Genomic DNA, 70,120 nt, shown 5'->3' on the forward strand with positions numbered 1-70,120 from the left:
ATACCACAATCAATGGAAATATTATTTAATCAGTTTTCATATGATGTATAAATCTCAATTTCAGAAAATTGACCCTTATAACTGGTTTTGTGCTCCAGGTTCACATATTATGTTACAAAACGCTGCGTATTTGAGAAACTCTTGACCCGAGCGCACCGCCGTCGGCAGTGTCACGTGACTCGGCCAGTACGTCAGCACGCACGGTGATCGGGCGTCACGTGACACGCTGTGCGTACGCGGCGGAATTGGAAGTGAAGATGGCGGACGAGGAGGCCGAGCAGGACCGCAGCGAGCGGAGCGACGCTTCCAGCGCTTTAAACGCGCTCACGACGCGACTGGGGGACATAGCGGCGGCTCTGAAAACCAGCCAGGAGTCTCCCGACGAGCGAGCGTCGCAGTACTGCTATGAGTTCTGTCAGGTGAGCGCAGTTTGTCCCCGAGCAGCTCGTAAACACAGCGACAGTAATGCCGTAGACTCACGCGGGTTCCGACGCTGCTCTGCTGTGATCGCGTGTTTACAGAGACACGTTCAGCTGCTGTGTGCATGACGCTCAGGACTGTAAACAAGCTCGCAGCTGCAGAAGCCAGTCAGTAACACAGTCTGTCCTTCATCTCTGTCTCCCTCTGGACTGCACACACCAGTTCACACTCAATATGGAAATACAATTCTGTGCATTGAAATGCATGACGTTTTTCTAGATAATAGTGCAGTGAGTGTCAGATCCTCAGTAAACCTGCAGCATTATCAGCATAATCTACAGTGAATGGTTATGAAGTCAATTGATGACGCTCACACATCATTAGAACCTGACTCTTTCTGCATGATGATGATGATGATCTTCAGTGATTGAGAGATGAACGTGACACTGTGACACTCACTGCTCATCAGTGTAATCTGTCGTGTTCTGCAGTTCAACATCAGTATGGACTATATCATTATTATAGTTAGCAACATCATCATCATCTGACACTCGCTGCATGACAACATAACCTATTACAACAAACATGACGGTTCATACGTCCCTGGTTTACACACACGCTTCGGTGTGGTTTCAGTGCAGCAGGAGGAACACTGAACATATTATTATTAAACAGTGGTTTACTGGACATAGCCTAGCTCTTTCTTAATAAATTCAATCATATTTCATTCAAATTACTTTGAGATCTACCTCATCTTCTGCTCTAAACTATAGGAAGCCCTTCTACATTACTATAAGGAGACGACAACAGAGCCCACACTTCAATTACACTTACTGTTCATTTACCAATATAATATTCAGTACTCAGATTAAATAAAATAAAATAGTATGCAGACAGCCCTAATATACACTATTAATCAAGTGATTGGATAAGAAGTCATTATTCTTTATTAAAGAGCAATACTAAATATGCAAGAGAAAATAAGATAGGGCTCTCAATTTTTTTTTTTTTAATTTTTACTGCAGAAATTGCATACATTAATAACCGTGAAAACTAAACCCATTTAATGCATTTAATTGCCAAATTAGATTCAAAATGCAAATACAAATATATCAATAAAAAATAAATGAAATAAAAATAGGAATAAGAAGCATGACTTAAGCCATCTGTGTCTTCTTGGAAAAGCTTTTTGTGTAAGAAGTAAGAAAAGTCATAAAGTGCCTTGGAAAAACAAACGTTTCCTCAATTTGCCACTAACTCGCACACAATCCCTGAAGTTGGACACTTCCACACACATGTAATAAGTGGAGCATATCCATATCCTAAATAAAAAAGTGATTCAGCACTTGTTCCTGTTGTTAATAACAGTTCATTAGTATGCATCTTAACTCATGTTTAGTGCTTCACAGTCAAATCTGTACAAACAATAAACAAAGGAATAATAAACATGTAATATTAGTAGTGACTGCACTTTAGGACTTTTCTTACTTCCTACACACAAAAGTTTAAAATTCGGACAAAATCTGATTTCTTGATGATTTGATATTTTATAATAGTGATTTTATTATTCATAAAATAATATAGAGAGAAAGTAGAAATGAATGACAGTATTATCATGGACGGTATGATGTGGCACACCCCAGTGGACGAGCAGAAGCTAACGAATACCATCAACTCTGAGAAGTAATAAGGCAAGAATAGATGACCATCAGTCAGGATTTAGCCCAGAAGCTAACATCATGTCATTATGAAGAACAAGGGTCAACGCTGTATATATTGACTCATTTTATTTATGTTTTGCCAGTAAAAGCCTTTAAAACGTATGATATGCTTATCATTGTTGTTCAGTATACTGTAGAAACATGTAGAAAAATAATCTACAGATTCTGAAGCAGCACACTTTGCAAGTCTCTTAATATTAACTTTGTTTATTGAGCAGTTGTATAAAATCAGTAACACATTTGTAATCATAGTGTGATTTCCAGTCTTAAATACGTCCAGCACTTTATTATTTTCCAGTCTATGTCCAGTGTTTATGGGGTGGTGCGTCAGTAATAATGGTGCGTGGGGTTACAGTAAATGGACTAAACTCTGATTGTTTTGTATTTGAGTTCCTAGAGAAATCGCTTCAGCTCTAGTTTGTACTGAAAGCCCTGTACCGACACAGACCCGTGTTGGCTCTTGAGATGGTTTGTTTCTCCGTGGTGTTGAGTGTGTGTGTGTGTGTGTGTCTGTCCTCCGCTGCAGTGAGTTTCACTCCGATGCTTCACACACACACACACACATCTGTTGTGATGTTTCTGTCCTGTGTAGATGTGGCGTTATTGTAAGACATCTGTTGTTGGAGAACATCACCGTGTTGATCTGAGGGACACTTCTGGAGCGTGAGCAGTCAGGTGCATGTGTGTGGAAAGACGGAGAGGTTTTAGATGGTAAACAGTCTGTCCTGGTGATATATAGTGACAGAGTAACAGTGAGCCGTGTCTACACCACTTATAACAGACTTTCACTGGTTTGCACTGTACAGGGCAGATAGCAGTGTGTGTGAGCGTCGTGTGTGTGTGAGTGGTTTGCTGATGTCAGTGTGGATCGAGCGGCCCATGGTGGCGGTGGGGTTATGGTATGAGCAGGTGTATGTTATAGACAACGAACACAGGTGTGTTTTGAATACACAGAGATACTGTGACGAATGTTGAGCCATTCATCCACGACCATCACCTCATGTTAGAGCATGATAATGCACAGTCCCATGATGCAAGGATCTGAACACGATTCCTGGAAGCTGAAAACATCCCAGTTCTTCCATGGCCAGCATACCCACAGGACGTTACCCATTGATATATATATATATATATATATATATATATATGTATATATATATATATATATATATATATATATGTATATATATGTGTGTTATGATTTTAAAATGTAGTGTTTAAGCTGCTAATTTAAAAAATATCTTCAGTCCCTCTCTCTAGATAGTGTGAATAACATGCAACACTTTACTGTAATGTTAAACAGGACATCGTCAAAAATGAAGAGTTGCTCTTTTTCAAGAGATTGTCGCCGTCAAACGTTGTATTTAATCTCATCGTGTTGACAGTTTATTTTCAACACAAGTGTGTAAATGTTTTAGCAATGTACAACAGTACTTACGGTAGAACCATAATGATGACATACCGTTAAAAAATACAGTAGCACCGTCAGTATTTTGGACCCTTAGTATCACGATACTACCGTAGCACCGGTAAACCCTAATACACACACGCACACACACACACACAGCGGGTAAAGTAAGCATTGAGCATGTCACAATTTTTCTCAGTAGATATATTTCTAAAGCTGCTGTTGAGATGAAATGTTCACCAGATGTTGGTAACAATCCAAGTTCAGAAATCAGGTTGTGTGTAATAAAGTAGATTGACTCTGGGATAAAGTATTGAACACTCTTACTGAAATGTATTTAAGTCTTTGTTGGTGATGACAGCTTCAGAAGCCTCCTGTAGGAGAATCAGGTGTGATTCGGTGCCATTCTTTCACACAAACAGTCTTCAGATCCAGAAGCTTCTGTGGGTCTCTGACCTTTAGTTCTTATTTTCTATTGGATTCTAGTTTGGATTCACTTTCTTTCTCTGAAACCAGTCGGTGGTTTCCTTGGCTGTGTTTGAGATCATTGTCTTGTTTCATCTTCATCATCCTGGTACTTTAGGTGTTGGGACTGAAGCAGCTAATATTAATTTCCACTGCTTTCTAATTACTGACAGATTTCTGCTGGTGTCTTGGCTTTTCATGGCTTTCTGCGCCTCTCTTTCTTCATGTGTTCAATACTTTATCCCTGGGTCAGTCTACTTTATTACGCAGAACTTCATTTCTGAACTTATTGGTATTGTTTTATTTGTATGTATGGATTACTTGAATTGTTACCAACATCTGGTGAACATTTCATCTCAACAGCAGCTTTAGAAATATATCTACTGAGAAAAATGTAAAATGGTAAAACTCTGCCACCCAAATATTTCTGATTGATTTGTCATTTTCAGGATGTTTAATGCTTTCAGGACGGTCACACATCCCTCTTGCAGTCTCTGTTTGACACCTTTTCATTCACAGATCCTGATAAATGTTGCATGTTGGCCAATACCCATCCAATCTCAGTGTAATATCCATTTCTCCCTAATTACACACTACTGCATTATAAATGAGGCGGTCACGTTTTAATAAATTGTATGATTAGTCATCCAGCAATGATGATTAATGACATAATTGTCTTCATTATCCACTTCTCATTTCAGCTATGATATGAGATCAGAATATTTCATTTGTTTAAGTTGTAATCACATATGATTTCCTTTGAGACTATTCTGTGTGATATAGTCTTAAATTAGCCTTTTAGTCAGCGTTAGCCTTGGTCCGTACTGTTCAAGTGATTTCAGAGACCATCACATCTGTCATATCAATGCAGGCAGGTCTGGTGATTTAGGGGCAGATGACCTTTGACCTTCAGAGTCTGGTCTGCTGTAATGGTGAGACGTGTGAATGTAAATATCAGTTGATCTGGTTAATATGAAAATCCTGAATATTATTACTGATGCTCTTCATAAACGTTTCTCCACTTGATACTGTACGTCTAACCAAGGAAACAATGTGTTGCTGCAGTTTCTAAAGCACATTTTAGCATTTTTAGCGAACATTCACAAAGATAACATTTTACCATTCTGTTTTGCTTTAAATCTTGAAATTATACATTATAATGTAAATAAGACCACTGCTTATTGATATCCGCCATAAAAAACATTAGAATCTGTCCATCCCTAGTATTTATTATAATTACCCATGTTCTTTTCTCTAACTTATACAATTGAGGATTCCCCAAAAGTAATTGATCAAGCAAGCAGGGTGTTTTCATGGCAGCCAAACATTGACATGACTGAAGGTGTGCATGTGTTTATTTCACTCAGTCATTGGTGTGTCACAATTACAGCATCAAAGTGACGTGTCTGATCATTATAATAACGAAATGCATTTCCATTTGTGCTGTGTGAGCTGGAGCTGAAGAGTAAATGAACAACAGTAAACTGAAGAGCTTTGGAGAGTTAATAACCCAACACCTCCTATACGAGATTAATCTGATAGAAGTAATGTTACAGAGTGATGCTTGTGTAACTCCTGATCCTGTAAGACAGTCAACCAAACACAATCTCTCTTACAGTAGTGATCTCCATCCCTGACGAGCATCATAAGCGTGCGGCCCGGTGAGGTATATTGACCTGTGTGTGTGTGTGTGTGTGTGTGTGTTGCAGACGCTGGTGGAGTATGTGAGTCTCTGGAGGACAGAGGAGGAGCCTCTCCCAGTTCTGGAGGTCTACATCACTGCACTGCTGAGCTTCGCACAGGCGTCCCCGTACCTCTCTGTCCAGTGTGAAGAGGTGCCAGTCGTGCTCGAGAGACTCTCGCTGTAAGTATGCACTCGAAAAACAGCTGGTTATCCTTTCTGTCTGTCTTTTTCTGTCACTTTTTTACTTTGTTGTTTGAGTTTAGAAGTATTTGTTGCCTTTCTTTCTGTAGGAGTTGTGCAGAGTTGCTGCTTTCTCTGCCCCGGACGATCCCAGATGCATTGTGGGACAGGTTCAGGTCATCTGTCCAGGTACATTTACCAGACTGCAGCTCTTAGACACTAGTATCTGCATTGGTCAGCTTTGATGTCTTCTACAGCAATGGACAAGAAAATACTAAATAAATCCATAACTTATAGTCAACAACGTGTCCCTGCAGCACAGAAGCAGTCATCAGTGTCACAGATGTATATGTATAGAAATAGACAGCTATATATGTTGTGTATGAGTCAGTAATCATTATGATAATAAGTAAAGATCATGTTCCATGAAGATGTTTAGTAAATGTCCTACTGTAAATATATTAAAACTTATTTTTTGATTAGTAATATGCATTGCTAAGAACTTCATCTGAACAACTTTAAAGATCATTTTCTCAGTATTTAGATGTTTGTGCTCCCTCAGATTCCAGATTTTCTAATAGTTGTGTCTCAGACAAATATTGTCCTCCGAACAAACCACACGTCACTGGAGAGATATTTATTCATATTCACTTCCAGATGATGTATAAATTTCCATTTAGAAAAATGACGCTTATGAATCCTGCACTGTTTTATTTAGTGTGCTGTCATGTCTGTGCAGATTGCCCATCCTCTGGTCCAGGAGAAGGGAGTCAGCAATCTGATGATTCTCTCCAGCATCGCACGAGAGCAAGGCGTCTGGAGCAATCCTACGCTGCAGGGCATTCTCACCAACGACATGCCACCGCAAGAGAAAGGTGCTGCTCTTTACGGTTCTCTCTTCTTCAAACATGACCTGACAACAGAACTGACATTTTGGTAGAGTTAACCTGTCAATCTGTAATACAGCAGTGTTTATTGTCTCTCTGTAGTGTGTGAGTTCCTGGCTGTGGAAGGACCAGCACTGCTGCGGATGCGAGTGAAGCACCTGATCAAAGAGAGCTGTGTAGATCAGGCTGCGTCGCTGGCCAAGGCCTGTGCTGAGCTCGCACAGTTTGAGGAGAAGGGACACTTCAGACAGATGTACCTGGCGTGTTTGTGCTCTGCTGCTCCACAGGACGTTGTAATGGAAGAGGTAAGACACTGGACCGTTTACTGAGAATATACACTTCCAGTCAAACGGTTTTGAACAGCGAGATTGCTTTTTAAGGAAGATTTTTTCCAGGTTTCTTTGATGGATAGAAATTTCAGAAACATATAAGTTTATATGTTTATATAAGCGATATCAAACAGGGCTCACATCTGCGACTTCTTTCCCTACCCTCTCAGCTCTCGAGAGTGGACTGTCGTGATGCTTTAGAGATGATCTGCAACCTTGAGGCTGACGGTGATGAGAAAGCTGCGTTTACATTGTGTTCTGGTTTTTTGACCCGTCAGATTCTTCAAGAAGAGTCCTACTGTGCTTGGCAAGTCACAAACCTTTCAATGCCAGAATAATCAAATATGAGTTTGCAGTTATGATAAAAATCTTAAAGGCTCTGTACAAGTGGTCATTTAATGTGTCGTCGTTCATTTCTAAATAATTAGATGTCATGTGTTCTCTGGCAGGGAGTTGACTCTGTTCTGGGGGAAACTGCTCAAACGATTGGAGACTTCAGAGCAAGGCTTTTTGGACAGATGCCGTCAGATCTCATTTCTGTCTAAGACTGTGTTCCACCTGCTCTTTTTTATTAAAGTCATCCAATCAGAGGTGAGCCTGCTCTTTTTCTCACTTCATGCAGTTAGTTTTTAACAAATACTAAGTACTAATTATTCCTTATCCATATCACCAGATGGACAAAGCTGGACTTTCGACTTGTGTTGAGCTCTGTATACGAGCTCTGCGGCTGGAGTCGTGCGAAGGGAACACCAAGGCCACTGTCTGCAAAACCATTTCCTGCCTCTTACCCTCAGACCTGGAGGTCAAAAGAGCCTGCCAGCTGACAGAGTTTCTCCTGGAGCCGACGGTGGACTCCTACTATGCTGTTGAAACTCTTTACAACGAGCCAGACCAGAAGCTAGATGAGGAAGATCTACCAGTACCGAACTCTCTGCGCTGTGAGCTCCTTTTAGTCCTCAAAACCCAGTGGCCTTTTGATCCTGAGTTCTGGAACTGGAAGGCATTAAAACGCCACTGTCTAGGTCTTATGGGAGAGGAGGCCTCGATTGTGTCCTCCATTGATGAACTGAACGACGGTGAACCTGAGGGATTAGACGGAGAGACCAGCATATTTAGTGAGGAGTTCAAGGAAGTCTCCCAGCGTTTTGTAGATACAACAAATGAACTAAATGAAATAGCAGATCAAAGGCAGAAGAACAAACAGCTGAAAAAGTTGAGGGAAAAGGGTTTTGTCTCATCTAGGTTTAGAAATTGGCAAGCTTACATGCAGTACTGTGTTTTATGTGATAAGGAGTTTCTTGGTCACCGAATAGTGCGTCATGCGCAGACTCACTTCAAAGATGGATGCTACACCTGCCCGATATGTACAGAGACATTCGAAACCAGAGAGACTCTTGAACCACATGTTGCATCTCATGTGAAGCTTTCATGCAAAGAGCGTCTCGCTGCGATGAAGACTAGCAAGCAGTTAGCCAACCCTAAAACAGCGGCTCCTGTCATAGCTGCCCTGAAAGCTAAAAGCAGTGAAAATCAAAAAGTGAAAAAGACAAAAAATAATTGTGGTGTGCAGTCCAACAAACTTAGCAGTAGAGATGCCAATGACTCATGCGAAGGGAATATTTGTCCAGTCCATAGCTGCAGGAGGGGTTTTAAATATTTCCGTAATCTTGTTGCCCATGTGAAGGATCATGGTGACAACGAAGAAGCAAAGCGATTCCTTGAAATGCAGAGCACAAAAGTGGTGTGCCAGTATTGCCGTCGTCAATTTGTCAGTGTTGATCACCTGAACGATCACCTCCAGATGCACTGTGGCACCAAACCATACATTTGCATACAGCTAAATTGTAAAGCCAGCTTTGACTCCAATACCGAACTTATTGTGCATAAGAAAGACCATCCGGTCTTCAAGGCTAAGTGTATGTTTCCGGGTTGTGGCAAGGTTTTTAATGAAGCCTACAAGCTGTATGACCATGAGGCACAGCATTATAAAACATTTACCTGCAAAGCACCAGACTGTGGTAAAGTGTTTCATTCACAGTCTGAGTTAGACCTCCATGCAGAGGGCCACGTCACAAAAGTGGAAGGCCAGGACACTGACAGTCTAAGTATTCAACCAGCAGAACCTCATCCAGACCACTCCAATCTAAACGATCAGGGCTCTGCTAACCCTGGCTCGCTCTCTGTCCCCGACCCTGGCACAGGCTCTCAGGTGGATGGTCCATCTGGCATGGTGATAAAGCATTCAGTTGAAAACATGCTAAATGGCGCTTTCACAGTTTCTGCTCAAGATTGTGTCCATTCTGGGACAAGTACACCTGAACAACAACACATCCATCAAAATCCCTTCCATCAGCATATGCCCCAGATCAGTGACCCCTTGGGCCAGTCAGCCGTGGGCACTCACATGCCTCACCTAAATCATCATAGACCAGGAGAATCTCTTCTGGAGGCCTTGATGAATGATTCAGATCCCATGCCATCTACATCTTCATACCAGAGTGTATTAGGGGACTTCCTGCCTGTCCCACCAGCTGACGGTCAACTGCAGACCGTTGATTCAGGTGCTACTCCATTATACAACAATAACAATGAGCTATGTCCTAATCCTTTGGCTCCGGTTCAGGCATCATATCAGAGCATGTATAGCAATAACATGACGGCTCCAACACAGACTTCCCACAATGCAACACCACTTGTCTCATTGGGTCAGATGCTTCCTCCTGTTTCTCAGACGCTTCCTCTACAAATGACCTCCATGCCAAATAATGGACAAGTATTGGAGAACAAATCAGTGAAACATGTAGACACGAACATCGTCCAAGTAGTGAAAGAGAAAGAGAGACACAAATGCCAACATGAATCATGTACTCGAGACTATAGCTCTTACAGAAGTGTTACTAAACACATGAGGGCTGTTCATCCTGACTTTTACACGCAGTGGAAACTAGCAAAGAAGAACAATGCAGCAGGCAAGTCCTCACTCAGATCGGTTCCTGTAAATGGAAGCCACAATAAAGTTGTCAAACCGCAACACCAGATGGGCCAAAGAGTCCCTGGGCCCGGTGTCCAGACACAGAATTCCCTTGCATCTCATGTGAAACCCAACTATCCTTCAATCTCCTCTCACATCACTGCTTCCCCAGGGCATATCCGTACCAATGAAATGGACAATATATTAGACCCTATTGTTCTCACTCAGCTTGGAAATGGCACAAATCGGCCTCAAATGGCAGCAGACCATTTGTGGGACCCCAGGAACAATTCAGTAATCCAGCAACAGACATGCCATTCTCAGACAGTGACCCAAAACATGAACATGCATTCTAGCAGTCATTTTACTCACCTGAATGCAGCTTCTAGTGGCAATGCACAGCAGAGAATAATGAGCTATACTACTCTACAACCGCATAATAATCCTAATGTTAACCCAGCTCCAGCGCAAGTAGAAAGTGTTCAAAGACTCAATGGCACCTCAGATGACAGTCTGCATTCACTTGGCAATCTCATTTCACCGCAACAAGTCTTGAGTCCTTATGTGGTGGCACCCATTAATTCATTAGTAGAGACGAATCTGGGAACTACTCAAATGTCTGTGTTGACCCCTCACACTGATAGTTTGAACAATTCTGTTCCCAGAGATTCTTCAGCAGCTTACCCACAGCAAACAGACAATGAATCGTTCTGTGAAATAACCAATACCCAGTCTATGGTGAAGTTGGAAAGACCTGGAGAGACAGCTTTAGGTTTGCCACTGCCTAACAATGAAACCCTCCCATCGAACGGTAGTTCTCCAAGTTCTCAGAGTAACACTGGAAATGTGTCCAGTGAAGGGGACAACAAAAGAGTTAAGCGAAGCCGAACAAAATGGCCTGCCATTATTAAAGATGGCAAGTTCATTTGCCGCAGGTGTTATAGAGAATTCCAGAGTCCCAAATCTCTGGGAGGACATTTATCTAAGCGGGTTCATTGCAAGCCATTTGATGAAACTGACCTGACAGCAGACCTCCCCAGCTCATTTCTTGATCTTCTTAACTCACCTCACCCAACATCGTCTTCATATGTGAACCTGCCACAGCCTAAGGGACCTCTTGATCCAAAATTATTCCCGAATGTCACTTTTCCCAAAGCCAATGGCACCTACACTAGCAACGACAAACAGACAGGAGGAGTGTTGAAGCAAAGCCCGTCAAATCTGTGTGTGAGCTCTGGACAAGAAAAGCAGACTGTTTCAATCCCGTGTAGTCCATATAGTCAGAGCAGTCGTATGTCAGAAACTAGTGTCATACAGCACACTGCTAGTGTCAAACATCAGCTACAAGTGACAAGTTATTCTGAGTTGTCTGACCCGCGGGTTAATGAGACTGTCAGTGATCCTCTTCTCTCTCAGTTGTTGGCTGATGACCAATCTACATCAAGCCTGAATAGTGGTTCATCAGATCATGTCAGTCAAATTCTTCAAGCTGAAACTTTAAACAAAATAAATGATATCAAGGAAAAAACAACCAACAGCAATGCAAGTGACCTATCAAATGATGGACTCCTGGCAGCCATGGCAAGTCTTGCGCAAAACCTTGGGTCTGAAAAGAGTGTCAAAGAAAGACTACGTGAACAGATATTGGCTGGAGACATTCACAAAAAAAGCAGCTTGCCTAGTGGATCGAGTGTCGACAGTTCCTGCTCACAGATGTCTGTTGCAAGTCCCGTCAGTGAGGATCCACAGCGTATCTCAAACTTGATTCAGAATGAACCTCAAAGTGAACAGCAACCTGCAAGAAACACAACCGAAGTCTCTGTTGAGTCAGTTTCGCAATTGGGTGAGGTGAGCTCAAATGATAGCTTAATTCACGCCATTTCATCTGTGGTTTCAGGAAGAACTGTCACTGATCAGTCCAACCTCACATCCATAAACAATGTGGATGAAGTGTTGGAAATCCAAAAAGCTCTTGAGAAGCTTGACCTAGACAGAGAAATCACTGAGGTTACCTTAACTGTGGAAAGTCCTGTGGTGAATGATGAACCGCTTAATAAGCCAGAGTCCAAAAATTTACCCAGTGAGGTACGAAGTTATGTGAAACCATTTGCATGTGACGCAATTGGTTGCACTTACAGTGCCATGACAAAAGATGCTCTTTTTAAACACCTTGTCAAGCTGCACAATTACACAGATGACATGGTTACACGAGTGAAAGACCAGTTTAATGTTGCCCCTTTCAGCTGTCAAAAATGTTCCAAGGCTTTCACGCGCAACTCCAACCTCAAAGCGCATTATTTGACCGTTCACAACTTGTCACAGGAAGACATAAAGAAGATGAAAATAAGGTCTCAATCCCATCGCAGGCTCCCAGAGCGTGACAGAGGAAGCCCTTGTCCAGTGCTAGAGATCCCCAATTCAGTTAAAAACACTCCACTCATGGATGCACGTCAACCGCAGAACAATGTTAGATGTGCATCGGGCTCCACTAGAGAAGATCATGTCAAAATATCACAGTGCATCACTCCATCGCTTGTCCAGCAATCAGCCTTTGTGTCTAAAGGCAAAAGTCTTGCAGTGGGAACTCCGACAGTAACTCTGCAAAATCAGATTCCGTTTCAGCCATCAGTGATTGTGTCTGGTCGTTCTTCAGTGACTCCAAGGATGGATCAGAATGCAAAAGGATTTTTTTCCACAAAGTCCCCTCCCATTTCTGGTCCGACCCATGTGTCCCCATTAAAAGAGATCTTACCCATAGCCCCTTTTCCCCAGAATCCTTCAGCACCAGTACAAGCACTAAATCAGTCCTTGGACAAAAAGCCCAAACCTCCTAGCAAGCCTCGAGTGGCAAAGCCGAGAGAATCTCCCAAAAAAATGAAAGAGAAAAAGACAGAGGGCGATGACGTTTTCAGTCCTTACAGACCTTACCGTTGTGTTCACCAGGGCTGTGTGGCAGCTTTCACAATTCAACACAACTTGATCCTACATTATAAAGCTGTGCACCAATCTGCTTTGCCTAAATTTGAGGTTAGCGGTCAAGATGAACAGAATGAAGAGGAGGCCGAGGACAAGGATAGAAGTGAAGAGAGCGACGAAAAGCTGGACATGGACATCAAGGAGGTGGATGAGTTCAGGTGTCAAGTCAAAGACTGCTCTTGCATTTTTCAGTCAGTTCCAGACTTGCTCCAGCACTACCTTCAGCTCCACAAATTAACCCTTGAGAAAGCAGGTGCCATGATGTGCAGTATCAACCTGGGCAGGTTTCAGTGCGATCAGCCGAACTGCTCCGAGACCTTCACTGCTTTCTGGAAATATATCAGCCATGTGGATCAAGCGCATAAACAAACTGAGCTCTCAAAAGTCGACCCCATAGAGGGGATGTTCAGATGCCCGTTGGAAGGATGTGAATGTGCATACAGCACACGGTCAAATCTACTGCGTCACACTATGAAGAAACATCAAGATGTGTACAAACGGCTGCTCATGACCCCACGAGAAGGAAAGAGTGGGGTTAAACTCGGTCGTCCCAGGAAGTATGAAATCGATGTGGTTGAGAAAGAGAACAGGGAAACTAACAAGAAACCCATTAAGAAGGGAGCTGTTAAAAAGAAAAAAGTCAATAAAAATAACTGGACCAAATATGGGAAACCCATTTTGAAAACACAAGAAGAAGCCTCTGCCATGTGCACCAAACGCTTGCAACTGCAGTATGCTTGTATGATAAAGGGTTGCGAAACGGTTACCAGTTCTGAGCGGAATATAATGAAACATTATCTTCAGCATGGACTCCCAAAACAGTATCTAGAAGAACAGAGGAGCAACTTCATATACTGTAAAAAGTTACCCAGATCCAGATACAAGCGCATCGCTTCCAGAAGCGACGACACTGATCATTCAGAGGAGAGCTCCATCGAGACGACTGAGAACGAGGAAGTCGCTGAGCCTGGCCAGAGTGAGTCCGAGTTCTCCAAGCCTACTTCTGAGAAAGAAAGCACAGAGGATGCCGATCTGTCTGACGCAAAGCCTTCTACAGACACTTGCTCGGAGATATCTGTGGTAGTTAAGAGACGGAGAGGACGTCCACGCAAGGGGGAGAGGGAATCAAACAAGTACTTAGGACCTAAAAGGGTGACCAGACTAAGAACCGCAAGGAGTTCTGCAGTCAAGTATGTGGACTTAAACTCGGACTCCACGTCCTCCAGCACAACCATGGCACAGGAAGATGCCTCTGGTCAAAATACACCACTGAGTTCATTCAAGCCCATGGGATTTGAGGTGTCCTTTCTTCAGTTTCTGCAAGAATCAAAGACTTCCCAGAAGAGAAAAGCTACGGTACCCTTAAACGGAAACGCACGCAAAAAAATGACTACTTTCCACCTGAAGACTGCGACGGTCGTGTGCAAAAGATCCGATGCACTATTGCATTCGAGAGAAGTCCTGCAACTTGTTGAATTTAAAAATCCTCAAAAGTTAACCTCACTCAGCAACATCACCTTTGAAGTGCAAAGGGTTTTTACCGGCGTCTTTGAGATTCTTCTCAAGCAGCTTCATGAAATGCGACCCACAGTGATCCTTCAAAAAGAGGATTGATGTACAGACCCTTGTGTCATGTTGTCTGAACTCAGGATAAGGTTGATGGCTTGCTGCAAACCATTGGATGTGAATGCTGAATGATCGTGGCTTGTGAAGGAGCTGTGGGATGTCTGATGATCTGGAAAACACTACACACCCACTATCTTAAAGGTCCCTAGTGCGATGTTTATTACTTAACAGAACTGTGTACGTTAAGCTCACTTTATAGTTGCAGTAGATGATGAAATACCTCTAAAGCATGTTTGTCCTTATGAAGCTGTTCAGCACATTTCAGTTGCCTTTGGAGTTTTTATTTTTATTTTTGAGTGTTGGATAGACTTGTAATTTTTAATATTCCATTGGACTTTTTCTATCCAGCTGAAAGTGAATCATCAACTCTGATGTTATGTAGTGCTGTGTATAATTCGTAAATGTTTTGGTCCTGTTTACCTTGTAAATCTGAAATTTGTCCATAATGTTGTGTGTGGCTCTTTGATCAACTACTGCCACCAGCAGTCTGTATGTTAATCAATAGCAACCAATTTAATACAGCTTGCATTTTGTTACTCCGTGTTGGTCTCATCCTTGTTTGCATGGTTTTTGAAATTATACAACTGCTTTGAGCGATGTTAAGGGGATCAAACATATGATTATCCCAGTATAACAAACAATTATATCATGTATACATGGAAACAAAAAGAGTTGATCTATTGACTATATATGCTAGATGTATTTGGACACCCCCTTCTTTAGAAAAGAAATGGCAACAAAGATGGAAACATAATTCATGTATTTCCAAATTGGTATATCCATCTCTGTTGCAACAGTTTTGGAAGTGTCTGAAATGACTGTCATCATATCTACATGTCACTGGTGTTTGGTTTTGGCTCAAGGTCTGGTTTTCTGCAGATGAGTCAAGCTCTTCCACACTGACTCAATCAATCATTGATTTTTCAACCTTGCCTTATACACAGAGGCATCGTCATGTCATGATAGAAAAGGGTCCTGTACAAACTGTTGCTATAAAAATAGAAGCACACAATTCCCTAATACTGTATATCTGTAATCATGGAAATTACTGAAGTAGTCTAACCTGTTCATTTGAAGGGGGGTCCCAATACTTTTGTCCATATTGTGGTAGGTGCTTTAAAAGTAGAGTAATTTATTTTTTCTTTCTTTCTCAATCAACTTAATGTTTAATAATGCACTGACTGATCCACCATGATTATCAGAGAAGGATATTTATTTTTGACTTGTAAAAGAAACAGTCTTTAAGTACAGTTGGTTCCACTTTATATTATGTGTTTTAACGACTGTGTACTTGCATCTAAAGTAATGAATAGTCTGGTGTGATGTACTTCTGTTCGTTGTATTGCAGATCACTACTGAGGTGGGATAGGGTTAAGGTTAGGGATGTGATTAAGCAAGGGTCTGCTGTGTAATTAAAGATGTGACTACAGAAAGGTATTTTTTTTTAATGTAAGATATACACAATAAGGACATTGTATCGAATTATTAATTTAGTAGGTAAAGACAATATGAAGTGAGTCCCTACAGTTAAACCAAGTGGTTCTCATCTTGTTCTGTAATTGGACAGCACCACAATTACTTATCATACAAAAATAAATATAATAATATGACCATAAACTTTGCAGGCATAACAATATGCTAAATCAACATGGCAGCCTTAGTAATAAAATACAGTTAGTTGATAATATTCATAGTTTAATGTTTTCCGCTCAAGACATACTTTCCCTTGTTCCAAATGAACCTGTATTTAACGTCATCTGGGCTGTATTTTGTCATCTTGTTGATGGTTTGTGAGTATTAGGCCATGCTGGAGTCAAATTTTCCCTTTTTAAAGTTACTTGTGTTTGTTATGCTACTGTAGCTCTTCGTGACTGTAGTTTGTTCTTGTGTTTCCTTGCTGTCTGTGAGCCATCAGCGGAGAAGAACTGGTGTAGCTTGCATGAATAAAGCCCAAGTGCTCATGAAGCAGCAAGCTTTGGGCTTTCCCTTCCAGCCGGTGCAGAATGAAGTCCTTCCTCTTTAGACGTGTCTAGCGGCGGCGGTGAGCCGAGAGTGAGCGTGGACGGAGGCCGTCTCTCGTGCACAGGAGTGTACCTCTTACTGAAGCACTTCCAGCACTGCTTCCATATGATATACATCATCTCCACCACATTCAGAACAATGCACAGTATAGACGTACAGCCCATGATGTAAAGGAAGATTTTCTTCTCGGTGGCTTTTGCGATGTAGCAGTCCACGGTGTTGGGACAGGGGCTCTCGTCACACTGGAGCAAGCGGGGAACGTGGAAGCCGCTGTACAGGAAGTAGAAAGCCAGCAGAGTGGCCACCTCGAAGGACGTCTTGAGGATGAGACTGGTGATGTAGGTGAAGAACAGTCCTCCGTCGAGGCTGCCCTTGTCCTGGTACAGCTTCCTCTTGTACTTGCTCTCTCTGTGCTCCCTGTAAGCCACGTGCAGAGCCACCAGCAGCGACGGGGTGGACACCGTGATCAGCTGAATGGCCCATAACCGCACTTGAGAGATGGGGAAGAAGCGGTCGAAGCACACCTGCTCGCAGCCCGGCTGCTGTGTGTTGCAGACGAAGTCTTTGAACTCGTCCTTCCACACCTGCTCGGCGGCGGCCACGTACACCAGGATGCGGAAGACGAAGAGGATGGACAGCCAGACCCGTCCCACCACAGTCGAGTACTTGTTCACCCCGCTCAACACATTCTCCAGGAACCCCCAGTTCATGTTTCATCGGCTGCTGCGGAGTCAGAGCCAAACCAGGAGTTCAGTGTCTTCAGATGCACTCTTAAAGGGTTAGTTACCCTCCGTTCATCTTCAGAACACTGATTAAGATTTTCTTGATGAAATCCAAGAGCCCTCTGACCCTCAGTAGACAGCAAGGGAACAAGACATCGTTAAAACAGTCCATGTGACATCTGACAATATTATGAAGCTATGTGAATACTTTTTATGCACAAAGAAACCAAAATAACTATTCAAAGATTCTTCTCCTCCTCCCTCCTTCTTCCTAAAATTATGACTGAATCACTGATGGCACATGGGCTGTTTTAGCGATGTCCTTACTATGTTTCTGAGCCTTGATCGTGCTAGGATCCTTGCTGTCTACTGAGGGTCAGAGAGCTCTCGGATTTCATCACAAATATCTTTATTTGTGTTTCTGAAGATGAACGAAGGTCTGACAGATTTGGAACGAGTAATTAATGAGAGAATTTTCATTATTGAGTGAACTATACATTTAAAAATAAAGGGTTCCATGAAGAAATGTTAACATCCATGGAAAATTTTCCCTGGACACAAGGTTTGTTAGATCAGTGGTTCCCAACCAATAACATTTTCCATGTCTTCTTAACCAAACGCCCATTTCAGCTCTTGGGTCCTCTACACGTATTAAGTGATAACTTGAATCAAGTGTTTGATTGAAGCAAAATGTGAAGTGTTGAGGGCTCCAGGAACCACTAAAATTTAGTTCAAAGTAAGAAAAATGGTTGTTTTAAAGACTAAAATATTCTTTGGGGAACCAAAATGGTTCTACTGTGGCGTCTGTCCAAATCCTCCTTTTTAAGAGCATAACATGCAGGACAATTCATGTTTACAGTGTTTAGACAGGTATACGTACAATCCATAATAATCTGTCAAGAGAGCTTCGTCAAATCTAGATTTCAGAATCAGAGCTTTGTTTACCCAGTGTAATGATGAAGATCCATACGTGTGAGATACATCTCTGAACAAAAGCCAATAAATGTGAAGTATTTACCTCTCCAGCAGTCTGATTCTCTTCTGCTGTGCTGCTGACAGACTGTGAGTGCTCCGAGAGCTGCTTCTCTCTGCTATTTGATAGTCAAACACACCTGGTGCAGGTGCCACACCTGTTTGGTTACTATGGCAGGACTCTTGTGTCACTCTGAGCCGGCTGACAGGACTCTTGTGTCACTGGAAACGCTCTGCTCTGAGCCGGCTGACACGACTGTGTTTGCTGTGTTTGCTGAATGCACGAGGTGTTGCAGTGTTAGCAGTGTAAACAGTCACTCGTGCCCTTGACAGACGCTCTGCGCTCGGATCAACAGCAGACACGTGGAGAACCTCATCAGGAGAATCACATTAATACTTTCAGATCTTGATTATTAGCTACAGAGCATTGAGCTGGTAGACAGCATCTTTCCCCATCTGCAGCTGTTCAGACTTCAAGTACTCAGTTGTTTCACATGTTAAATGTTGCACTTGTCGAGTAAACCTGTAGATGTGTGTAACCCAATAGGTTACGCATGCAGTTTTAATGAGAAACCGCAGGCTGCATGAATTACTGATGAGCCACTAGCAGAGAAAACCAGTCTGCTGTCAAACGCCTTCATTTGGGATTGCTACAGGTGTTTAAAGTCAGGGGAAAGTATGTTTATGCTCTTAACTAGTGTTACCGGTCTTATGTTTAATGATTCATCAGAGAAAATCATGTTTGTTTTCATCCTCTTTCGTCATGCTCCACCTCAGAGACGTCATCAGGCTCTGTTTATCCAGCTAGAGGGGTATCCTTCATTTATGTTCAGATTTATTCATGACAAACCTCTTGAGATGTGGTGACAAACAAGCGATAAGAAAAGGAAGAAAAACCTCTAGATATGTATGAAAGCACTGCAGCAAATTGAACCAATAAAGGTGTCTTATTACAAGCAGCGATGGACGTCTTAAGTGCACCACACTATAATGTTAAATAAATAGATCAGCCCAAAATGTAAATGTGCTCACCATCTGATCATCTGAGATCAGGATGAGTTTGTTTCTTCATCAGGTTTAGAGAGATGTAGCACTGCATCAGTGTCTCAGCAATGGCTGCTCTGCAGTGAATGGGTGCCGTCAGAATGTCCAAACAACTGATAAAAACATCACAATAATCCACAGCACTCCAGTCCATCAGTGAACATCTGGAGAAGACAAAAGATGGCACTCTGACTCTCATTCTGACGGCACCCATTCACTGCAGAGCATCCATTGATGATACACTGATGCAATGACCCGATGAAGAGACAAACTCTTTATCTATATCTGGGATGATCAGAGGGTGAACACGTTCTCGGCAGAGTTTCATTTTGGGGTGAACTGTTTCTTTAAGCAGAGAAACGATCTGATTTAGCATTTCTTAAAACCAAAACACCTCACTATAACTCTTGGGGGCAGTTTGCCCAGAGCAATGTCGGATTAGTCAAATCAGGTCACCTTTATTTATATACTGCTTTATACACATTGTTTTAAAGTAGCTTTACAGTGATATACGAAAATATTGATTAAATGATACAAACTAAATTCAATTCTGCTGTAAAACAGCTCTAAAAAGACAATCGTAAACTCATCATTAAGGTGAAATATCTTAATTGCTGATTCAAACTATTGATGGAGAAATATCAATATAATAAATATATATGTATGTATGTATTATCATGAACTTAGGCACATTTTGTTAGGGCCTTTAGTACTCCTTTAGATATAAAGGCTATATAAAGCATGCTTTTGATTAGTGAAGGCCTGAAAACACACACACACACACACACAAATGAAAGGTTAAACTAGAAAATCAAATCAAGTCAGTAGGTGTAAGTGGTTTGTCATTTCAGAATTTAAGAAATTCATCATGTTTTCAACATTAGAATTTGTAAAAGTCACAAATTTTATTAAAATAATTTAGAAAATGATCTTTTTCTTATTTATTGCCTGTTTTACACTCCTCGTCGATGCTCCATGCTCCGGCTCAGCAGGTGAGAGAAGAGCAGCAGCAGAGGGCGCTGTGTGTGTGTGTGTGTGTGTGAGAGAGAGAGAGAGAGAGAGAGAGAGAGAGAGAGAGAGTCTGTGTGTGTGTGTGTGTGTGAGAGAGAGAGAGAGAGAGAGAGTGTCTGTGTGTGTGTGTGTGTGTGTGTGTGTGAGAGAGAGAGAGAGAGAGAGTGTCTGTGTGTGTGTGTGTGTGTGAGAGAGAGAGAGAGAGAGTGTCTGTGTGTGTGTGTGTGTGTGTGTGTGTGTGAGAGAGAGAGAGAGAGAGAGAGAGAGGGAGTGTTTGTGTGTGTGTGTGAGAGAGAGAGAGAGTGTCTGTGTGTGTGTGTGTGTGTGTGAGAGAGAGAGAGAGAGAGAGAGAGAGAGAGGGAGTGTTTGTGTGTGTGAGAGAGAGAGAGAGTGTCTGTGTGTGTGTGTGTGTGAGAGAGAGAGAGAGAGAGAGAGTGTCTGTGTGTGTGTGTGAGAGAGAGAGAGAGAGAGTGTGTCTGTGTGTGTGTGTGTGTGTGTGTGTGTGTGTGTGTGTGTGTGTGTGTTGGTGTGTGTGTGTGTGTGTGTGTGAGAGAGAGAGAGAGAAAGAGAGAGGGAGTGTTTGTGTGTGTGTGTGTGTGTGTGTGTGTGAGAGAGAGAGAGAGAGAGTGTCTGTGTGTGTGTGTGTGTGTGTGTGTGTGAGAGAGAGAGAGTGTCTGTGTGTGTGTGTGTGTGTGTGTGTGTGAGAGAGAGAGAGAGAGAGAGAGAGAGAGAGAGAGAGAGAGAGATAGAGTGTCTGTCTGTGTGTGTGTTTGTGTGTGTGAGAGAGAGCGTTTCTGTGTGTGTGTGTGTGTGTGTGTGTGTGAGAGAGAGAGAGAGAGAGAGAGAGAGAGAGAGAGAGAGAGTCTGTCTGTGTGTCTGTGTGTGTGTGTGTGTGTGAGAGAGAGAGCGTTTCTGTGTGTGTGTGTGTGTGTGTGTGTGTGAGAGAGAGAGAGAGAGAGAGAGAGAGAGATAGAGTGTCTGTCTGTGTGTGTGTGTGTGTGTGTGTGTGTGTGTGTGTGTGAGAGAGAGTGTCTGTCTGAGTGTCTGTCTGTGTGTGTGTGTGTGTGTGTGTGTGTGTGTGAGAGAGAGTGTCTGTCTGTGTGTGTGTGTTTCTGTTTAAAATGTAAAAGATAAAAAATGGTGTCGAACTAATTCCGAAAAATTGTAATTGTGTTCTTGAAAGGCTCCTATGGGCATATTGTCTAAGATATGATAAGATTACTGTCTGAATAATTTTTTTAATTCACGTGGCTTACAGGGATTTAACTATGGGCACTTTTGTCACTCTCACTAGTTTAGTCTACAAAAAATTCTCAAAATTCAGTATGTGTAGATACATAAAGGTTCATTTAGTTTATTTTTCATAAACAGTCATGACATATTTTTCATCACAAATGATGTTTTAGGTTATCTTATGTTCATGATAAAATATTAAGAAGAAGAAAAAAATGACTCATAAGGGTCAAATTTGAGATGTATGCATCATCTGAAAGCTGAATAAATAATTCTTCATTTATGTGTGGTTTGTTAGGATACAATGTTTATTACTAATCAAAAATGAAGTTCTGATATATTTACAGTAGGACATTTACAAAATACCTTCATGGAACATGATCTTTACTTAATATCCTACTGATTTTTGGCATAAAATAAAAATGTATAATTTCGTCCCATACAATGTATTGCTGTCTATTTCTACAAATACACCTGTGATACTGATGACTGCTTCTGTGCTGCAGGACACATGTAGTTTATTAACCTTTGTTAATGTTAATAAAAAGTGCTCATGATAGTTAATCAATAATTTTTTTATCTTAAATCCATTAGTAAACGTTATGCATAAAACATTCAATAGCAAAAATTAAAAGTTAACATTTTTAAAGTGAACATTTAAATAGAAATCAGTGACTGGGGCATTACAGTGCTGAAAGCTGGAGAAACAGTCATGAGTGAAAGCTTTCGTCAGATGTGCTCTTTCCAGTGTTGGTGATGACCCTGGGTCTGCCGAGCCATGATTTCATGATTTGAAAGTGTCTTTAAAGTGCAAACTCATGCATCATACCCAAAGACAAACCTTGGAATAAAAGCTTGGACAAGAACAGAGATGATGAAACAGAGCAGGTCTCCAAATGCTCATGTGTCACAGAATCTCAGACGACTGAAACCTCCAGAGTCTGCTGCAGACGATGTTTCTGACACGCGTTTGTTCTCTGTAACAGGATCTGAGTGTTTCTGAAGAGCTGATTTTCCTGTTCGGCCTGGATGCCTTCATCATGTGGTCTGAAGCACCTGTTCGGAGATGTACAGCATATTTGGGTCAAATGTAAACAAGGAATAGTTTGAAGAGAAGAGGCCAGAAACAATAGCTTTTCATCTACACCAGCTACTTTTTTTGTGAATAGCATATCTGTGTTGATTTAAACAATAACGTGTTTTCCTTTCTAGTTCTGTCTCCATATATAGTGCATTATTTAATTTTCAGTTTTTCTTATATTAGTGTTATATTCCATCTCTGCTGTGAAAAGGCAAATTCATTGTGTGTGCATACCTGATAATAAAGTTATTTTTGATTTCCGAGTTTATTTTTGTCTGGGGATAATTCTTTCTTCCTAAAGTGAGTTTTTCAGCACAGAAATATCATCATGCATCATCAGTTCTCAACTAAAGGCATTGCAGAAGGATTTGTATCATTTTTACTTGCTAATTAGATGCCAGAAGCTACGTAAGATCAGCAAAGTTGAAAATGTTAAAAACCAGGAAACGTCACATCAGTTCTATTCATTTCAATTCTTTGGTAAATAATCCGAATAGGCTAAACTTGCTTTTCCTGTCGAGAACTGTTTCTATGATGAGAAAGCCTTGCGTGACCGTGTTTGTGGGCGGGGCGTTTTTAGTGGCCCCGCCCCTCAGCTGTGCATTATAAATGAGCTCCGCCGTCGGCGGCGGCGCGGCTCGTGTGATGCGCGCGGAATGGGCTCAACATGGCGGAAACTTTAGCGCTTACTTCGGTTCTTACGGTCTCTCTGCAGATTGAGTTTCTTATGAAGTTTCCCGGAGGAGTTGTTATGGAAGCACCGGCGTCAGACGAGAGCCAGTGAAGCCCCGGTGAAGATGAACGGCGCAGGTAAGAGCCCGTTAGAGTCTGTTTCTGAGCTGAGGTAACAGTTACTGTGTCTGTGGAAGCGCGTCCCCGCCACTGAACACTGAATAAAGAGGTTCACGAGACTTTACATCGCGCTATTCTCACTTATACGTGAGATAAACTCCCAATTCTTGGAATTTAAGTCAAAATTGTGTGATATAAACTCAACAGTGACTGCAATTTGAGTGATTACTTTTGTCGTTTTGCATTTTAACACCATTTTCCTATTTAAAACTGTAAAACTGCTTTGACAATCGGTATTATTAAAAGCGCTTTAAGGTGACTTGACATTTTTGTGAGTTAAAAACATTTTAAAAGAATTCAAAAGAATTGTGACAAACTAGTTGACTTTCGTCAGCTATTTTTCAGTTTTAGTCTTAATCCTGTGTTAAATGTCCTTGTTGGTTTATCATATTTAGTCAGCCTTCTCCGATTTAGTTTGGCAACGAAGTCTTAACATTTTTTAGTTTTAGTCAATGAAACCTTGACATCTTGGCAACAAGATTATTAATTAATCGTACAACAGTATTATTTTGGCAGCCGTTTTTAACTTTGTCTTAGTCTTAATCGAATGTAGTTTTTAGTTTATCATATTGAGACAAACCTGTTCGGTTTTGTTTAGTCAAGATTGTCAACGAAATATTAACATTTTTAGTTATGCTTTAGTCAAATCTTTGTCCTGCTGTTTAATGGTTAAACTGATCAAATTTATTTTTGCTCAATTATAATATTATTGATTGTTGTAAATTGACATTATTGCATTTCAGGTATTGCACTAAAACCAGTAAGCACAAATCAATAAAATGTGGACTTACACATGGTGTATTTTACTTCGTCTAGTGTACTGATTTATGATTTATTATATATTAAAACAACAGCGATATAAAAAGTGTATTTAATCCGCAATCACAATCTCAAACACAATATAGTCTCATGACAGAACACAGACAGGCTGAATGAATCTTATTCAGATGATAAACTCCAGCAGGTTTGTCGCTGGTTTCAGATCATCACAATGAGGAGCGAGCGCATGGTTGCCAGATTGATTAAAAGAAGCCGAGCACACTGGGCAGAAAGTGTATCACTGCCCCTCTTGATACCTGGCAACCGCACACATGAACGCTCTCGCAGTGGAGGAGTGTAGAGCAGTCCGCCATAAAAATAAATATATATTGTTGTTCTTTTTTGACAAATGGAGGTTTTTGGTAGAGTTTTCTTTTTGAATACATTTTAGTCTCATTTTGTAAACTAAATTGCATGTTGATGAAGTCTTAGTCTCAGGGTCGTCGCTGGTGGGGTGAAAGGTGGTGACGATTATTGGGGTCCATGGCTGAGGGGGGCCCCCAACGATCTCCACCTACTGGCTGAGGCCAGCCTAAAAAGATGCAAAGGACAGTTGACCGTCCCACTGCTGCACGTTGTCATGAATATATATATATATATATATAATTTATATTTATTTTACTAGTATGTACAGGACACTATAATACATTTATGTAAGTGAGTAGGCTATAGCAAAAATAAGCAAACTGTGACATTATACCCAAAGAATCTTCATACAGTGAACTACTAGTGAAATTGACTGCGACAACTTTCACCGGGGCCCCACAAACCCCAGCTACAGCCATGTTTAGTCATCTTTTATTGTCATCTGGTCTTAGTCATTGGGAAAAAAGCTTGAATGTTTTTAGTCATAGATTTTAACGAATTAACACCAATGCAAACTCACAATTGTCAAAAACCATAATAAGCTATGAAATTGTAGCATACATTTCTCCCATATTGACATCAACTTGAGATAGTCACCACTAATAAGTCATACCTAAATATAATGTAGAAATTAAGTTTCTGTGAAGCTAGCTGCTTTGCAACGGTTTGCATCGTGAAACGCGCTATACAGATAAAATTGAATGGAAAGTCAATTGTGATCTATACTCTCAGCTCTGAGACCGTCAGTATTTTTTTTTTCTCAGAAATGGACTTTAACTTGCAATTGTGAGTTTATAATGCTGTGTGTGTAGAGCTGCTCTAGAGGCTGTGTTTCTGTGTGAATGTGACGCTGTAAGTGTGTAGAGCTGCTCTAGAGGCTGTGTTTCTGTGTGAATGTGAGGTGTGTGTGTAGAGCTGCTCTAGAGGCTGCGTTTCTGTGTGAATGTGAGGTGTGTGTGTGTGTAGAGCTGCTCTAGAGGCTGTGTTTCTGTGTGAATGTGACGCTGTAAGTGTGTAGAGCTGCTCTAGAGGCTGTGTGTTTCTGTGTGAATGTGACGCTGTAAGTGTGTGTACGGTGTAGAGCTGCTCTAGAGGCTGTGTTTCTGTGTGAATGTGATGCTGTAAGTGTGTGTAGAGATGCTCTAGAGGCTGTGTTTCGGTGTGAATGTGACGCTGTAAGTGTGTGTAGAGCTGCTCTAGAGGCTGTGTGTTTCTGTGTGAATGTGACGCTGTAAGTGTGTGTACGGTGTAGAGCTGCTCTAGAGGCTGTGTTTCTGTGTGAATGTGATGCTGTAAGTGTGTGTAGAGATGCTCTAGAGGCTGTGTTTCGGTGTGAATGTGACGCTGTAAGTGTGTGTAGAGCTGCTCTAGAGGCTGTGTTTCTGTGTGAATGTGACGCTGTAAGTGTGTAGAGCTGCTCTAGAGGCTGTGTGTTTCTGTGTGAATGTGACGCTGTAAGTGTGTAGAGCTGCTCTAGAGGCTGCGTTTCTGTGTGAATGTGAGGTGTGTGTGTGTGTGTGTAGAGCTGCTCTAGAGGCTGTGTTTCTGTGTGAATGTGACGCTGTAAGTGTGTAGAGCTGCTCTAGAGGCTGTGTGTTTCTGTGTGAATGTGACGCTGTAAGTGTGTAGAGCTGCTCTAGAGGCTGTGTGTTTCTGTGTGAATGTGACGCTGTAAGTGTGTGTACGGTGTAGAGCTGCTCTAGAGGCTGTGTTTCTGTGTGAATGTGATGCTGTAAGTGTGTGTAGAGATGCTCTAGAGGCTGTGTGTTTCTGTGTGAATGTGACGCTGTAAGTGTGTGTAGAGCTGCTCTAGAGGCTGTGTTTCTGTGTGAATGTGACGCTGTAAGTGTGTGTAGAGCTGCTCTAGAGGCTGTGTGTTTCTGTGTGAATGTGACGCTGTAAGTGTGTAGAGCTGCTCTAGAGGCTGTGTGTTTCTGTGTGAATGTGACGCTGTAAGTGTGTGTAGAGATGCTCTAGAGGCTGTGTTTCTGTGTGAATGTGATGCTGTAAGTGTGTAGAGCTGCTCTAGAGGCTGTGTGTTTCTGTGTGAATGTGACGCTGTAAGTGTGTGTACGGTGTAGAGCTGCTCTAGAGGCTGTGTTTCTGTGTGAATGTGATGCTGTAAGTGTGTGTAGAGCTGCTCTAGAGGCTGTGTTTCTGTGTGAATGTGACGCTGTAAGTGTGTAGAGATGCTCTAGAGGCTGTGTTTCTGTGTGAATGTGAGGTGTGTGTGTGTGTGTAGAGCTGCTCTAGAGGCTGTGTTTCTGTGTGAATGTGACGCTGTAAGTGTGTGTAGAGCTGCTCTAGAGGCTGTGTTTCTGTGTGAATGTGATGCTGTAAGTGTGTGTAGAGCTGCTCTAGAGGCTGTGTTTCTGTGTGAATGTGAGGTGTGTGTGTGTGTGTAGAGCTTCACTAGAGGCTGTGTGAATGTGAGGTGTGTGTGTGTGTGTGTGTGTGTAGAGCTTCACTAGAGGCTGTGTGAATGTGAGGTGTGTGTGTGTGTGTGTGTAGAGCTGCTCTAGAGGCTGTGTGTTTCTGTGTGAATGTGACGCTGTAAGTGTGTGTAGAGCTTCACTAGAGGCTGTGTGAATGTGAGGTGTGTGTGTGTGTGTGTGTGTAGAGCTGCTCTAGAGGCTGTGTGTTTCTGTGTGAATGTGAAGCTGTAAGTGTGTGTAGAGCTGCTCTAGAGGCTGTGTTTCGGTGTGAATGTGATGCTGTAAGTGTGTGTAGAGATGCTCTAGAGGCTGTGTTTCGGTGTGAATGTGACGCTGTAAGTGTGTGTAGAGCTGCTCTAGAGGCTGTGTTTCAGTGTGAATGTGAGGCTGTAAGTGTGTGTAGAGCTGCTCTAGAGGCTGTGTGTTGTTTCAGAGCTCCAGGCGTCCGCTGCACCCCTGCCCTCAGATCAGCTGCTGCGCTCCGGAGCGGTCATATTCCCCGGTAAGAGCCGCGCTCGCTCACTCCCTCACTGCTGTGTGTTGGCTTGCTCTGATGGAGATCTGTGTCCACAGGAGCCTTTGACCAGCACGGCTGTCCTCTGGTGGTGTTCCCCGCGGAGGCTCAGGGTAAACTCCCAGAGGAGCTCAGTAGAGAGGAGGTGTCCCACTTCATACACTACTGTCTGCGCCTGCACAAGTATGACTCGCTGCTGTCACTCAATCTAAACGTGTGGAATAAGAAAACAGAAGTCTTGAAGAATCTGCAAGCTGCTCTTTTCCATATATTGAGAACGGGTGCTGATTCATGTTGCTGAGCTCCCTAAAGAGTGAAAGATGTGTTAATAGCAAGTCCATTCACCCATTAGCACTCTACAATGGTTTACAACCTGCACAACTATCAGTGGTTTTTAGTATCATTAACATCAAACCGGTTTTCTTTTTATGCAGCTTTGTGTAGAACCAAGTAGAGGAGTTTATTTACTGATGGGATTAAAGTTGGCATTACGTCACTTGCTCACAAACCAATCTTCTGCAGTGAATCCAAACAGCTGATAAAACATTCACTGGAGGTGAACATCTTAATGCTGGATGTTTCATCTTTCGTCTTCTCCAGATGTTCACTGATGGACTGGAGTGCTGTGGATTATTGTGACGTTTTTATCAGACGGCACCCATTCACTGCAGAGCATCCAGTGATGAGACACTGATGCAGTGAAACATTTCTACAAACCTGATGAAGAAATGAACACATCCACATTATTTTTTTTTTGTCGACATTAAAGGCAGGTGTACATGGTGCGAATTCAGATGGTCACAAGATCATATGTCCATGCACATGTCACGAGTGAGTTTATATGAAAATCATACAGATGAGGTGATTATGACATGATCTTACGACCTGCCGATTTCCGAAGCAATCGCACAAAGTTAATATAACTGCTCTCCCTGTCTCATAACTGCATATAAAATATTGATACGAGCCGTTTCTACACACAGGTTATTTTTCAGCAACAGGAAACTGGGATATCTGGTCACCCTAGTGTGTGTGTTGTGTATGGTTTATGGGCACACAGATATCTATAATGACATGGTTTGAGGATACTTGTGCCCTTGTAAACCAGATGGCGTAAAAAAAAAAAACTAAACCGTTTAATTGAAGTTTCAAACATGCATTTTTCCAGTGATTGATAGAATGCTGTATTTAAAGTAGTGTATGGGGATAGAATATACAGTTTGTACAGTATAGAAAACCGTTATGCCTATGGAGAGTCCCCGTAAACCACATATGAGTGTGTGTGTGAGAGAGAGAATTAAAAACCCTAGTTGTATACTATAGCTCTTGGGCGATCCGCTGTAAAATATCATCACGGACATCACTGCCATGGTACACACTGCTAGAAACATCATACAGCGCTCTGTTACTGCCAGAGTTCAGAGAGTTCATCCTCACTAGTCAACTTCAGCTAGATCGACAAATCTGCTCGTTCAACCGCACACACGACACGAATTCACACCGATAGCTCACAAACATTTTAGACATGTTTAAAAATGGTCGGGAAGTCCTCGTAAGGCACTCTGCTCGGCTATTAATTCCTCGCACATGATATGAGCCGTGAGCATACATGATTTCCACATGATTGTAAAATATTGCATGCGAACTCGTACGACAGCGAAAACCGCACGTGTACGCCTGCCGTAAAGTCTTAAAGGGATAACCTTTTTAACTTTAACTGAACTAATGTCATTCTCAACATAAATATAGCTGAGGTAGCTCACATGGCATTAAATCAAAGTAATAAACTTAAAGGGGTAGTTCACCGAAAAAAAATGAACCTTTAGTTGAACTTTCCCTAGGCGTGATGACCTCTAACCCGCGAGCTATGATTACAGGCCTCTGGTGCTTTTGTGTTGCTCTTCTCAAACTCTTGACATCCCTTGATCACTGTTGATCACACACAGAGCAGCTTGCACTTTCTGCCAGATCTTCTGTTTCACAGAATCAGGTCATGTCTTTCTGTTGCTGCACTCACTCTGAAGATCAGGTCTCTGTTTGTGCACATGCCTGACTGGTGTGTGTGTGTGTGTGTGTGGTATCTTCCTCCCCTCTGTCCTGTGTCTCTGTTGGCAGTATACGAGGTGAGGAGAGCCTGCTGTCTGTGGTGGTTGATCTGAGGCAAGCCAACCTCTCCATCGCACGCTTCATCGCTGAGACTCTCCTGTTGCTGGAGGTATTCACTGCCTTATTCTGTCTCATGTACTGTCATTCGGTCTCTATATATGTGCAGGAGGAGATGACTGGGTTAATGGTGGTTCTGTGTTCAGCTGGTTTAATCCGCTGGAAGCATTAGTTTACTACAGTATTACTCCATCCGTTTTCTGTGACTGACACTTGATGTGTGCTGAAAGGAGTAGTGTGTTCCTAACAAGACAAAGCAGTCTCAATTGAAACACTTGTTGTTTTAATGACCATTTTCCAGATATTTCAGACGTAGTTAATTTGTTCATCAAATGCTCCCTTATGGTGGTATATGAACGTGTTAGCCAGGATTTATGATGGTTTAGATGACAAATCATGCAATAATAGGAGTGTTTTTTTTTTTTACGGGACCTATTATACATCAAGATGATTTGGTTTATATAAGTTCTCTATTGAATTGATACCATAGTTTCATAACTTGTCACCAGTAGGGCTGGGTGATATGATGATGATATAAATCGGATGGACGAAATGAAGGCTGATAGATTCTCTATCGTTTATTTTGTGGTGCTGCAAAATTGTTAACGGCAATGTTTTCATTGCAAGACTGCCGACATTCTAGTACACGTCACGATGTTGTGCGTGTGGTCACGAACACTTAATGTTTGCATGTGTTTTTAAGCTCTGAACAACCAGAACAACTGATGTTAGGCTGTTTAAACACAAACAGAGCTATGTGTGTGTGCTGTCTCTGTTTCTGTGTGAGAGGAGTGTGTAAACCGTGCATCAGCTGCTGATAGAGCTCGAGAACATTTCTGCTGCTTTATTGGCTTTGAACGTTTATCCTCATAAACACTGTTATTTGGGTCTTAAGGGAATGTAAACGGTTGAGAGAAAGCATATATATATATATATATATATATATATATATATATATATATATATATATATGCTTTCTCTCAACCGTTTACATTCCCTTAAGACCCATATATATATATAAAAAACAGTGTATTAGATCCAGACTTCAGTCTTAAAGGGGAAGCTGTCCAATATTCATCTGTCTGCCAGTCATCAAAATCTCTCACTGCTCTTGACTAAATCACTCTTGTAACTAGAAGAATATAAATAATGCTAATGGTTGTGTATATAGTGTGTGTGTGTATATGTATGTATGTGTGTATATATATATATATATATATATATATATATATATATATATATATATATATATATATATATATATATATGTATGTATATATATATATATATGTATGTATATGTGTATGTGTATGTGTATATGTGTGTGTATGTATATGTTTAATATAATATAAGCAGGGAGATGTTTCCTCATCTCAGCATGTGTCTCTCTCTCACACACACACACACACACACACACACACACCATAAAACTGGCATTCATGAGCATGTTGAACCGTGGATGTTTTACCGAACCGTTCGATATATTGAGAATTGTGACCTCCCTGGAAGAAACTTTTAAAATATCCCCCTTTTAAGAGCTTTCGCAAAATAATCGGACAGGAAAACCACTATTAATGTGTTTAAATGTTGCTTGTGAAGTGGTTTTCCATTCAGACTTGTTGAATGCCATCAGATGAAGAAAGGGCTTCTTGTGACTGAATGTCGGGCTGAACTATTAGTTGTCGGTCATGGGACAGTGGTGACGGTGTAATTGGGTTCAGAACATGACTGTAAATGTGTCTTGAGCTCTGGCACAGGGCAAGATCAGTGAACGCTGTTTCCATCATTGACGTCAATCCTAGCGTGATACAGCTTCATGTGCCAAAACTTAACATGTGAGCAGATGAGTCTGGAGCTATCGCTGTTCAGCGACCTGCATTTGTTTAAATCAGGTGGACTTGGTTTAGGAGATTGGCAGTGGAAATGTTTTCTGTCTGTTCATGCGTGTATGTATTTCCTGAAGTCTGTATGCTGTGTTTGTGATGGTCTCGTGGAGCGGTGGTCTTGTGCTGGTGACGAGGCTGAGGATCACATGTCTGCTCTTATCTAATGATGGAGGCGTCGTCCTGAACATAGACAAAGGAAACTCTCAGGCCTGCATTAGTCACTGAGCTACAGAGCGTCTGCTGTCCTGTGTTGTGTTGTGTAGGTCTCCAGAAGGGTCATACACTCGGTGTATATTGTTCAACCAAAGAAGAAAGATGTCCTGAAGCTGCTGGGGAAACTCCTGACGTCCAGTGGCTCCAAGCAGCACAGACCCGTCCTCTTCAAAGTGAGTAACACGTCTGAACGAGTGCAGACCTTCACTAACACACCTCACACACCTCTGCTCTGTCCCAGTGCCCTAAATATAGGTTTCCCCCCAACTAGGAATCACCCCAACTAGGAATCACACACACACGTTACTGAACATCAGGAGGGGTTTAAAGAATCGATCAGGGTTTCAGCTCGTGTCCGTGCTCATCACTGTTAGTGGGCTAGAAAAGTACTTTAGAGAGGAGTATATCTGAATAAACCTGTCGTGAGCGTGAGTTATGACTGACACCAATATATAAAACTGTTATATATTGAGACTGAAATGAGAAAGATGTGATTTTCTCTGTCAAAGCCACTTTGTTTTCTTGAATGTTTAGGGGTTCATTTATTGAGTTATGAGGCTTCATGAAACCTAATGTAGTGTAAATGTTGCTATACAATAGTTCTGAAGTGCTCTGACTAATGGTTTGAGCTGGTGTTACTGAGTCTACAGAAGTGCTTCACACAATGATTCTAATATGATTGTTTCTTTATTTGTTTTATCTTATTAATTTATAAGTGTGTGCATTTAGATTGACATTTGAATATTGATTTTGAACATTCATTTTATTAATTTGATTATCCTGTTGTCCCACGGATTACCGCTGGTTTACAGGTTTTATTTTTTGTACCATGTTGAAAATGTCACCATATCTGAAATAAACCGAATTAAATCCGTTCCCTATCCCAGATTTTGCATGTGTTTCTGCTTTATAGCGGTTAATGTTGAGCTCTATGTTGTTTTGTGGACAGCGTGTCTTCGTCAAAGAGGTTTTTGAGCTTTCCAACTACATCGACCGAAGCCAGTTACCGTCTAGTTTGGGCGGATACCTCGTTTACTGCCATAAGAGCTGGGTCGCCTTCGTTAAGGTGAGTCTTTTGCTTATTAGTGAAGCATGTTGAATGTTTTGATGAGTGTCTACATACAGAAAGGTTTTTAAACCCAAGACCCCACTGTAATATTGTGTGTGTGATCCGAAAGCATGTGACGGCCTGCTCCTGTCCTCCCTCCAGTGTTTAGATCTGCTCAGTCTGCAGCAGGGTCTCATGATCAGCCTGATGTACTCTACACGCATTAGATTTCTCTCCCCAGCAGATCCTCCTGGCCGTGTTTAGTATGTGCATGTTCAGTGTGTGTGTGCGCGGACTCAGATGTGTGACTCATTAGTGAGTGTATTCAGAAGCACATCGTCTCTATTGTGTGTCGTCCTGGAGAAGCTTCAGAGGACAGTCATCTGTGGTCATTAGCATGTGAAAGAGACCCACACTGTCCCTGTGATGCGCTCATCCGTGCGTCCAGCGTCGCTCTTTCTCATGGGTTTACTCTTTCTGATCTGGGCTTCTTTCAGCAGAGCGTGGGATTTGGTGAGGGTGCGCTCCACAGGTTATGATTGATGGGGCATGTGTGTTTCTTTTGTGTTTTATTAAAGGGTTTAAAGCTAATTCTTAAAGGGTTCATGAACTGGCAAACCAAAACTCTTTTGACACAAGAGGTCATTGTACTGTAAAAACATACTGTAAGCTAAAAACAGCTTCTATTGAAGGCCGTCTGCCAAAACAACAGCTTGAGGAATGTAAGACTTTGATGTAATAGTGTGGAAGTGTTTCTCCATCGCTCTGTTTGGCCCTGATCACCAATTCTACATCTGTGTGCCTTAAAGCTGAACACACCTGCTGTGTCTAGCCCCGCCCACTGCAGGGGAAATAACCAGAGAATGTGCAGGTCCACACACAAACCAAACCATGAAGATGAGATGCAGTGCCAAGCTGTGGAAAAAACCTGTTTGCATTGCTTTCCTTCTGATCCCAACGTTAGGAAACAATGAAATAAAACAAGGCACTATTTGATGCAGGATTTTCACAAAGATTGAAACTAAAAGATAACGTGATATTGGATCTGACAGCAATGTCGCAACACAAGCAAGTTATGTGGTCACTATTGCTCCGACTGTTATCAGATCATTTGATATGTACTATTTATGCTTTTTTTTTTAACCTAAATCACAGCAGCGTCCACAGCGTACAGTCTGTCAATCATACACCGCCCTCAGCCAATCACAGCAGAGGGGGTTTACTTCTGAGTCTACAATCAAGGCAGTTCATGACCCGTTTAAAGCTGAATCAGGTTTGGTGTCTCAGCGTCTGGTCCTCTGTGTGCAGGAGATGGATGCGTTTGTGCAGGAGTTCCTGTTGGTGGTGAAGCGCCTGCCGTCCTGTATCTGGAGTCTGCAGGCGCTCTCGAAGCGTCCCGTCCCAGCAGATCTGGAGCGTCTGCAGGAGTTCTGCTGTGTGAACCAGGCCCACTTCCAGCAGCTGCGCAGGTACAGCTCTGACTCCAGCACACACAGGGTTTAGGGCGGTCTGTACACCCGGTCACGCAGTGGTCTGTGAAGTACAGGGAAAGGGTTTTGGACACCGCTCCAGACAGTATTATACACTCACATGTTGTCATGAATTGAGAAACGGTGCAGGTTTTGTAGCAGCATACAGGCTGATGTGTGTTTCATAGCATGTGTCTGGACTACTGACCAACAGAGTGCATTAAAACTCAATCTATGCAAAGGAAAAGCATACAGTGCCCTAAGCCTCGCTGTGCTGGAGAACAGTGGTGAAATGGCAGATGAGTTTTTCAGAAATAATGCTGGTACTTGCATTTAATAATGTAAAATAAAACACTGTCCCTTCACTGTATGAAGTCAATATGTGCTGGTTCTTATTAAAGCTGTTAAAGTTAATCAGTCTAGAGCAGTGAGTGATTGGTCTTCTGGTCTGCTGTTTTATAAATGTTATTGACGGAGCGAAGGAATTTTATGCTGCTGTCACTTTAAGACCGAATGGAGTGATCCAGTATTATTACAGATTTCTTTCTCAACCGTTTACATTCACGTAAAACAAAACTGACTGTATTGTGCTTTATTCTAGGGATGACCGAGGTCTTCTCATTTGAGATTATATCAGTAAAAGTTCTCCCTAAGATAAGAATAAGTCTTCTCTCGATTATAACCATAAACTGAAGTTGTTAAATATACTTTCCTTATAAAAGTACCCAGGATTGCTTGATAAAACGCTGATAAATCATACATTTTATGCAATGGTATGTTTATGTAACGCTAACTATATATATATATATATATATATATATATATATATTTTTTTTTTTTTTTTTTTTTTACTTTGTAATCTCATGATGTATTCTACATAAAACGCTGTTTTGTCATGGTTAGGAAATGTCATGTGTTGACTTCACAAGTCATAGCATCTTCTAGCAACAGATCGGTCTGCCTTCCTCTATTTCCCCTGGACACTGATTCTGATGCACACATGGTGTTTCTGCTCAAGGGCGCCCTCTGGCTGCCAGTGGAGCAATTCAAGTAATTACAGTACCAGTGTTTTCAATGCTCACACCATATTTGGGGTAAAAATAGGAAAGATGATACTTTTCTTAATGAAACCGGATTCCCTAAATTATCATCATTTGTTCTTCCAATGAATACTAGAAATAACATATTTAAGCCCGTATCGCCCTTCCCTAGTTAAAACATCACCAAGATGGAGGTTTTTATTTTTTTAGGTATTCGAATGATAATTGTGCTCCTTCAGTCCATTCACTTGCTTGCGGAGGCATCTTTGTGTGATCATGCTTCAGGTGTTCGTTCTCTTACTGTACCTCTAGACTTTTTTTCCTCACACGCTGTATTTTATCAGTAACTGAAGCAGACCTGCCCACATCGGTCTGCACCAGATATATTTGCATATGCAATGTAAAACAAGTTAAATCAGTTGTTTGACCATTTATAGAGCTGTATCGTCAAATCTCCCAGCTCAGAAATCCAGTGTGACATTGTGACTGTGTTTAGGGATCTTGGTCTGGATGACTTGTTGAAGCACTGCGAGGGTTTGTTGGAGAAGCTGCGGTTCCCTGAGAAAGAGCCCTGTTTCCATGCGATGGCAGGAACGCTGCTCTACACACACACCTCACTAGAGATGCTCCACAACTACAACAGGTATGAGTCCTTCAGCTGTCTGCGAGTGAGCTCCGCCGCCTCCACGACCCAGTGTCTCTCTCTGTGTGTGTCAGGATCACTGCGGCGGTGGAGAAGGTGGAGTTACTGTGGCAGCAGGTGTTCTCCAGAGCACACGTCCAGCTGCAGCTCCTCCATCTGCAGAGAGACGCCCAGCAGGTCAGGAGCACCCTCAGGCACAGGATAGGCCAGGTTATCTGAGCCTAGATTTCATGTTAAAGCACAGCCACCACAAAACCTCTTCTACTTCAAGACCTTTCTGAGGTTACACACAGATTCACAATCAGAAGATGTAGTTATGATACGGCTTTTGAAATCAAATCTTTGCACTGCACTAACAATGCCTTGGGAAAAAGTTATTCAATAAGTATATGCTTTAAGATTATTTTCTGTTTGTGTCCTAAACTCCTGAAACTTTCTCATATTTCAGAGCAGTAAGTGCAATTTGGGAAATTAATACAAATCTGTGTTTTAGAATATTTAGATGTTTGATGTTAAAACTAATTTCAATTGCACACTTTTCTCAGTAGTTGAAACTAATGACTGTTAATTTATTTTGTAACTAATTCCCGTAGTTCTGTTACATGTACCTAGTGTCTCCAACACTGCGCACCTCTCACTGGACATGAATCCAGATGATGTGACCAACTACTTATTTTGTAAACCATGCTTTATACTTGTAGTATCCACATTAAGAAGTGTTGTGAGTCTGAGTGCGGTGCTAATGTGTTTCAGATCCAGGAGCAGATGTGTGTGCTGTACAGGGAGAAGGTTGAGCCCTACAGGATTGAAGTGGCTACAGACGTGCACCGAGCTGAAGAGATCCGGCTGGAGTTTGAGGCTTCAGTATACACTCATGCAATGGTGCGTGACCCGTTTGTACACACACTTCAGGCTGTGTACAGTAGATGTGATGCAGATTTTCAACCGCATTGTACAAGCACACATCAAATTCCTCTAAATGTTGTGAGCTGAGCATATGCATGTGCACTTTATTAATCAAATGAGTTTGTCCACAAGGCAGTGACAGTGGCCTGAGCGGTTTTACACCGTGTTCACATGAGATCAAATAGAGCAGGTGTATGTGAGTGTTTGCATCAGAACTGAAGTGTACTTTGTCTTAAGTCTATCACTGCTTCAGATGCCTCCGGTCCGTTCACTATAACACTTGTCTGTTGAATAAGCTCTTCTGCTGTGTTCCTGTGGTCAGTGAAATGAAAGACTTCACTGTATTGAGCTGTAGTAATGCTGTAATGTCCCAGTGTGACCCTGGCAGAGTTTGTCTTGTGAGCAGGCGCTGGTTCGTCGTGCGGAGGACGTCATGCACACGTTAGCGGAGACGGTTCCCTTCAGCGAGAGGAAGCCTGCGGAGCCGTGGCTGGAGGATCTGGAGCGACTGAAGGGGAAGCTGTCCTCTGCGGTTCAGCGTCTGTATCAGACTCTCAGCACCGTGTCTGACTTCCATCACACCTGCAACAGAGTATGTGTGACCTGTGTTTGGTCGCTCTCTGTGTGTCTTTAGCTTCTGGGAGGGAGGAAGTGCTGTTGTTGATGGACGCGTGTCAGAACCGTACAAGAACTGAGCAGATCCGTGTGATAGAAACTATCCTAGTAAAGAAGTGATGTATACTGAGGATGGATCAGAACCTTTCAGAGATGTGCTTAAACTAAAATACGTTCTTGTCTTGGGACAACTTTGATTTAACTTAGTGATCCACTTCAAATGTGGACTATTGTGTATATAAAATGCATTTATAGTTCAGATCTATTAGCATGTTTTCTGACGTATCGCTTGAGACTTAATGATAGATGTCTGACCCTGGAGCACAAAACCAAGGGACTTTTTTTTTTTTTTTTTTTTTTTTTTTTTATTGAGATTTATACATCCTCTCTCCAGTGATGTGTGGTTTGATCGGAGGACAATATTTGTCTGAGACACAACTATTTGAAAATCTGGAATCTGAGGGAGCACACAAATCTAAATATTGAGAAAATCATCTTTAAAGTTGTTCAAATGAAGTTCTTAGCAATGCATATTACTAATCAAACATTAAGTTTTGATATATTTACAGTAGGACATTTACTAAATTTACTTTAATCTTCAAGGAACATGATCTTTACCTATCCTAATGATTTTGGGTGTAAAAGAAAAATGTATAATTCTGACCCATACACTGTATAGTGGTGTATAGCTACAAATCTACCTTTGCTACTGATGTGACCCTGGAGCACAAAGTAGTCAATTCATCTTTATTTGAAAGACTAGTTGTGCACAATGCACATTTCTTAATATTGAACCTAAAATGTGTTTTAATGTCACTTTAAGAGGATTGTATGGTTTCTGAATACTAAATGAAGAGATTTAGCGCACCTGGAGTATAATTGCACTAGTTCCCCTTCAGCACAATCAAATATACCTCCGTATATCTTTAGATGAACTTCAGCTCTACTGCCACACAGTGTCTTGAGCACAACATTAGCTGGTCCAGTTTAGCGGTCTTTAAGTTTGCCCGTTTTTTTATTTTATGTAAATGTATCTGTAGACCGATGAACAGTGGGGCTTTTGACAGCTACACAAGGTCAAAGTACATGAGACCCAAACAGTGTTCTTGTGTCTATAATGTGGTGTTGGTGTCTTCAGCTTGACTCTGTCCTCGTGTGTGAGGTGTAATGTGTGTGTGTGTGTGTGTGTGTGTGTGTGTGTGTGCGCGCTCAGTGTCAGGGCTGGTACGCTGCAGTGCTGTGCGAGAGCCTCCTGCAGGAGCTGCTGTGGTCTGGACACAGTGAGCTCAGACGATCTCCAGACCTGTCCAGCTGCAGGAGACGAGTGCAGAGCTTCCTCAGGACACACCCCTGCCCCGAGGTGCAGGAGCTGGTGAAGCTGGCTCATCTGTCCAACGCTGTGAGCGACCCGCAGCTCCGGCTCACTGGCACACAGCTGTCTCACAGGTACACAGATAAACACTGGGCACTTCTGCTTGACTTGTACAGTGCAGTATGGGCAAGCAGCCTTGTTCAGTGTGGACTCGTGGGTTGCTGTGGTGGTAAAACAAAAAAAAACTATGTGATGAAATTGCTGGAAATGTCCTGTTTGGCAATGGGTGCTCTGCAGTGAATTGGTGCCGTCAAAATAAGAGTCCAAGCTGCTGATAATTGCAATATAATACAAAATAAAATTATAAACTTTATCAGCTGTTTGGACTCATTCCGACGGCACCCATTCACTGCAGTGCATCGGATCTTATAGTCAAAATTTAGACCGCAATTATCTTTAAACTGATGATCTGCTAGTTTACCTTAAACTGAAACTGGCCACCGAAAACTTTTGGACCCATCAGCAATACTGATAAAGTATCTTACTAAACAGTTTAATTACATTTTATATTTTGGCATTTAGCAGACACTTTTATCCGAAACGACTTGCAGATGAGGACAATAGAAGCAATCATAATCAACAGAGCAATGATATATAAGTGCTAGAACAAGTCTCAGTTCAAACGCAGCACACAGAGCAAGGGCCTTTTTATTTTTTAAATCGTATAATAAATGAAAAGACCGACAGAATAGGAAGAATAAGGCAAGCTAGTGTTGGGGCTTTTTTTTTTTTTTCTTGTTTGCAGGAGTTGTCAGTCAAGTAATGTTTCCACAGTTATTAACATTGTCAAAAATACACCCATGATCAATTTTATTATGAAGTAAACACAAAATTCTTGCTCTGTGTGATGGCCTTTTTCTTTCCCCTCTTGGAAAGTCATAGAAATGCTGTTGTGAATCTTGTTATTGGGCCAGATAGATCTCAAAACTGATTTGTAGTTTGTTCATCACTGTCGAAGTTTAACTCTGTGGATTGGTTGGTCGTGAATGATGTTATTGGAAATGCAGTGAAACCTGAGACTTGTGCAGCGTGGAGCTTCTGCTTGAACCTGTTTTCATGACTGTTCACAGATGCATGACCCTGAGGAGACTCTTGACCTCCCCTGGAGCTGTTCCCCTTCACGACCTTCAGCTCGCCCTCCAGTGGCAGTACCAGTTCCTCAGGGGTCACCACCAGACCTCTGACATCACTTCCCCCGAGGACGAGCGGGTGTCCTGCGGTCTGCCTCCAGACTCGGCCGCTCATGCTGTTCTTCAGTATGACAGCTTGTGTGATTTGGCCAAGTGGCCTTCAGTTGGAGACTGCGGTCACCAGATGTGGTCTGCAGGTAAACCTCCTTCTCTCAGCTCCTTCGACTCTGGCTTCGACGGGGCGGCCAGCAGTCACCTGGACAGCAGGAGTAGAAGAGAGCCGCTGCAGAGGACTCTGGGACACGGAGACTCTGCTTTCAAGTCCAAACCTCTGCGTGGACAGATTGACGAGGAGAACATCGTGAGCGTGTCTGATTCTGAAGACCAGCGTGAAGAGCTAGGGTTTAGTTTAAAGCGGGACTCCACTCGTGCCAGCATTCAGATCGTTCCCAAAATAACCTCCGACTCTCTGAACCTTGAGATCAAGGTGAAGCGCTCCGGCACGCTGCCCAAGAACCCCTGGCTGAGCCTCCCTATAGATGATCTGGAGAGCTCGTATACGGTCACCATCACCCCCAGCTCCTCCAGAGGCCCGAGGAGACCCTCTCAGACGGAGGAGATGGGGACCGCTCCAGACCAGAGTCAGCTGGATCCTGGGGGAGACGTCCTCTCCAGTACCTTAACAGATCTGGAAGACAAGCCCAGCAGTACCCTGGAGGATCCTTCTCTTCTCTGGGACACCTTCGATCTTCACAATCTCAGACGGGACTCTTACGAACGGTCAGACTTCTCTTTAAGTGTGCGAAACATTAGTTCAGCCAACAGTTAAAACTAATGATTAACAATAATAATGTGTAGTAATTTATTCAAACTCCACTATGTCTTGGATGCCTGAGGGTGTTTCTTGGTGGAATCAGATTTGTAGAAATGTAGCACTGCATCAGTGTCTCATCAATGGATGCTCTGCAGTGAATGGGTGCCGTCAGAATGAGAGTCTGATAAAAACATCACAATAATCCACAGCACTCCAGTCCATCAGTGAACATCTGGGGAAGACAAAAGATGAAACACATCCAGCATTAAGATGATTTTAACTCAAACACAGTCTATAATCCATAATAACACTTCCTCCAGTGAAAAAGTGTATCTGCTGTTGTCTCACACGTTTGTGATGGATTGTGATGTTTTTATCAGCTGTTTGGACTCATTCTGACGGCACCCATTCACTGCAGAGCATCCACTGCTGAGACACTGATGCAGTGAAACATTTCTATAAACCTGAAGAAACTCCTCTACAGCTGGGACGATCAGAGGGGGAGCATTTCCATTTAATGTTTTGTGGTAGCTCTTACTGTAGTGAGCAGCATCAGATGTCAGTCAGATGTCCCTGCTCTGTTTCCGATGCTTCTTCTAAGGGTTGGTGTTGTTCTCGGTGTAGGTTGGACGTGTCTCTCGGTGACTGGGATCAGAGAGAGCAACAGGAGCTGAGAGAGGTGGAGGAGACTTTAGACCGAGCAGCTGAGATACTACAGGTGTGTCTTGAGCATCTCTTCTGTTCTCATGTCTGTGCATCAGGTCAGGTACCGGGATCTGCACACTTAAAGAGCGCCATAAGGGCATTTAATGTGAGTTCTATGATAGAATTAGGAATTCAAAATCTGGTAATTTTTAATCCGAAGTAGCAAAGCACAAAGCTGTTGTGGTGATTTGGATGGAATGTGTTCTGTATAATGCGGTGTTCATTCATGCGTCAAATGAAAGCTCATAGATGAGGAAAATATATAGTTTCTTAAATTCCAGGATCAGTCTGTCTTGTTTTTGTTTGCTACACATGCACGCTGAACCAGAAGACCTGTAACGAAAACTTCTGATAGTACGTGTACCATGAAAACCCTGCTCCACTGTTTTTTTCAGGAGGAGGAGAGCGTGCTTGCACAGGAAGTGGAGCTGGAGGAGCTGTTGAGATCAGAGGACCTGCACAAACACTGGCCCTCATGGACTCAAGAACAGCAGCTCCGCACAGTGAGTCTGAGTCCGTCTGGAGTCACTCAAAACATGAGAAGAGACTTAAGAGTATTTCTAATGCAGTTGCCTAATGCATAGCGTTCTAGCATTAACTTATGCTACTATAGCAACAATTTAGTGAAATTTCTGCCCAAGTCATTATTTATATCTGGTGATCTAAAATGTTTGTTTCCTCTGTATTTCAATGTAAATGTGCTATGGATGTCTCTTTGATTCTGCGCTCTTTATAGCAGCTTCTGACACGAGACATTCTAGAACACTGCACTCAAGTTTAAAGAACTTCAGCTTTTAAAAACCTTGCTCGCAGCCTCACCTGTTTCTACACCTTTCCTTCCAGATGTCCCCAAGAGAGCTGGCTGAGTCTGGGGTGATCGGATTGGACGACGATGTCCTTCAGAGTGACCTCACTTCCCCTGACTCAGAGACGCTGAGGTCCTGTGAGGTATGTGAAGAGGACTCGGACACCTCAGGATTATCTGACAGAAGTCCATCCGCATGTGAAGGGCCTGTGCAGTGGGACACGGGATGTCCTGAGGAGCACAGACGCGGGATCCTTCGAGAGCTCAGAGACATTCAGGTTCTCGAGCAGCAAATCCTGCAGGAGCGTGTGAAGCTGACGGAGAGTGTGGAGTCAGAGGAGCCGAGGCGGGATCAGGTCAGGGAGAGGAGCGTGTTCCTGCTGGAGCAGGAGAAGATGGAGAGAGCAGGCAGGGTCAAGAGGAGGTCCAGCAAACCCCACAGGGTTGTGAAGTGTTCGGTCATGGAGAGGACCTCGGCGCTGAAAGATCTGGACCACGAGCTGTTGAGGAGCTGTGGGCTCCAGTCGCTCCCAGACTCGGATGAACCACAGCTTACAGACACGGAGAACACCTCCTCTGACATGGATTCAAACACAGAGGAGCTCTCCAGTCCAAATCCAGCTGATCTCACAGACTCCAGTTTAACTCCTGAGCCTGCTTCTACCACGAGCCTCGGACGACCGGACTCTGAATCCCTTCAGTCGTCTCACCCGGAGCCGGTGGAGTCGAGTGGCTTGTCTGAGACTGGAAAACTGGAAGTTATCCCACCCAGAGCAAGCGTGTATCCTGATCATTCAGAGGATGAAGCGTCGTCCTGTGACGGTCCAGACGGTGCAGATCTACAGGAGACGGGTGAAGCGTGCTCGCCTCAGGACTGCAGTGATGTGCCAGGTGCGTTTGATCCTGGAGGCGAGAGACGTCCATCAGACTGTGAGGATCGGCTGGAGTCAGGGCTGTCCGTCGCCCCCTCGAAGCTGATGCAGAACAACAACAACAACACGGCAGTGCTGATCCCAGGACAGGCGGAGGACTCCAGCTCTGCGCTCTGTGATGAGGTCTGTGACGGAGGAGGATCCATGAGAGCGGCCTGTGGATCTCCTCTCCAGCAGCTGCACACATCCAGCAGACAGGTGGAGACAGCCCTCAGACAACACCACGCTCATAACGGTTATAATGATAGAGTTAACGGTAGCCAATCCACTCACTCGCTGAATAAATCACTCTAATGCTAGTAGAATGTAGTCCCTGGAATTTAATACGGTGTGGAAATGCCTTTAAGATACAGCTGTCACATGCACTGAATATCAGCACGATTGACCTGGTCTTTAAAATCAGTTTGTTTGTGTGTTAGATGAGGGATTATAAGACGCCCATCGTGCTGGACACAGGGTCTGGTCTGATGAAGGCTGGGTTTGCAGACCAGGATCTTCCAACCACTGTGTTCCCCACCGTCATCGGCCGTCCCAAATATGAGGTACACCCTTCCCCTGCTTTACCTGAGTGTACAGCATGCATGTGGGTAAAGCAGCATGTACTGTAGTCTCAGCTGCTAGATTGATAATGTCTTGCCCTGTAACTATCATGGCTTTAATCCAGTGAATAAGCGGGATGGTGTTCTGTGCAGCTGCTGTGGAGGTGTGAGTGAACTGGAGTCTGTGTTTCTTCTGTTGTGTTGCAGGAGGTGATGAACAGCAGTGTGGACCGAGAGCTGTATGTGGGGCATGATGCACAGCACATGAGAGGAGTGCTGACCCTGAAGTATCCCATCAGAAACGGCATTGTGACCAACTGGGATGAGATGGAGATGGTGAGTGCCTTCACCTCGCCCAAACAGACAGATGTTTCTGGAGATCAGATTTAAGCTCCTGACCTGTCAGCTGCATCTATGAATGGAGGCTCATTAACAGTGCTAGATATTGAACATGAGAAATGAAAGGGTAAATAGCCAGGCAGATATCACCAATGCTGATCCTTAAATCAAGAAGCAGATATGATCAGGATTGATTCATCATGACTGAAGACTGACCTGGGGCATGAACACAGACACTCTTAAGACCGTTATAAGTCTACCAGCTCTTGTTGATGTGTGTGTGTGTGTGTGTGTGTGTGCTGTAGATCTGGCGTCATGCGTTCCAGCAGCTGTGTGTGTCTCCGGAGGATCATCCCGTGCTGCTGACCGAAGCCGCTATGAACCCGCTGCAGAACCGGCAGCGCTCGGTGGAGCTGATGTTTGAGGTCTTCAGCGTCCCGCTCGTCTTCGTGGCCCTGCAGGCCGTCCTGGCGCTCTACGCCTCGGGACGAACCACCGGTCAGTCAGATACACACGCTCATCACTCTCAGAATTGCCTTATGACACTTCTGTGTTTGTGTTTTATCTTTGTAGGTGTGCAGTCCTACATATAAATTATAGAGATTTTTTTTGTTTTTACTTCCATGTCATGTGACCATTACTTTCTATTACAGAATTAAGAGCTTGGATAAATGTACTTTGGAGATGTATAATTCAAATGGTTCGACTGAATTACTGTAGAAATGTTCAGTATATTAGATGCTGAAAGCTAATGATGCATCATCTTTGATCGGTGTGTGATGTGTGTCAGTGAGATCTTTCCTGCATGTTGATGATCAATGGGAATCAGCCTCATTCTGCCCTACACGTGTTATTGGGTGTTGTTCTGTCAGGAGTTGTCCAGCAGGTCCCTGTGGGGTGGAGGACCAATCACCAGATGATCTGTGTACAGCAGTAGCTTGATGTTGTCTTGTAGAGACAGGGCTGTAGACTGCTCCACCTGCAGCGCTCACTCACTGATGTAGATGTTGAACTCTGTCTAGGGGTGGTGCTGGACTCGGGGGACGGTGTCAGTCACACTGTTCCTGTGTTCGAGGGCTACTGTCTGCCTCACGCCGTGCAGCGCTTGGACCTGGCCGGATCCCACGTCACCCTGCAGCTCCAGAAGGTGCACGAGAGCAGACCACAGTCACTCCTGCAGACTCAGAAACAGTCACGCTTTATTAGCCTTCGTTTCAGGGCTGATGAAACTTGCTTTTAAAAGTAATGCTTTACGATACTGTTACACCACAAGAGTAACTCATGCAATAATTAGTTATTTTTGCAGTACTGTTTGCCACATGGTTTGTGCTTGCTATTTAATAACAAAACAAGTTATATTTTTGGTGACTGTAACGGCCCTTTTACGTGAAGTGAAGTTAATAATCCTCAGTCTGGAGGACGTGCATGAGCACTGGGCACTTATTTCTGTGTTAACTTAAGTACAGTGTTTCTTCACTGGTTACCTGACTGATGCTAGTGCTGATTTCTGCTGATTTCTCATTTTGAGTGGATCTTCATGTGGATGAGCACATCTCAAGTCTGCTGTTATTGAAGTGTCTCACACACTTGACTGTGACTGTGTTGTGTGTCTGCAGCTGCTGCTGGAGCAGGGTGTGTGTTTGCAGACGTCTGCGGAGCTGGAGATCGTGCGGGAGATGAAGGAGAGGTGCTGCTGTGTGGCGCTGGATTACGACACCGAGCTGAAGAGCGCCTCAGAAGTGAACTACACTCTTCCTGATGGGCGGATGGTCTCGCTGGCCTCCGAACGCTTGCGGTAACTGAGCTGCTGGAGTCTGGGTTTCATCTCTAATACTGTAACGCTGCTTGCTCTCAGGCCTGGGTCCAGAGACGGGCTTAGACAGCGTTCAGTTAGTATATCTGGGTAGCTTTTATACACATGCCTGAGGAATAACACTGCTGGTCTACAACAAAAAAAGCGAGCAGCAATATTGACATCACACTCATGTTCACTGCTGGTGTATTTGGGTCTTATTTAACCCCTGAGGAGGGACGGGCCGTTTCTGATCACTTGCTATATACCAGTAAACATTCTCCCACAATAAGAGAGTCCTCCTGCGATAATAAAGATAATGTGTAGTTAACAGATTTGTGAGTGTGCGGAGTGACATGGAGATGTAAAGGTTCATCAATAAACTTCTTAATTTCACATGTAGTCATTTTGCAGATGCTTTTATCCAAAGTAACTTCAGTCAAGTGTTTGAAATCACATTTGATGTGGTGTTTTGTTCATTGAGATCCTAGTGTTTTATAGTAATCTTGTAGTCCTGGAGCGTCGTCAGGGCATATCTCTGGCTTCCAGTGTGAACTACAGTCATGTTGTTTGTTTGTGTACTCGGTAATGCTCACAACACACTATTTTGATATCGTTAATGTAATACCAGAAGTGATTTAATATATTTCAGCCTGCACTGGCCCTCTCTGCCCTGAATGAAGACTCCTGTACTTGACTGAGTGTTTGTGTGGCACAGGGTTTTGAGACTGACCGTCTGATATGGTCTCGCAGGGCACCGGAGATCCTCTTCAGGCCCGAGCTGATCGGCCGAGATCATTATGGGATGCACGAGAGTGTCTTCAGGTCCATCCTGCAGTCAGACATCGACCTGCGGCGCAGTTTTTTGGGAAACGTCCTGCTGTCAGGTGAGTGTGACCTGATGCGCTGCGGTCAACGATTCCTCCGTTGCATTCCAGTATCCAGTTATGGACAATCCTCCATTTTTATTTTGCCCACGTCAAGTAATCGGCTAAATACTGGAAGTGGCACATTTCGCAGACGTGAGTCCACAAAGCGCATTATTAGACTATTTTCCAAAGCTGCATGATATTAAATCCACTTAAAAATCATGTTAAAGCATAATGCAAGTGTAATTCACTAACACTATGGTTCAGTTAAATGAAATGTATGTGGTGCAGGTTTGATACGTGCGCTTTATGTACATGTGTGTAGGTTATGTACATGCTCTGTTCACTGTAAAAGCTGCGCATCACAAACTCATGTACATGTGTGGAGTGTTTGAGACTCGATCTGTGTGTGTTAGGGTTATATGTGCTGTAGCATGTCCTAAAGAAATGGCTAATGATTAAGTGGACACTTGAATTAAATGTTTAGTCTATTAAACTAGCATTAGATCGCTCTGTAAAGTGTAAAACTATCATCTTTGGCGCCCTCTGCTGGCACTTGTGTAATGTATGAGTACTTTTGATATGTTATTGGAGTAAGTTATGGACTCATTGCTTTTATAAATGCATTAAGTCATTTTAAAAGCTTGGGTCTATTTGTATTACCACAAATTAATTGCCTGATTGCCCCTAGTGACGCGTGTGTGTGTCTCTCTCTCTGTGTGTGTGTGTGTGTGTGTCTAGGAGGGAACACTCTGCTGCCGGGGCTCCCCGTGCGTCTGCGTCACGAGCTGCGTCTCCTGTGTCCCGTGGATCTGAGCGTGAGCGTCTGCAGCCCGAGCGATCGAGACTTCTCCGTGTGGCGCGGCGGAGCGACCCTGGCCAACATGGACGACCTCTGTGACGCCTGGATCAGCGCAGACGAGTACGAGGAGTTCGGCCCACAGATAGTCTTCAGGAAGTGCTTCTGAGCCGTCACCCATCTTAAGATGCTTTTAACACTTTTAGACAGGGGTTTGTTGTTTTGGGTGCTAATGGTGCCAAGTGTTGATGTGAGTCTTGCAGGACTCTTCCAGAGCATGTGTTTTTAGTTTTCAAGAGAAAAAGGACCTTTTTGAGCTCTACATGCATACACTGGTTGTATCAATCAGATTGTCTCTCTGCCATTTTAATTATAATCTAATCAATCAATTGTTTAATATGTAAATGTTTATGTTTTAATATGTCTATGAGATATAAACGTGACCTTTTCAGTGTTTTGATGCTTTTCCCGAGGCTCCCATCGCAGCCATTCCTCCGTCTGTAATCCCATCTGAATCTGATTCACATTGACAGTGTGCTGGATGTGCTACAGATCCTCTCCTCCATGTGTTCCTCAGCTGTTCCTCAGACACTGGGGGTGGGAGTGTGTGTGTGTGTGTGTGTGTGTGTGTGTTTGATTTTGCCGAGCAGGATTGATTTGATTTGCATGAATCTCACTTCACATCTTTTGACTTGTATCTTCACTTGTGTGTTTTATCTGAGGTGGTTTTGAGCTGCATGTGGATCCATCAGTGTGTATCTCTGAGAGGTTTCACAATGTTCATTAGCGGATCCAAATCCTGTGTGTGTTCAGTTTAAAGTGCTCTGTATGTGGCTCGGTGTGAATGCTCGGTGAACCCATGTGTCTAGCATCAGTGTCTGTTAACTGGCTAATGTCTTTCTACAATAAATATGATTTCTAAACCAGACACTTCTTGTGTACTCTGTGTTTGTTCTTGATTACCTTCTGCTTAAGGAGTAGATGTGTTTGTGGCAGCTGGATTTCCTGGGGGAAAAAATTCTTTCTCACACCAAAATGTCTTCACATTCAAAATGTAAACCTGTTTGTACAACATTGTCTAAGCAAAAAAAGAAAAGTGCAAAGGTTGGAAATACTGTAAGGTTTACTTTGCTTGGATTTATCATCTTAACCCCATAACAGTCACCGTCTCACCTGTGGGATGCTTGGCACTATTTTTTGTTGTCTAAACCTTTTAGTAATCCTATATAATTTGAAAGCTTAGAATCCCAATATTCATCCCGTGAACCATTTTGAAATCGGACATTGTTTTCCCATGGAAAGGGTACTTTAAAATCTAATGGCGGTCACCTCCCCCTCAGTGGGCAGGGTCAAGTGTCTTATAACACTGCATTAGTCTTCTAGAACCAAAACTTCTTATCTTGGCAACAAACATATCATTGGAAAGGTCTGAGTCTCATGATTTCATATTTGGTGATTATTTTGAGATAGAATTAAAATTCATAGAGAAATCTTGATAAAACTTCATTAAGCAAAATTCAAAATAGTTTTTTTTCATATCCACTTCAAATTTATAACATGACTTATTTAGACACAAGGCTTTAATTTTATACCAATTTTAGAGTAAAAGCTGTTATGCAAAATATAAAAAAAAAAAATACAGATAAAATTGTAACCATTCAGCCGTCAGCTACAGTATCACATCAGACAGTGCACTATAGACCCCCTGAGGAACAGTTCCACTCATTCTCTACTATAGGAGAGGAAGAATTGTATAAACTTATTAAATCATCTAAACTTACAACATGTATGTTAGACCCTATACCATCTAAGCTCTTAAAAGAGGTGCTTCCAGAAGTCATAGGTCCTCTTCTGACTATTATTAATTCCTCATTGTCATTAGTATATGTTCCCAAAACCTTCAAACTGGCTGTTATTAAGCCTCTCATCAAAAAACCACAACTTGACCAAAAATAACTAATTATAGACCAATCTTGAATCTCCCTTTTCTGTCCAAGATACTAGAAAAGGTGGTATCCTCACAATTATATTCCTTCTTAGAGAAAAATGGTATATGTGAGGATTTCCAGTCAGGATTTAGACCGTATCATAGTACTGAAACTGCTCTCCTTAGAGTTACAAATGATCTGCTCTTATCATCTGATCGTGGGTGTATCTCTCTATTAGTTTTATTGGATCTTAGTGCTGCGTTTGACACAATTGACCACAACATTCTTTTGCATAGACTTGAACACTTTGTTGGCATCAGTGGAAGTGCATTAGCATGGTTTAAATCGTACTTATATGACCGCCATCAGTTCGTAGCAGTGAATGAAGATGTATCATATCGATCACAAGTGCAGTATGGAGTACCTCAAGGCTAAGTACTAAGGCCGCAACTCTCGTAGCCACCAGATCCAGTCTGTGTCCAGATCAGAGGGTCACTGCAGTCACCCGGATCCAGTACGTATCCAGACCAGATGGTGGATCAGCACCTAGAAAGGACCTCTAAATCCCTGAAAGACAGCGGAGACCAGGACAACTAGAGCCCAGATACAGATCCCCTGTAAAGACCTTGTCTCAGAGGAGCACCAGGACAAGACCACAGGAAACAGATGATTCTTCTGCACAATCTGACTTTGCTGCAGTCTGGAATTGAACTACTGGTTTCGTCTGGTCAGAGGAGAACTGGCCCCCAACTGAGCCTGGTTTCTCCCAAGGTTTTTTTCTCCATTCTGTCACCGATGGAGTTTCGGTTCCTTGCCGCTGTCGCCTCTGGCTTGCTTAGTTGGGGTCACTTCATCTACAGCGATATTGTTGACTTGATTGCAAATAAATGCACAGACATTATTTAAATGAACAGAGATGACATCACTGAATTCAGTGATGAACTGCCTTTAACTATCATTTTGCATTATTGAGACACTGTTTTCCTAATGAATGTTGTTCAGTTTCTTTGACGCAATGAATTTTGTTTAAAGCGCTATATAAATAAAGGTGACTTATTTGACTTTACTTTCTCTGGATAATGTTATATGAAGCACCATTACTTCAAACGAGTTATACTTGAAGCCTGCCCTCTGAGAAATCCTTAAATTGTTGTTATAAATTGAAGCAACACCTCCCCCTTTGCCTTTTAGATGCGGCTCATGTTTATAACAGTAATCTTGGGGGGTGGGGGGGTGGACTAATTTAAAATTAAAAAAAAAATTTAAATTTGAAATCATCAGGTTTTAGCCAGGTTTCTGTCAAACAGAGCACATCTATATTATGATCAGTTATCATATTATTTACAAAAAGTGTTTTCGTAGAAAGGGATCTGATATTCAATAAGCCAATCTTTATCATTTGTTTATCCATATTGCATTTGTTTTTTATTTGTTGAACCTCAATTAAATTGTTAACCTTAACTTTGTTTGGACGTTTTTTGTATTTTCTAGTTCGGGGAACAGACACAGTCTCTATAGTGTGATATCTAGGTGAAAGAGTCTCTATGTGCTGAGAATTAACTGACCTCTGTGACGGGAGGCAGCTAGCAGACGGTCGGTTTAGCCAGTCTGTCTGCTTCCTGACCTGGGCCCCAGTTAGTCAAGTATAAACACTAAGACTATGTGCCATATTTCTAGACAGAAGAGTGGCGCCACCCCAGGAGGGATGAAGACCATCTCTTTTAAACAGGTCAGGTCTACCCAAAAAGCTTGTCCAATTGTCTATGAAACCTATGTTATGCTGTGGGCACCACTTAGACATCCAGCCATTGAGTGATGACAATCTGCTATGCATCTCGTCACCACGGTAAGCAGGGAGGGGACCAGAGCATATTACAGTGTCTGACATCGTGCTTGCAAGTTCACACACCTCTTTAAAGTTATTTTTAGTGATCTCCGACTGGCGAAGTCGAACATCATTAGCGCCGGCATGAATAACAATCTTACTGTATTTACGTTTAGCATTAGCCAGCACTTTTAAATTTGCCAAGATGTCAGGCGCTCTGGCTCCCGGTAAACATTTGACTATGGTGGCTGGTGTCTCTATATTCACGTTCCGTACAATAGAATCGCCAATAACTAGAGCACTTTCATCAGGTTTCTCAGTGGGTGCATCACTGAGTGGGGAGAACCTGTTTAATGTTTTGATCGGAACAGAAGAGCGGGGGTTTTGACCCACGACTACGCTGCCTCACCGTCACCCAGTTGCCCTGCTGCAGGGGCTCTGTTGCCGGAACCGAGGAATGTACAGGAATCCCTGAGCTAGACGCATCCAAAGCCGTATCTAGAGCCCTAACATTCTTACTGTCCTCAATTAAAGTTTGGATGTGTGTCTCTAATTCTGAAATCTTCTCTGTCACTATTTCCCTGCATTTATCACATGTGAATCCCTCATCTGCGACAGTGTAAGGGAAACAGGTCAATTTAGCTCAAAGGGAATCATTTCATAATTTAACGGGAATTTGAACAGAATCACTGTTTCACGGCTGATCACTGAGACGCCCTGCGATTCACTGAACGAGCCGTTTAACATCAAATCTGCGCTGGATATTAATATCCAAACTATAGTGAAAACACTATCAATTAGCAGAGTAACAAGATCAGCAGTTTAAGACATTAACTTGTAAGGACAAAACACAAGATACTTCTCTTTTCAATATGAATAAGGCTTTATTAGATAAATCTAAGACATATAAACTAATCTAACACATAAACGCACGCACACACACATTCACACAAGTTGCAGGAAGATCGAAAGTTAGAGAAAGATGAGTTTAAGAGAATGGAAATATGGAATCCCAAGTTTACAGCAATACGTTAAATTGCATAGACATGAACAACCATCAATCACGTAATTAACGCTCACGTTGAGTTCCTCAATGGGGTTAAAATTATATTAGATACACCAGCACAAATGTCTGAGGGTACATTGGCTTGGTTTCCTGTGAAAGGGACTCCCGTTGAAAGGGGTATCCCGGTGTCGTTGATTGGCTGGAAGTTCAGTAGTCGCTGAAGTGACGTCCTGGGAAGCACGTGGTTGTTGGGCGTTGGCTGAAAGTGCAGAGTCGTGTGCGCTGGTTGAAGTTGAAGTGGCACCCGAGGTCAGGTGTCGGAGACTCGACGTTACAAAACTTAACTCAGAACACGAAACTCTCAAACAGAAAAGAAAAGAAATAAAGTTTGACGAAACAAGGTTGTGTTCCTTCTGATCGTGGCTAAGTAGCAGCAGGCTTGCAGGCCGAAGCACGCTGGAACCGCGCTCAAACAGTGATGACTAAACAGCATGACTAGAGAAGCTAAAGCTAGGTAGCAAAGCTATAAGCTAAATGCTAAGCGCAGGCATGACTAATAGCAGAAGCATAACTAGAGACTAAAAGCCACATGATGAATAGCAGCAGCATAGCTAGAGACTAAAAGCTGGCATGACTGATAGCAAAAGCAAGGCTAGGACTAAAAGCAAAGATTTTATGGTGTCCTAAGTATTTAAACTGACCTGTTGGCCACACCTCAAATGTTGTCTTGACCAATCAGATATTGTCTTGGCTCGGGGGTATCATAAATCATATGTTTATCTTACCAACCATGTGGTCCAAATTTTCCCACTCTTGCAGGGTCTAATGTTGGACATGATTCCTATATCCAAATATGATAGATTTGACCAATAAATGATTGTCAGGACAATATCAAGCAAGCAGATTCGATTATATCAATACTAGACATGACTATGTATCCTATAGTTATCAAAAGACATACACAATAAGTGATTATACATGATAGTCGAATGTGTGGGTTACACATAAATGAATATGGAGTTAAGCTATGGAATGATATTCATTTAGAAGTCATTTTGGAGTTCATTTTGGTCCATATATATATATATATATATATATATACAAAAGACAGTTTCTTTGTCATTCTCTGACATAGGGATGTTCTGTGAAGACAGAGGTTTAAAGCCCTTCCCCCTTAGGAATTTCAGTCTGGTTCTGCTGGGTGGGGGAAGTCAATGGAACTTGTGCAGTACTCTCATGGGTTTTCATGTGATGTCCAGCGTTGCATTTCAATTACGAACAACAAATTTGACAATCTCTTCTGTGAATTAAAATTGTCAATAATTGTTCTAGTGGTGTTAATGTTGAAAGCTGTTGTGTGAACAAGTTGGTTGGTTGGTTGGTTATCTTCCTTGGGACTTGTGGCACAGAATGTTTTATGAATTCCTGAGGAATTTGGCTCGTGTTCCAAACACAGCTTTGATAGACTCTTTAATTTGTCTGGTTTGTCTGGTTCGACTCATTTCTGTTACAGCTACGAACTGATGGTGGTCATATAAGTAAGATTTAAACCATACTAAAGCCATTAATGCCAACAAAGTGTTCAAGTCTATGCAAAAGAATGTTGTGGTCAATTGTGTCAAACGCAGCACTAAGATCCAATAAAACTAATAGAGAGATACACCCACGATCAGATGATAATTTGTAACTCTAAGGAGAGCAGTCTCAACGCTATGATACGGTCTAAATCCTGACTGGAAATCCTCACATATACCATTTTTCTCTAAGAAGGAATATAATTGTGAGGATACCACCTTTTCTAGTATCTTGGACAGAAAAGGGAGATTTGAGATTTGTCTATAATTAAAGGGTTAGTTCACCCAGATAGCAAAATTATGTAATTAATAACTTACCCTCATGTTATTTCAAACTCGTAAGACCTCCGTTTATCTTTGGAACACAGTTTAAGATATTTTAGATTTAGTCCGAGAGCTCTCAGTCCCTCCACTGAAGCTGTGTGTACAGTATACTGTCCATGTCCAGAAAGGTAAGAAAAACATCATCAAAGTAGTCCATGTGACATCAGAGGGTCAGTTAGAATTTTTTTGAAGCATCGAAAATAAATTTTGGTCCAAAAATAGCAAAAACGACGACTTTATTTAGTAAAATAGAAATTGATCATTGAAAATGTATCATTTAGCTTTTGCTTGTGTACCTCCTGAGGGTGATTGCAACATTTGATGATGTTGCATGAGGTCAAGGTTTTGTCTTGAAGATGTTGCCTCCTTCAATTGCCATCAACACCAAATCTCCTTCCTGAAAACAGTCAAAGTCACCTTTATTTATATAGTGCTTTAAACAAAATACATTGCGTCAAAGCACTGAACAACATTCATTTGGAAAACAGTGTCTCAATAATGCAAAATGATAGTTAAAGGCAGTTCATCATTGAATTCAGTTATGTCATCTCATTTCAGTTTAAAGAGTGTCTGTGCATTTATTTGCAATCAAGTCAATGATATCGCTGTAGATGAAGTGACCCCAACTAAGCAAGCCAGAGGTGACAGCGGCAAGGAACCGAAACTCCATCGGTGACAGAATGGAGAAAAAAACCTTGGGAGAAACCAGGCTCAATTGGGGGTCAGTTCTCCTCTGACCAGACGAAACCAGTAGTTCAATTCCAGGCTGCCTCCCGAACAATGTTAGGTAGGTTATTCCAGAGTTTAGGCGCCAAATAGGAAAAGGATCTGCCGCCCGCAGTTGATTTTGATATTCTAGGTATTATCAAATTGCCTGAGTTTTGAGAACGTAGCGGACGTAGAGGAGTATAATGTAAAAGGAGCTCATTCAAATACTGAGGTGCTAAACCATTCAGGGATTTATAAGTAATAAGCAATATTTATTATATAATATTTATTTATTACAAGCAGAGTTTTTAGGTCCTATAATTAACACCTCAGTTTTTTCTGAATTTAGCAATAAGAAATTACTCGTCATCCAGTTTTTTACAGTATATCGACTATGCATTCCATTAGTTTTTCAAATTGGTGTGTTTCACCAGGCCACGAAGAAATATAGAGCTGAGTATCATCAGCATAACAGTGAAAGCTAACACCATGTTTCCTGATGATATCTCCCAAGGGTAACATATAAAGCGTGAAGAGTAGCGGCCCTAGTACTGAGCCTTGAGGTACTCCATACTGCACTTGTGATCAATACAATAAATCTTCATTCACTGCTACGAACTGATGGCGGTCATATAAGTACGATTTAAACCATGCTAATGCACTTCCACTGATGCCAACAAAGTGTTCAAGTCTATGCAAAAGAATGTTGTGGTCAATTGTGTCAAATGCAGCACTAAGATCCAATAAAACTACTAGAGAGATACACCCTGTAATAATAAAACTTCCAAATCATCGGGAAGAAGGAGGCGGGAACCGGCGGACAATCAAATAACATTTTAATAATTCCAAAATAAACACAAAACAGCGCACCAGCCCCTCACGGATGACTGGGGCGCTCAAATAAAAAGCCAAACATAAAATAAGGCCCAGGCCTGGTCCTCTCTCCTCCTTAATGGTCGTCTCTCCAGTTTTATATCCTTCCATCTCCTACGTGGGATTCGAGACCGGTGGTGGGGCGCAGGTGTAGCTCATCTCCAATCACTACACCTGGCCTCACTCCTCGTTCCCATGTCTCTCGGCCCCGCCCCACTCGTCACACACCCACGATCAGATGATAAGAGCAGATCATTTGTAACTCTAAGGAGAGCAGTCTCAGTACTATGATACGGTCTAAATCCTGACTGGAAATCCTCACATATACCATTATTCTCTAAGAAGGAATATAATTGTGAGGATACCACCTTTTCTAGTATCTTGGACAGAAAAGGGAGATTCGAGATTTGTCTATAATTAACTAGTTCTTTGGGGTCAAGTTGTGGTTTTCTGATGAGAGGCTTAATAACAGCCAGTTTGAAGGTTTTGGGGACATATCCTAATGATAATGAGTAATTAATAATAGTCAGAAGAGGATCTATGACTTCTGGAAGCACCTCTTTTAGGAGCTTAGATGGTATAGGGTCTAACATACATGTTGTTGGTTTAGATGATTTAACAAGTTTATACAATTCTTCCTCTCCTATAGTAGAGAATGAGTGGAACTGTTCCTCAGGGGGTCTATAGTGCACTGTCTGATGTGATACTGTAGCTGACGGCTGAATGGTTGCAATTTTATCTCTAATATTATCGATTTTAGAAGTAAAGTAGCTCATAAAGTCATTACTGTTGTGGTGTTGGGAAATGTCAACACTTGTTGAGGCTTTATTTTTCGTTAATTTAGCCACTGTATTGAATAAATACCTGGGGTTATGTTTGTTTTCTTCTAAAAGAGAAGAAAAGTAATCAGATCTAGCAGTTTTTAATGCTTTTCTGTAGGATATGCTACTTTCCCGCCAAGCAATACGAAATACCTATAGTTTTGTTTTCCTCCAGCTGCGCTCCATTTTTCGGGCTGCTCTCTTTAGGGTGCGAGTATGCTCATTATACCATGGTGTCAAACTGTTTTCCTTAACCTTCCTTAAGCGTAAAGGAGCAACTGTATTTAAAGTGCTAGAAAAGAGAGAGTCCATAGTTTCTGCTACATCATCAAGTTGTTCTGAGGTTTTGGATATGCTAAGGAATTCGGATACATCAGGAAGATAACTTACAAAGTCTTTTGTGGTAGAAGTGATGGTTCTTCCATACTTGTAACAAGAAGTAGAATTTATAATTTTGGCTATATGAAGTTTGCACAGCACTAAATAATGATCTGAGATATCATCACTTGGCTGAATAATTTCAACACTATCAACATCAATTCCATGTGACAGTATTAAATCTAGAGTATGATTTCGACAATGAGTAGGTCCTGAAACGTGTTGTCTAACACCAATAGAGTTCAGAATGTCTATAGATGCTGATCCCAATGCATCTTTTTCAATATTGACATGGATAATAAAATCACCAACTATTAAGACTTTATCTGCAGCCAGAACTAACTCGGATGTAAAATCACCAAACTCTTTAATAAAGTCTGTATGGTGCCCTGGTGGCCTGCAAACAGTAGCCAGTACAAACATAACAAGGGATTTATCATTAACATTGGTTTCTCTGGATAATGTTATATGAAGCACCATTACTTCAAACGAGTAATACTTGAAGCCTGCCCTCTGAGAAATCCTGTAAACGTTGTTATAAATTGAAGCAACACCTCCCCCTTTGCCTTTTAGACGCCGCTCATGTTTATAACAGTAATCTTGGGGTGTGGACTCATTTAAAATAATGTAATCATCAGGTTTTAGCCAGTTTTCTTTCAAACAGAGCACATCTATATTATGATCAGTGATCATCAGTGTTTGGAATAACGGCGTTTAAAAGAACGGCGTTAGGTAACGACATTATTTTTTCAGTAACACTGTAATCTAACTAATAACTTTTCCCGTCGTTACAACGTCGTTAACGTTACTGAACGTTAAATGCGGTGCGTTACTATTGTAATAAATTTTGCCACCGCTAGGGGCCACTGGTAATGCAGACTAAACACCTATTCTGCCACCACCTTTAATTTCAACCCGGTCTGGTCCGGGAGGAGCACTCAAAACACTCAAGACCAAGAATTATCAAAGAATACTTTTTATTAACAATAGCAGCCATTTGGCATTGTCTCACTTAAATATCCTGATTACACACACTGGTCATATTTCATTAAACCGTGACACACATTTAAAAGAGAACCCAAGTACACTCTCCAAATTCACAGCACACAATAAATTAAGTGAAATCTCATACACAGCACACTTAATTAGAAACTCCAAACCTAAATCACATGCTATATGTAAAATAACCAGCACAGGCAATCAACATACTTCAGGAGGACAGTAATCACAAATGACTGAGTACAACCACAACCCACACAACTCTGTAATAATAAAATAACTTCGGACTTCCCTGTCCACGTCCAACGACACCCTGCCGTCACTGTGAGGACTCAACCTTCCCCTCCGCGGAAATGCTGAGAAGGTTTCTTTCAAACAGCCTGCCAAGTCCACCTACACTCGCTTCCCTATCTATCTAAGTTTACCCCCCACTGTCTACCTCCGGGCCAATAAGTGGGACCCCGGTTTTCTTCACGACGGTGGTGCTAGCCAACCACGAACGCAACGGATCCCTTGCTTTTGTGAACCCGGCAGGCTTAACAAACACAGCGTCTCAGTCTCTTTCACAGTTCATTATTAGGCATCAGCGCGTCCCCACTTCTTCTTCTTCTTCTTCTTCTTTTAGAGTTTAACTGGCGGTTGGCAAACCAACTTAAGGTGCATTTACCGCCATCTACCAGACAGGAGTGTGGTCGTCGAGAATAGTCAGAGGGAATTATTCACCTATGCGCATACTTATTATATAAATATGTACATATTAAATACGGTAGAACAACCCCGTATTTTTGAGAAACCTCATAACTTGATTTTTAACAGTTTTAGATACATCTCCTAATAAATTAACTAAAGTAAGCGCTTTCCCTTCTTTATATAGGACTGATGTTAAACAACTACGCTCTTCCATATAATTATTACACTCTATTAGGACATGTTCAACTGTTTCTGGCTGACCGCAATAATCACAACCTCCTGTCTGATGTTTCCCTATACGGAGTAAAGATCTATTGAGACCTGAATGGCCAATTCTTAAACGTGTCATCACTGCCTCTTCTCTCCTACTTCCATCCCTAGATCTTCCCCCTCACACATTTCTTTGCACACAGTAAAGATGTCTGCCAGTGTCATTATTATCCCACTGCTCTTGCCACATCCCAATCACTTTTTCCTGAATAATAGATTTCCCTTCAGCTTTGCATAGAGGGACATTGATGTTAACCTCATCCAATTTCAAGGCCTGTTTAGCTAGAATATCCACCTCTTCATTTCCATCAATACCTACATGGGCAGGGACCCAAACAAACTGAACATAAAGACCTTTACTATGCAGCTGGAACAATATATGGTAAACTTTGTATATTAGATCTAGTCTGCATGACTTTCCTGTTTTTATGCTCAATAATGCAGCTTGACTGTCTGAGGCAACTACAGCTCTGTTTATGCCCCCAATATAATTCATAACCAACCAATTAAGAGCTAAAGCAATGGCAGTGAGTTCGACAGTATACACGGCAAGATAATCAGAAGTTCTTCTTTTAATTTTGATGTTATATTGTGGAATATTCACTGCCGCTCCTGTTCTGCCATTGTTTGGATCTTTAGACCCATCAGTATACAGTACTAGGTGTTCTTTAAACTGCTCAAAGTAATTTTGAACAACAAGCCATTCTGGGTTACCGCTACTTTCCTTTTTCAATGCCAGTTGTAGCTGCAAGTCCACTACTGGCATAATAAACAGCCATGGAGGTATTGATGAACATGGTACTGTCGAACTGAACTTAAATTGCGTCAGGCCTACATTCTGGGCTTTTTTATCTACAATCCACCCAAAACTATAGTAGTTAGACTTCTGATGTTCCCAACAATCATTCAACACAGCTTTTGCTGGGTGAACACAGCTATGACCCTGGAGATTGACCCAGTACGCATACATTAGCTTAACTCTCCTTAACCGCATTGGAAGTTCTCCAGTCTCAACCTGCAAAGCAGCAATAGGAGACGATCTAAAAGCTCCACAACAAATACGCAACCCTTGTGACTGTTCTCTGTCCAACCTAATCAAATGACTTTCAGCTGCTCCCATGTATGATAAACAGCCATAATCTAGGGAAGACCTCATGAGAGTCTGGTAAATCCTCAACAATGCCCCTTTTGCAGCTCCCCAGTTATGACCAGACAAACACCTCAACAAATTATTGACTTTTTTACACTTAATTTGAACATACTCTATATGCTGTTTCCATGTAAGTTTCTCGTCAAATATAACTCCCAAAAACTTCACAACACTCACTTGTTCTAACTTTTGCTCATAAAGTTTTAATGTAATGTCTTTATGTCGTCTTGAAAAACAAATAACTTGGGTTTTAGTAACAGACATTCTAAAGCCCCACTTATTTGCCCACTCCTCCACCACCACGATTGCATCCTGCATCTTCTTTTCCATGTACTTCAGATTACGTCCCCGCATCCAAAGGGCTCCGTCATCTGCATATAAAGACCTGCCTATACTTCTGTCAATTCGATCGAAAATGTCATTTATCATTATGTTAAAAAGTACTGGACTGCAGACGCTCCCTTGCGGTGTACCATTCTCTACAGCATATGTACTAGAATAGGCCGTGCCAACTCTAACCTCAATTTTCCTTCCAAATAAAAAATCCAGTACCCAATTATAAAGCTTACCTCCAATACCAAGTTTCTCAAACTTCATCAACAATCCCTCCTTCCACAACATATCGTAAGCTTTCTCTATATCAAACAGGACAGCAACCACTATTTCTTTGTTTGTCTGGGCTTTTCTCACTTCTGACTCCAGACATAGAATTGCGTCCATCGTATTTCTTCCCTTACGAAAACCACTTTGAAAAGGGCAGAACAAGTTATTACTTTCCATATAATATGTCAGCCTATCTGTTACTATTCTCTCCATTGTTTTCCCTAACTGCGAGGTAAGCGCAATGGGCCTGTAATTAGAAGGGTCATTTGCACTCTTACCAGGCTTCAGCACTGGCACTATGACTGCCTGTTTCCACACACCAGGAATCCTTCCTGTTTCCCAAACCAGATTGAAAAGCTTCAGGACAACATTAAGAGACCTGTCACTTAAATGTCCAAGCATAGAGTAGCAAATACCATCCTTGCCAGGTGTAGATTGCTTCACATTAGAGACAGCCTTCTTCAATTCAAAAATTGAAAAAGGCATATCAAGATCCCGACTTGTAATTCTTTTCCTAACAATAACTCCTGGATTTTCAGCTAAAGCCTCTTCTCTACAGCACTTAGCGGTGTCTGACAATTTCTCAGAACTGTGTACTTTAACTAAAGTCTCCACCAACAACTCTGCTTTTTCTTTATTACTAACAGCAGTCTGTCCATTACAAAGCAAAACAGGCATAGAATAATTCCTTTTAACACCATTCATTTTCCTAATAACTCCCCATACATCTGACAACTTAGTTTCTCTCCCAATTGTATTACAATATTCCCTCCAGAAAGCCTTTTTTGCAGCTCTAACAGTCTTTCTAACAATAGCCTGCGCTCTTTTATACTGGACTAAAGCCTTAAGTGTATGATTCTTCCTTATCTGCTCAAATGTCTTACTTCTCTCTTTTATTGCAGCGCTACACTGCTCATTCCACCATGGTACAGACTTTTTAATTCCTCTTCCACCAGTCTTTGGAATTGAGATCTCAGCCACCTGAAGAATATTAGACACAAATTCAGAGTTAAGTAACTCCACATCATTCAAACATCTTTCATATAATTCATCACACTTGCTCTCAGCTAAAACTTGAAATAATTCCCAGTTGGCTTTATCTAACCTCCATCTCGGTACCCGCACTTCATCTTCTTTAATTACATCAATTCCAACTGTTATAATTATGGGGAAGTGATCACTACCCATAGGTAAGTCACTTAACACCTCCCATGATGTAATACCTGCCATTCCACTCGATATAAATGTTAAATCCAAATAACTCTCTGTGTTTCTACAGCAATCATATCTTGTACCTCTACCATCATTAACACAAACAAGCGAATTCAATTCAAGGAACTCCTCAATAATCACACCATTTGCATCTGTATTCAGGCTTCCCCATAATACATTATAAGAATTAAAATCACCGCACCATACTATCTTTCCTTGAATCTGTCCACTTACAGCACCTAGGTCCTCAATACTCAACCTCTTATTAGGATTATAAAAATTAACCACTGAAACTTGATCATTACCCATCCAGATTTTAACAACTACTGATTCATACTCCTGTCCCATATTTTCAACTTTGTACCTCAAACCATCTTGAACAAATGTTGCTACTCCCCCACCTTGTCTATCCTTCCTATCATTTCTTATTGCTGTGTAACCTTGAATAATAAAATCTAACTGAGGTTTGAGCCATGTCTCCTGAATACATATTATATGGGGCCTATCTCCCAAATCAGAGATGTACTTCTTAAACTCTAGACCATTGCTGATGAGACTTCTCGCATTCCACTGGAGAATAATTATCATGAGACAGACGGTACACCACTCCATGTTTGAGGTTGACATGAAAATTGACTCTCATTTAATCTCTCTTCCACTAATTCCCAGCTAGTATTTTTAAAACCGAGGTACTTCTGCGCTGCTTTTACAATTATTTTAATTTTTTCCGTCTTCCTTTCGACTTGAGCAGTACAATTAATAATCTCTACCATGAACAAAACAAAATCATCTTTTCTCATGAGTAGAGTATCTTCTTTGATCTTACTGCATCCCTGACAAGCAGAACTGCATGCCTCTACAGCCGCTGTTTTATTCACCTGTACAGTTGATTGAGCAGGTATTTTCCTAGCCGCTTCCGCAAATGAGACCCCAGTTTGGATTTTAACCTTCTGTACCTCTTCAGCTCTTTTGCTAACTGTACATCCCCTGTAAGCTGAGCTATGTTCACCTCCACAGTTACAACATTTCAAGGCAGCTCCTTCCTCACATTTCCCATATTCATGATCCCCAGCACATCTCCCACATCTCTGCTTCCCCTTACATACTGCTGCTACGTGTCCAAACTTTTGACATTTAAAACATCGAAGTGGTGGAGGAATAAACGGCCGAACACCATAACTCATGTATCCAACATAGACTTTATCTGGTAGAACCCTCTCTTCAAATTTCAACATGACTGAAAAACTATCACTCCTTTCCCCATTTCTGTTCATTTTTAGTCGTCTAACTTCTACAACCTTTCCTCCAGATACATTGGTTTTAATTTCTTCGACTGGGACCTCAGGTGGAATGCCTGTAATGACACCACGTAAATACTTTCCACTGTCCAGCAATTTTCCACTCACATTTTCACCTAAAACTTTACTCATACTAAGTGCTCTCTCTTTGTGTTTGACATCATTACAGATGATTAACAAAGACCCATCCCGCAAGATTTTCGCACATTTCACTTTTCCAACCAGAGTGTTTATCTCTTTTGTAAGCTTAACCGGATTCCATTTACTAAACGACTCGCCCTCTTTAATCAATTTCACAACTACTTTAAACTCCGTTGCTACTTCTACTAATCCCGCACTGTGTACCTCATCCTTATCAGACTGGGAAGATTCAGTTAACTTTCTAGTCTTTTTTCGTTTTCGCCTACCTTTCTGAGTATGCCATATACCATCTTTTTCATTTTCCCCGCCACTGGCACCTACTTCCATTCCGATTTCACTTCCTGACACATCACTTCCCTCTGCCATCTCTCAGACCGTCACACCTCCGCTCTGGCGCCACCTCCTTTCCAACGGAAAGGCTCGCGAGACATACGAGAGAAGTCGATTTCCGCGCGTCCCCACTTTTCCCCGCCCCCGTATTTAAAAGCCTCCCAAAATTGTTCATTGTCCACAGGTGTACTCACAGACATCGTTCCTTCCGTAGCAATGACGTCACACCATCAATAGAATCGTAATCATTACACTATGCATTGATTTAATAAACTATGCGATCCGAACGGACCCCTGGCTCACACAGCGAGTGAGCAGGTGGGTTAATGACGAGATAAGCGGTTGTGATTGGCTAAGGCAGAGTCATGTGTTTCATGATAGCCAATCACAGCCAGTGTTTTTACACACCTGTCGGCACACGCGGCTGCGCCAGCGGCGCCAAACACACACACACACACACACACACACAACAGCTACACAATAGGTGTGTTCGACATCGGCTGCGGCTGGATGCAACCGATCGGCGAGAGTAGCCGCGTGCAGGTGGGGAGGAGCTGCAAACGGAGATATGAAGCCGGACATGTTGTGGCTCCCGTAGTTTGCTGCAATTACGTCAGTCATGGCAGATCACGTGGCGATTGCTTACCTGATCGCGTTTAAATGTGTGTATGTGGTGTTTTGAAAAAAATAAAATAAATTGGTGTTTTGGAAGGGTGCAAAACAAGATACCATATTGGATATATACTTTATCAGTATGACATGGGTGTTTCTGCTTATACAAAATGATAAAAGTAACCTATAAAAAAATTCCCTGGTGGGTATGTGTTTTTTAAGAAGGTTTCAGCAACAAGATTTACAGTGCCCTCCTGCTGAGCTTTTTAACATTTTAAACATAACACCACTGATTTTCATATACAGAAAAGCACAATTCTGTTGGATTTATATTGGATTGTGATTTAGACCAACTATTTGGAAGTGAACAGAATGTTGTCAAAATGTTCAGTTGAAGTTACAGCAAGTTGTTAGCAGTTTGCTAACCACATGCAGGTGAAGTATAAACACAGCTAAATAAAATAGAGAATATGAAAAAACCAAACAAATGGAGGAACATGATGTATTATGTAGTATCATTTGTATAGGAGCATACATTTATGACCACATTAGATTGTATGCTTTTTAGATTAACATTTTAGTTCTTAAAAATGCTCATTTGAATAGGTTATGCTGCTGAATACTGTAAAAAGTCTATATAAAAAAGAAAGTCATGCAAAATAAACATACACAAACTTTATATTAACAATAAAGTAAATACAGTAAAACAATATTTAATAAATATGATTTATAAGATGAAGACGACATAAAAACGTATTGAACTGTTTTAAAAGTCCATATGAGAATTTCTGAAACTGAAGCCGACTCACAATAAACTTGAAACGCACGTCATTGGTGTCATCAGTGAATCCAGCCAATCGTGGATCAGTTGTGTCGTCATCAGAACCTGTGCAGCCGCTCTTCAGAAGCTGCGCTGGCTGAGTTCTCCGGCTACTCTCGAATCGCTCTCGTGGTACTTTGACGGCACACGTCACAGTCACGTGGCGTCAGCGCTGTATCAAGTCGGACAAAATTTCTAACCGGCATGCACTGCTTCAAGTCAGCCGACGATCGGTTTGCGCAAAACTGCATGAAGTCGAACAAGCCTGTGATTCGCAGCAGAGATGGCGAGTCAGAAGCAATCCGATGAAACGTTGGCATTTTAAAGGTGAAGATATAAGCACTACTTCAAATTCATTGTGGTCAAAGGCAAGAACGTGCATGTAATGTGTACATGTAATGTGTGACACGCATCTACAAAGCTAGTGGCCAAAAACACTTGCAGGATAAAACTCTTGCTGTCTGTTGACGTGCAATAAATATTGAAGGTTATGTACCTGTCTGTTCTACTCATTTAAACTGACTTGTGAAAACTGCGAAAAAAAAGTAAAAATTCTCTGACATGTAGCAACTTTTTATTTTTTTTTTACAAAGTTACCCAGCCGGCATTTCAACGTTGAAACAACGTCAGGTACCATGGTTGAATCAACGTTGAAAAACCTTTCGATTTTGCAAATTGGATCAACGTTGAAATCACGACGTGGATTCACCGTTGAAATCGCGACGCTGTTTCACCGTCTTACCTGCATTATAGGTGAATTAGGGTCGTGCTGCAGACCTGGGATGAAAGCTGAATGAGGTGTTGATTTTGAAAAGTTAATCAGCGTTGATAACACGACGTTGTTTCCCCGTCGTACCTTGCACCGTGTATAAATACACCTAGATCCTAGTTGGCATTTAGATCAACAATGTAGCTACATGCAAGGCTAAAAATCTAATGACTGGTAGCAATGGCTTTACAAACAACTTCAATAAACTACCACATGCTCAAAATTGTCAAACAGCAGGTAAATTTTGGAAACATACTGAATAAAACAGATGAAAATAATCCCACACTTTATTATGCAGAGTATGCATGGAGGTAATGCTAAAAACAGGTAGTAGAACAATCCAAATACAATAATATTTAAAGGTTTTTGTAAAATAATTCGGCACAAAAATGCATATTTTTTTCAGCACTTACAAGACAAACCCTTGTACCTTTATGACTGAAACCAGTGGATCTTTTATTTTGGTGGAAAACTACAGTTTCTGTCAAAAACATGTTTTAGTAATGTGTCTCATTACAAGAGTTGTGTACATTTGTGCCGTGAAAATGTGTTGAACAGTTCGAGAAGGGAACCTTCCACCAGTTGATTTCTAATGGGAACCCCCCGGACTGTGTCTTCTTTACCGTGGGGAATGCAGAATGAGATTTCTACCGCAGGGCACTCTAAAATGTTAGAACCAGCAGCCTTAGTGTATACAGTGTGGTTGTGCTTCGGGTGATCCTTGAAAGTGTCCCAGCGCTCGGTCCTTTCTGACGCCGTCCCCTCCACTCTCTCCCACTTGTGCACTTTCTGTACCGTCCTGTATAAACATTTACATTTAATCATTTAACAGACGATTTTATCCAAAGCGACTTACAAATAAGAACAACAGAAGCAGTCAGGTGTACAAGCGAACAACAACAGTATACAAGTGCCATGACAAGTCTCAGTTAGTCTAGTACAGAACGCATAGCCAGGTTTTTTTTTTTTTTAATATGAAAGACAAGAAAAGAAGGAAAAGTGCTAGCATTAGTTGGTTAAGTTCCGGTGAAAAAGATGAGTCTTAAAATGTTTCTTGAAAATGAGTAAAGACTCAGCAGTTCGGATTGAGATTGGGAGGTGATTCCAGCAGCTGGGCACAGTCCAGGAAAAGGTCCGTGAGAGTGATTTTGAACTTCTTTGGGATGGCACCACAAGGCGTCGTTCACTTGCAGAGCTCAAACTTCTGGAGGGCACATAAGATTTAACCAGTGAGTTTAGGTATGTCCACAATGTTTGACAATAACTTTGATATTGTGAAATATATTTAACTGAAAACTGAATGCAAAATAAATCACACAATATTTTCACTTTACAGTTCAGTAACAGTGAGGCTGGAAACAAAGTGGACAACACTATTCATTAAACACTTATTTAATGTATTCAGATGAAAATTTACAATATTAACAAATTATTCATAAGCAGTGTTTTCAGAGCCCCCAGTTACACTGTTTTAATCAGAACACTAACATTACAGTGTAGTAAAACAAGTCAAATCAAATTCAGTACATTTTTATTAAACTAAGCACAATCAAAACCTATCACAAAAGGTCAAAGCATCTCCAGCAGAAGTGACAGTGCAATGAAGCAGATGAACAATTTCTTACCAATGTTTCAAGAACAAGCTGGATCCTCGATGACTCTACAAGGGGAAAGAAGAAATGGTTTACTGAAAAGTTCTTAAAAAGCAGGATTTCATATTATACCATTTCTTTAAACCACTGGTTCTCAAACTTTTTATACCAAGTACCACTTCAGAAAATATTTGTTATTAAATATTAAGTTGCACCATAATGACCAACATTACATTTCAGCAGCGTAGTAGACCAAACTATTCAGCTACAGGTCTACAGTTAAAAAATGAGGCAGTTTTATTCTAATAAGAATATTTATTGTTGTCAGACACTTTACCATGTTTGAACATTAACACTACAACTGTGCTTACATACACAGGTAAATAAAAAAAAGTTTAAATTAAAATGTAATTTTAAATGTAATTATGTAACAAAAGTTACAAAACTGTACTGTACTTTAACTCTAACATACTTAAATGTGCAAAAAAAAAACTTTTATTTAATTTCGTTTAATTTAGTGATTCACCTGCATAACAACTAGAGGGGGCCTGACACTTTGAGAACCATGGCTTTTAGGGATGCACGATAATATCGGCACAATATCGGTATCGGCCGATAAAAGCTTAAAATGACCATTATCGGTATCGGCCGATATGAATATTTCTGCCGATGAGCCAAACCGATATTCTCCAAGTGAAATAATTGACCTGTTTTTCAGATGTGAATGTCTGTCTACATTTGTAAAATAATAAATTTATGGTAGAATCAGTACAGAAGAGATACATGGATTTCTCTTCAGTAAAATTAAAGTTTAAATATATCAGTATATATTTGTATATATATCGATATCGGCATCGGCCAAAATTATTTTGAAAATATCGGCATATCGAATATCGGCCAAAATCCAATATCGTGCATCCCTAATGGCTTTAAACAATCCTTTTATTTATTTATTCATTTTCATTAATTCATTAAAATTATATTATTTAAATACAGACATTTGCACTTATATGTTTCAGAAAACACTTTGAAACTATTATAAGCATACAAACATATATAACACACCTAATGCATGGGATACATATCAGGAAAATATGGGAAAATCTCTAAACCATCTCTAAATCTCTCTTACCAGCAACACATTAGGTGAGCACCTAACTTGATCAGCTGTGCAAAAAAAATAGCAAATGCAAAAAAATAGACACACGGGTATTTATTCATCTGCAGATTACATGTCCTTTAAACTACCCATTTGTAAACTCTGGTAATACTTTACTATTTTCAAAAGATAATAAAGATAACGTTAGCGATTTTCTTACCTCATTTTGCCAGGATGTTTTCAGGACCTCGCAGAACACCTGACCCTTCTTGTGTTCACAGTTTTTGTTCTCCATTGACATGTCACGACTCAAATTCGCTCAAAATAAAAAAGAAAATGTACAGGCAAATATGAAATAATTCGGGACCGATAGAGCAGTCAGTTATAACGAGCAGCAGCTCACAGTTAGCCGCCTCACTCACAGAAAGACGACAATAACGGTCATATTTTTAAATGTAGAAAGGCGCGAACCGATTCATTGTCCAGTTTCCTGAATGACAGCCAGATTAACCAATCATGATAGAAGTAATAAAATACAACTACCAATGGGAGTTGTTTCAGTGTGATAAAGCAGCGAAATGTATATAGTTTAGTTTTATTGTTGTTAATGATGATAATATTTAACATATACCTTTAGATTTTAGAATAGGTATCATGACTAAAATATTTTAAAATGCTATTAAAATAATTAATTAATTTAAATAATTTAATATAAATAATTTAAAAGCTTGTTAACCTTTAACTACCATTTAGCATTAAACATTTTTTAACGTTGTTTCATTAAAACAACTGACCTTATTTCAGCCATATTTCAATGTTGAAAGTTGGTCATGTGCTGGAAGTTTTTCAACAGTTCATCTTTAAACGTTGAATCAACGTTGTTTCAACGTTGAAACCACAACTGACCTTATTTCAACCATATTTCAACATTGAAAGTTGGTCATGTGCTGGATGTTTTTCAACCATTCAGCTTTAAACGTTGAATCAACGTTGTTTCAACGTTGAAACCACAACTGACCTTATTTCAACCATATTTCAACATTGAAAGTTGGTCATGTGCTTGATGTTTTTCAACCATTCAGCTTTAAACGTTGAATCAATGTTGTTTCAACGTTGAAACCACAACTGACCTTATTTCAACCATATTTCAACGTTGAAGGTCGGTCATGTGCCGGCTGGGTAGTTAGTTACTAACTCAGTTACTTTTTGGAACAAGTAGTGAGTAACTATAACTAATTACTTTTTTAAAGTAACGTTCCCAACACTGGTGATCATATTATT

The 70,120-nt window shown here is 41.6% G+C and overlaps 4 protein-coding genes across 5 annotated transcripts; 2 read left to right on the forward strand and 2 right to left on the reverse strand.

The window, feature by feature from the left end:
• Positions 1-222: 222 nt before the first annotated feature.
• Positions 223-15,203, forward strand: LOC113037703 (zinc finger protein 292-like). The gene is made up of 8 exons (XM_026195039.1): positions 223-419; positions 5,724-5,878; positions 5,989-6,067; positions 6,618-6,753; positions 6,868-7,070; positions 7,265-7,401; positions 7,544-7,685; positions 7,768-15,203. The coding sequence occupies exons 1-8, from the start codon at positions 258-260 to the stop codon at positions 14,653-14,655; spliced, it is 7,902 nt and encodes a 2,633-aa protein (XP_026050824.1). The 5' UTR covers positions 223-257; the 3' UTR covers positions 14,656-15,203.
• Positions 14,957-18,757, reverse strand: LOC113037704 (gap junction beta-7 protein-like). Its single transcript, XM_026195040.1, has 2 exons — positions 18,430-18,757; positions 14,957-17,412 (listed from the first exon to the last, which is right to left on the reverse strand). Exon 2 carries the CDS (start codon positions 17,397-17,399, stop codon positions 16,626-16,628), a length of 774 nt encoding a protein of 257 aa, XP_026050825.1. The 5' UTR covers positions 17,400-17,412; positions 18,430-18,757; the 3' UTR covers positions 14,957-16,625.
• Positions 18,758-23,385: 4,628 nt separating this feature from the next.
• On the forward strand, positions 23,386-48,745 carry LOC113037705 (uncharacterized). 2 transcript variants are annotated; one of them, XM_026195041.1, is made up of 23 exons: positions 23,386-23,562; positions 27,658-27,726; positions 27,798-27,921; positions 29,854-29,953; positions 32,051-32,173; positions 32,950-33,066; positions 34,357-34,517; positions 36,054-36,200; positions 36,275-36,377; positions 36,954-37,082; positions 37,513-37,698; positions 38,935-39,167; positions 40,164-41,003; positions 41,662-41,755; positions 42,138-42,245; positions 42,586-43,677; positions 43,899-44,021; positions 44,226-44,354; positions 44,663-44,855; positions 45,380-45,504; positions 45,974-46,152; positions 46,903-47,036; positions 47,760-48,745. In XM_026195041.1, exons 1-23 carry the CDS (start codon positions 23,550-23,552, stop codon positions 47,984-47,986), a joined length of 4,749 nt encoding a protein of 1,582 aa, XP_026050826.1. In that variant the 5' UTR covers positions 23,386-23,549; the 3' UTR covers positions 47,987-48,745. The 2 variants fall into 2 exon arrangements, with proteins under 2 accessions (XP_026050826.1, XP_026050827.1); XM_026195042.1 differs by lacking the exon at positions 47,760-48,745 and having other exon boundaries at positions 46,868-47,003.
• Positions 48,746-58,816: 10,071 nt separating this feature from the next.
• LOC113037736 (uncharacterized) lies at positions 58,817-64,013 on the reverse strand. Its single transcript, XM_026195080.1, has 2 exons — positions 61,851-64,013; positions 58,817-58,926 (listed from the first exon to the last, which is right to left on the reverse strand). The coding sequence occupies exons 1-2, from the start codon at positions 62,803-62,805 to the stop codon at positions 58,817-58,819; spliced, it is 1,065 nt and encodes a 354-aa protein (XP_026050865.1). The 5' UTR covers positions 62,806-64,013.
• Between the last annotated feature and the right edge of the window lie 6,107 nt (positions 64,014-70,120).

This window comes from Carassius auratus, chromosome 20 (assembly GCF_003368295.1).
Source record: "Carassius auratus strain Wakin chromosome 20, ASM336829v1, whole genome shotgun sequence".
Classification (NCBI taxonomy): Eukaryota; Metazoa; Chordata; class Actinopteri; order Cypriniformes; family Cyprinidae; genus Carassius; species Carassius auratus.

Bases quoted from the DNA above. Each gene is read 5' to 3' on its own strand.
- LOC113037703 (XM_026195039.1), top strand. From the start codon at position 258: ATGGCGGACGAGGAGGCCGAGCAGGACCGCAGCGAGCGGAGCGACGCT. The intron at 7,071-7,264 runs GTAAGACACTGG...CTACCCTCTCAG, and splicing joins AGGACGTTGTAATGGAAGAG to CTCTCGAGAGTGGACTGTCG. The intron at 7,686-7,767 runs GTGAGCCTGCTC...CCATATCACCAG, and splicing joins TTAAAGTCATCCAATCAGAG to ATGGACAAAGCTGGACTTTC.
- LOC113037704 (XM_026195040.1), bottom strand. From the start codon at position 17,399: ATGAACTGGGGGTTCCTGGAGAATGTGTTGAGCGGGGTGAACAAGTAC.
- LOC113037705 (XM_026195041.1), top strand. The intron at 27,922-29,853 runs GTATGACTCGCT...CTCTGTTGGCAG, and splicing joins TACTGTCTGCGCCTGCACAA to TATACGAGGTGAGGAGAGCC. The intron at 36,201-36,274 runs GTATGAGTCCTT...TGTGTGTGTCAG, and splicing joins ATGCTCCACAACTACAACAG to GATCACTGCGGCGGTGGAGA.
- LOC113037736 (XM_026195080.1), bottom strand. From the start codon at position 62,805: ATGTCAACCTCAAACATGGAGTGGTGTACCGTCTGTCTCATGATAATT. The intron at 58,927-61,850 runs GTAAGACATTTG...CCTGTCTGGTAG, and splicing joins CGCTGCAATAAAAGAGAGAA to ATGGCGGTAAATGCACCTTA.